Raw genomic sequence first — 55,505 nt, 5'->3', positions numbered from 1 at the left:
GGGGCCCTAAGTCCTGCTTTTCTCCTACTGAGCATGCCTGTGGGACGACCTCTCATTGGAGGTCGGAGGTCACATGCTCAGGTCCTATTGCAGCTCGGATTGGACCATCAGGAAGGTCCTGGAAGGCTGCATCTATAAAAGGATTGCACGGCCGTGTGCTAATATAGAAAAAGATTAGACCAAGTGGAGTGAGTGTTGTATGCATGTATGAATGTCTCTGGTGAATGAGTCATTATGAAACCCCTACCCTTGGTACGCATGTGTTGTGTAGCCTAGCCTGATAGCGCCCAGGCTGAGGTGCAAGTAGGAGGCAGGGTCAGAGACTGGCATCAGCATCCACCGGTGGCTTTGTCTGTACGCCACAGTGCACATAGTCTGCACTCCTCGCTCGTCAGTGTTCATTAGAGGCGTCCGCAGGTGCGACGCCGCACGCTCAGTAGGTCTAGAGGGACTCAGACCTCGTGTCCTTGGGGCTGAGTTATGTGACCATTTACTGAGCGCTCTCTTGCCGAGTGCTGTGTGTCTTAATAGGCTCCGGCATTTATGTTCCGCGGTACTGCGCCTCTGTGACGTAACAGAGTCTGCTCCTGTTCACACCGGGTGGCGTTAACCCACGTGTGACCTTTTGTTTACCGCTATATCCATCCGCCATTACTAAGCAGCAGTTTACCACCTCTGCACGGTGGACCCCGGGCTGCGAACGCACCTTACTATTATTTTATTATTTGGTGCGATCCGCCAGCCCTAACACAAGGCACTATTACTTTCTAGGGGGCAAAATGTGGGCACTGGGCATTACTATATTCTAGGGTTGCTTTATAATTTAGAGGGCACACAGTACCACAGAGCAGGTGCAGTAATAGGGACACAGCAGTGGCTCAGTATTGAGGTATCAGCAGGATGAGCAGTATGTGTAGGTTGAGAATAGTCCAATTGGTGACAGTGCTGAAAATATGATACATGAAATGTCTGGAGGAGTCGTCATGTCAGTCTGGGCCAGATGGAAAAGACGTGAAAAGTGAACGATTCCATCAGAAAGAATGTCAGCGTTAAGTCACCATCTATAACTATGCTGCTGTGCTGTAATCACTTATATGTTCTGCAGGACTGGTATTTACCACTGACCATATGGCGGTAATATCACTGCTGGTCTTTGTATAGAGATTATTTGCAGTAACAGCGCGGTGATCTGCACACAGCTGTAGCGTTTTTCGTGCACTTTTCTCCTCACTCATCTCAATGAGCGACACTGTGAGGCAGGGGCGTAACTAGAACTGATTGGGCCCCATAGCAAACTTTTAAACGGGCCCCCTCAAAGACACACCCCCTTCAAGATGCAGTGCGAAATAATTCATAGTGTACATTTTTTTCCGCCGGGGCCCCGGATCCCCTACACTACACGCACCGGGCCGGCGGGCCCCCAAGACAGCGTTGGCCACAGCACCCGCCGGAGCGCCGCAGACGCAGTAATGTACTTATGCAAACATATGGGATAAATCAAAGGATACTCTCAACATGCAATATAAACCATAAAGAAAACCAGAGAGTTTTTTTAAATCCTATTAGCAAAAAAAAGATCAACAAAAGTCCAAACAACTTTGTTCCAAGACAACTTTTAGAAATATATATAAATTGTCTTTATTACAAATTGACATACTGTGACGACTCCTGGAGTGGACCCTCTGGGTCGTGACACCAACCCTCCCAGGGCGAGCTGACCTAGTGAAGACCACCCCCTATACAGGGAGTGTCAGGGGCAAGCCCCAGGGGGTGAGGCACCACGACTGCTGGCACCAGGCGGCCGGCTCACAGGAGACACGAGTGGGTGAGAGTGTCTGCAGGAACGTGTAAAGTGTGGACACGGGAACACGTGGTATACAGAGACTTCGTTCGTCCGGGTGTGAGTGAAGCAGGAAGCGTGCAAGGAGCACGTCAGAGCACTGAGTCAGGCAGCAGGTGTGCCAGGAGGTACAACTGAGTATAAGACAGAGCACGGAATCGGAGTGTGTGCCAGGAGGCACGACTGAGTATAAGACAGAGTACAGGGTAAGAGCGTGTGCCAGGAGGCACAACCGAGTATGAGACTGAGTACAGTGTCAGAGCATGTGCCAGGAGGCACAACCGAGTACGAGACAGAACACAGGGTCAGAGCGTGTGCCAGGAGGCACAACCAAGTACAAAGCAGAGTGCAGATTCAGAGCGTGTGCCAAGAGGCACAACAGAGTGCAAGGCAGAGGACCTGAGTACAGCGCACAGCCAGGCAGGGACACGGCAGACCAAGCCAGGAAGCACAACAATAATCAGGCACCTCCCCTAGGGGGAGGTCGTCTGATATAGCACATGACTACTACTGGTTCCGGGTCAGGAACTAGCCAGAAAGCACATGACCACTACAGGTTCCGGGTCAGGTCCTCCATTACCATAGAGAGGACCGAGCCCTATACAGCACTGACAGGAGCGCGCAAGCGCAAACGTGACATGTAGGAGGAGGCCCGGGGACGAGAGCTGCGCATGCGCACCCTACGGGACCCCCGGAGTGACCGCAGCTCCGGAAGAGATGACGTCGGGACCGAGGTCCCGCCCCCAGGTGAGCACGGCGTGACAGTACCCCCCCCCTTTACGCCCCCTCTTTCTAAAACTGGAGAGGAACTTAGACAAAATCTGGGGTGCGTGGATATTCTCCCTGGGTTCCCATGACCTCTCCTCGGGGCCAAAACCCTTCCAATCGACCAGGAACATGGTTCTCCCTCTTACCTTCTTCATGGCCAAAATGTCATTCACCTCAAACTCATCCCCCAAGCCAACAGGCTGGGGTGTGTGGCCTGGAGAAGGATGAAATCGGTTAAGAACCACAGGTTTTAGGAGAGACACATGGAAGGAATTGGGAATACGGAGTGAAGGAGGCAGCTTCAATTTGTAAGCAACATCATTAATCCGCCTGAGGACCTCAAAAGGACCAATGTAACGGGGACCCAGTTTGTAAGATGGTACCTTAAGGCGGACGTATTTGGTGGAGAGCCACACCTTGTCACCAGGGAGAAATGGAGGAACGTCCAGGCGCCTCTTGTCAGCGTGTAATTTCATTCTGTCCCGTGCTTTCTCGAGAGCGGTTTTGGTCTCCTGCCATACCCTGGAGAACTCCACAGACTGAGAATCGGCAGCAGGTACCCCCGAGACAGGAAGTACCGGTAGAGGCACATTGAGATGCTGTCCAAAGACGATGAAGAAAGGAGACTTGGTAGACGATTCACTGGAGTGATTATTGTAGGCGAACTCAGCCCAAGGAAGTAGACCGACCCAGTCATTCTGATGAGCATTAGAAAAATGCCGGAGATAGGATGTAAGGATCTGGTTGGTACGTTCCACCTGCCCATTGGTTTGGGGGTGATAGGCGGAAGAGAAATCCAATGACACTTTCATGAGTCCGCATAGAGCTCTCCAGAACCGGGAGGTGAATTGGACCCCTCTATCCGACACGATGTGCTGGGGGAAGCCGTGAATCCTGAAGATATGGGAAATGAAGATCTTCGCCAAGTCAGGAGCAGAGGGTAGTCCGGGAAGAGGAATGAAGTGAGCCATCTTTGAAAATCGGTCTACAGCCACCAAGACCACAGTACAACCGGAAGAACAAGGCAGATCAGTAATGAAATCCATGGCTATGTGCTGCCATGGAGCCGACGGAATGGGAAGCGGGAACAGAAGACCGGAGGGTGGTTGTCTGGGTATCTTGTTCTGGGCACAGGACGGGCAAGATGCTACAAAGTCTTTAACATCCTGGGAGAGTGAAGGCCACCAATAATGGCGAGAGATTAAGTCCAAAGTCTTTTTGACACCAACGTGGCCGGCAATCTTGGACGAATGTCCCCAATTTAGCACACGTTTTCGGTTATTCTCAGCCACAAAGGTTCTTCCCGGAGGTAACGTGGTTAACCTGACAGGAGCCACAGTAATTACTTTGGATAAATCAATGATATGAGAGGGTTCTTCCTCTGCATCAGACGACAGGAATGATCTTGACAACGCATCCGCTCTAACGTTCTTATCGCCGGGCCGAAAATGTAGCTCAAAGTCAAAGCGGGCGAAGAATAGGGACCACCTGGCTTGCCGAGGATTGAGCCTCTGTGCGGACTGGATGTACGCCAGGTTCTTATGGTCTGTGAAGATCTTGAATGGATGTATGGCACCCTCCAGTAAGTACCTCCACTCCTCCAAGGCCAACTTAATGGCCAATAGCTCTTTGTCGCCAATGGAGTAGTTCTGCTCAGTGGAGGAAAATACTTTAGAAAAGAAGCCACAGGTGACAAAACGTCCAGAAGAGGATTTCTGCAGAAGGACTGCGCCAGCCCCAGTAGAGGATGCGTCTACCTCGAGAGTGAAAGGTCTACTAACCTCAGGTCGGTGAAGCGCCGGAGCAGCGGCGAAGGCTTGTTTCAACGACTGGAAGGCCTCTTCAGCCTCAGAGGGCCAAGCGTTTGGGTTAGCTCCCTTGCAGATAAGGGACGAGATGGGGCGAACCAACGAGGAAAAATGAGGAACGAACTGTCGGTAGTAGTTCGCAAAACCAAGGAAGCGTTGGATTGCCTTCACCCCATGGGGCTGTGGCCAATCGAGGACGGCGGACACTTTTGCCGGATCCATGCATAGACCTGATTCTGAGATAATGTACCCCAAGAATGGCGGGGACGTTTGCTCGAAGGCACATTTCTCAAGCTTGGCATAAAGGCGGTTCTCCCTCAGGCGCTGGAGGACTTGACGCACGTTCTTTCTGTGGGCGGAGAGGTCTGGAGAAAAAACGAGGATGTCATCCAGATAGACTACCACGCAGGAGTACAGCATATCCCGGAAGACGTCATTCACGAACTCCTGGAAAACCGCTGGGGCATTGCAGAGGCCGAAGGGCATGACCAAGTACTCGTAGTGACCGTCTCTGGTGTTAAAGGCGGTCTTCCACTCATCCCCGGAACGAATGCGGATCAAGTTGTAGGCCCCACGAAGATCCAGTTTGGTGAAAATTCGAGCTCCTCTAAGTCGGTCAAAGAGCTCCGGGATCAATGGCAATGGGTACTTGTTCTTGACCGTGATATTGTTCAGGCCTCGGTAGTCTATGCAAGGACGGAGGGAGCCGTCCTTCTTTTTTACAAAGAAAAATCCCGCTCCCGCGGGCGAGGAGGACTTACGGATGAAACCTCTAGCAAGGTTCTCCTGGATATAGTCAGACATAGCTTGGGTCTCAGCAGGGGATAGCGGGTATATCCTACCCCTGGGTGGCGTAGAACCAGGAATGAGGTCAATCGGACAGTCATATGGCCGATGGGGGGGCAGAGTCTCGGCCTCCTTCTTGTCGAAAACATCTGCAAAGGACCAGTAAGCCGACGGCAGACCTGTAGGTGCCGGGGATGGACCGGCAGAGTTCATCAGACGGACGGGCAACAGGCACTTCTCCTGACAGAACGGTCCCCATCGGAGTATCTCGCCCGACCGCCAGTCCAGGGTTGGCTCATGAGTCCGTAGCCAAGGGAGGCCTAGAAGAAGTGCGTGAGACATGGTGGACAAGACGAGGAAGGAGATCTTCTCCAGGTGCAGGGCTCCGATCTGCAGCTCGATCTCTTCGGTGGCCTGGGTAACGGACTCCAGCACGGACGTACCATTGACCGAAACAATCGACCGAGGAGTCTCCAGGGATCTGACAGGAATCCGGTATTTTTTAACCGCCTCGAGTGTGATAAAATTCCCCTCCGCGCCAGAATCCAGGAAAGCCTCCTCAGAATAACGCTTGGCACCGAGATTCAATAATACGGACACGAGCAGGGGAGGAGAGGAATCACGTACACCTAGGGAGGCCTCTCCTATCAACCCTAGGCGGAGAAGTTTCCCGGCTTCTTGGAGCAGGAACGGAGGAGGTGAGAGGAGCTCCTCTCTCTGGCTAATTCACGGGCACGTTCCTGAAACCGCAGGTCGATGCGTGTCGCCAGTGAGATCAGATCCTCTAAAGAGGTGGGAGTATCCCGACCTGCCAGTACGTCTTTGATCCGACTGGACAGGCCACGCCAAAAGATCCCTATGAGAGCCTCGTTGTTCCAACCGAGTTCGGAGGCCAAGGTACGAAAACGGATGGCATACTGTCCTACCGGTAGCGTACCCTGATGGAGGTTAAAGAGGGACTCGGTGATAGAGGCCAGCCGACCCGGCTCGTCGAACACCTTGCGGAAGGTGTCCAAAAAGGTGGAAAGCCGAGAGACGAGTGGGTCATTGCGCTCCCAGAGGGGGTTCACCCATGCTAATGCCTCCCCCTCTAAGTGTGAAACAATAAAGGCAATTTGGGCGCGCTCAGTGGGATAGTGCTGCGGCAAAAGCTCAAAATGTAACCGGCATTGGTTCAGAAATCCTCGACAAAACTTAGGGTCCCCGCTATATCGGGGTGGCTTGCCGAGGCGCGGCATCGGGTGCGGGGCCGAGGACTGGGCAGAAACGGATTGTATGGCCGACAAACGAGACTCCATGGATTTCAAAAAGACCATAATCCTGGTCTGACTCTCCCGTAGGAACACCAGTTCCTTTTGGATGGAGGTGGTGGCACCAGCGGGGTCCATGGCCTGATTATACTGTGACGACTCCTGGAGTGGACCCTCTGGGTCGTGACACCAACCCTCCCAGGGCGAGCTGACCTAGTGAAGACCACCCCCCTATACAGGGAGTGTCAGGGGCAAGCCCCAGGGGGTGAGGCACCACGACTGCTGGCACCAGGCGGCCGGCTCACAGGAGACACGAGTGGGTGAGAGTGTCTGCAGGAACGTGTAAAGTGTGGACACGGGAACACGTGGTATACAGAGACTTCGTTCGTCCGGGTGTGAGTGAAGCAGGAAGCGTGCAAGGAGCACGTCAGAGCACTGAGTCAGGCAGCAGGTGTGCCAGGAGGTACAACTGAGTATAAGACAGAGCACGGAATCGGAGTGTGTGCCAGGAGGCACGACTGAGTATAAGACAGAGTACAGGGTAAGAGCGTGTGCCAGGAGGCACAACCGAGTATGAGACTGAGTACAGTGTCAGAGCATGTGCCAGGAGGCACAACCGAGTACGAGACAGAACACAGGGTCAGAGCGTGTGCCAGGAGGCACAACCAAGTACAAAGCAGAGTGCAGATTCAGAGCGTGTGCCAAGAGGCACAACAGAGTGCAAGGCAGAGGACCTGAGTACAGCGCACAGCCAGGCAGGGACACGGCAGACCAAGCCAGGAAGCACAACAATAATCAGGCAAATCCCCTAGGGGGAGGTCGTCTGATATAGCACATGACTACTACTGGTTCCGGGTCAGGAACTAGCCAGAAAGCACATGACCACTACAGGTTCCGGGTCAGGTCCTCCATTACCATAGAGAGGACCGAGCCCTATACAGCACTGACAGGAGCGCTCAAGCGCAAACGTGACATGTAGGAGGAGGCCCGGGGACGAGAGCTGCGCATGCGCACCCTACGGGACCCCCCGGAGTGACCGCAGCTCCGGAAGAGATGACGTCGGGACCGAGGTCCCGCCCCCAGGTGAGCACGGCGTGACACATACATGTGAATACAGATACAAAATCAGTGCTTACAATAATAAATATACACAAGAACAGGCAGGCAGCGTATAACCTTAAAGCACCGGAGGGTATCAAACATGAGACCAAAAGTATCCCTCTAATCATTACATAAAATGCATATTGTGAGTACTAATGGCCAATTTATCATACAAGGAATGGGTCCCATGCACAAATTTTGGGAAATGTAGGGGTAAAATAAAAGGCTAAATGCCCATATAACATAAGACTGGGGGGTGGTCCCTCTGTATACCGCGGTGACGTACAGACACAAGATGGAGGCAGATTTCGGGTGCAACACGTCCAAGTTTATTTCCCGCCGTCCGACTGATGGCCCTCGCAATACACCGCAATTCTCTTCACGGCCCTCCGTGTCCAGGCCCCGTTACACACCGTACTTATCACCAGGGGCGTAAATACTGTATATGTACCGTCCCTTTTCACTTAGTGATGTTCCTGTCAGCTCGGTCACTGTGGCCGCCTTAGGCCCATACACCAACAGTAATTTTACTGGTCAGGTATCGTCTTCAACTCGGTATGTATTTCCCCGGGGCCCCGTCTGTACTGCGGTACTTCATGTCAGGACCACCCCCCTGACTTCCTCTCTCCTCAGTCCCCTGGTTTGGCTCTCCTCACAGCGCACAAACCGTCACAGACTTCTTGTCTCTTGAGCACCTCCGAGGACTGGAACCCTCTTGTCAAATTTATAACTTTCCCGGTTCCCTGTAACTCCGCCCCCCATGACCAATGGTTTCTAAAGCCCTAGTCTGCTGTTAAAATCCTGAACTCACACTCCTCCCTGCCATCTAATGGTCAACCCAAGGTACTGCACTTCACCTACACGTTTCTAGCTGTTTCTTTCTGTCAAAGTGTGCAAACCGTCCTTTCATCTTACTTACAAGTCAGACCGTCAGGTCACCTTCCCTACACAGATGCCGTAAGTGACGCGCGCTGAGGGGAAGACCGCCGCCATACGCTACCTGCGGTATAGCAAAGGAGATAAAAGATCTCCAATGTGAGATCCCGGACATGCCATATTGGTTATGGGCAATAAATTGCACTACCGGGCAGAGGCGTAGGTAGAGCTTTTGCCCCCCGGGCGGTGAATGGCCTGCTCGGATGCGGGGTCTGGAAAGGAATAAAATGGCCGCGCTTGGGAGGGGGTACCGGCCTGGGCGGTTACTGGTTAGGGATGTTAATGATTAATCACAGACATTCTGACACACTGCCTGCGACAGTGCTCCCAGGCAGAACAGACAGTAATGTGCAGGCTCAGCTCCGCCTCCTCTGGCCGCAGTATAAGGCCGGAGTCACACTAACCTGCGCAAAATACGGTCCGTAGTTTACTTGCGTAATACGGATGAATGACCCCTAAATAGTGCTCCGTAGGTCATCCGTAAGCAAGGTGTGGTCGCGTATTTTGCGCATGTGTGCATCCGTATGTAATCCGTGTGGCATCCGTATGCAATCCGTATGGCGAGATTTTCTCGCAGCCTTGCAAAATGGACATTTAACGGTTTTGAGGCCTGCAAACAATTTAAATCATTAGCCTGCACCCTATTTAGACACTCAGAAACAGGTGGCTGCCTCCATTCTGTACATTTGCATTGATGGGCACTGATCAGGCTGCGCTGATGGGCACTGATCAGGCTGCATTGATGGGCACTGATCAGGCTGCATTGATGGGCACTGATCAGGCTGCATTGATGGGCACTGATCAGGCTGCATTGATGGGCGCTGATCAGGCTGCGCTGATGGGCACTGATCAGGCTGCATTGATGGGCACTGATCAGGCTGCATTGATGGGCACTGATCAGGCTGCATTGATGGGCACTGATCAGGCTGCATTGATGGGCACTGATCAGGCTGCATTGATGGGCACTGATCAGGCTGCGCTGATGGGCACTGATCAGGCTGCATTGATGGGCACTGATCAGGCTGCATTGATAGGCAGTGCAGTCTGTATGTCTCTGTGTGGGCAGTTTTATTGCTGGTATATTGTTTTGGTAGCGCTGTATATATGTTGGTATTTTACTAATAGCAATTTTGAATCCCTAGGAAGCAATGATATCAAGAAAGAGAAAAAATTGACTCGAAGTGTAGGATATTTGAAGAACCCAAAAAATCGGTAAGTTTGATGATTTAACTTCATTTTTAATATAGTATTTGTTCCTATTTTTGTTTTATTACCTCTAAATAAGATATGTGCAGTGTGCATAGGAATTTATTCATAATTTTTTTAAAACTATATTCCGGCCCTCCAATGGTCCGAGGGACCGTGATCTGGCCCCCTGTTTAAAAAGTTTGAGGACCCCTGGTGTAATGTATCTTGTGGGAGAACGCAGAAAGCAGCTACATGCTGCGCTCTCCAAAAACGCTCTGGAGATTAAAATCTGCAAGAAATGTCTACAGGAGCGCTCAGAAATCTCCTTCACTGTGCTGGTGCTGCAAATGATGAGTTTAGTTTGTGGGAAACCCCCCCTCCAATACCGGCCGCGCTCAGCCCCGCCCCTGGCTCCTCCTCCTGGGTCCGCCCCTCCTCTCACATGGCCTCGGTGCTGAGGGTGCTCCGTGCACTTCTGCTCTGAGCGCTCCGGTGCGGCCGCGGTTCTGCGCCTTCCTTCCTCGGACACACGGTGCAGTCCGCCGCCCTCCTTACAGCGCCCCCCGGTCCGGCCTGCTGAGCCCCCCGCCCAGGAAGTGTTTGCTGCTGCGGGGACTCCACGTGTGCGCACCATGGAGCTGGAGGAGCTGGGGATCCGGGAGGAGTGCGGCGTGTTCGGCTGCCTCGCCTCGGGGGACTGGCCCACACAGCTGGACGTGCCGCATGTCATCACGCTGGGGCTGGTGGGCTTACAGCACAGGTAAGGGTGGGGGGCGCTGAGCACGTGATGCCGTGTGTGTGTCCGCAGCCCCCGGTCACTTCCCTCCTTGTGGGAAGCCTCGTCTTCTCCTCTGGGGGGCGCTTCTGGGGTCCTCAGGTTGTGGCTAGTTATACTGCGCGGGATCTTTGTACCTTCCTGCTCCCTCGGGCCATGGGGGCATCAGATGACCGCCCACCATTGTTAGTGATGCCTGGCGGTGGGGACAGGCTCCTGCCCCTATAATTGGGACTGCATCGTCCTATCTGGGACTTTCTCTGCTGCTGTAGTGGTGGTGAAGGGGTTAACATTTGGAAGAACAGAATGTTATAAATCTGCGCCTGGTCCTAAATCTTCCGACCTTCTCCATTCTCGGCTGGTCGTGGTCTGTGACCTCTCACCTGTGTCGGCAAATAAGACCCCAAATCCTGCAGGTTGCCCCCCGCCTGTGATGGACGGTCCTCTGGGTGCTTCTCCTAGGTTCACCTTCAGGTGCCCATCCTGATTATTGGTGGCCCGTCCTCTTGTTACGGCCATTGAGCAGGAATCCTGGCCGCGACCCCCGACGCCCCTATCGCCTTCCCCTGGTCCTACAGATACAGTGGCCGGGGGTCGCTCAGTCCTTGCTGCACAGGACCGGTTGTGGTGCCAGGGACACTTTCCGAACCCTAATAGTGGACAGTGTTGGCCCGGCCGTGTCTGCGGCCATCACTGGTCACGTCTTACACCTGCAGGGGCCACTTGAGCTTATTCTGGAGGTTTCTGGTTACAACATGCGCCTTCCAAAATGTTGACCATCTACTGTGACCAACCAGGAGGAGCTGGCCCTGCTCTCCCAGAATTAGAAGGCGAATTCCAGAGAGGTGTAATGAGGGCAGAGAGCAGGACCCCTTGGGGTGGGGGGTTGGTGTTACCCCATTATCTGCTGGTTTGCTACACTCTGTAAATCTGTTTTCATAGAGCTAAAGGTCTTGGGTTATGTTCACATGCAGCGCGTTTTTGGTGCACGGTTTTTACAGTAAAACTCTAAAATGCAGGTTACATCATTTATCTACAGTAATAGTTTATTCAACAGCTTATGTGTTTGCATGAGAAGCCGCTACATGTGAACGGAGCCTTGTCAGTCTGGCACAAGAATAAATGTGTGATCTTTGGGGCAGAGGAGGAAAAACCAGATGTGACCCCACTGTGGAGTAATAATCTGGCGATTATTAAGTTGGGCCCTCATCTAATACAGTACTGTTCTATCGCCATTGCTTTTGGCTTTACATGTGCTGGCTCAGTAGTTAGCACAGGAACCCAACCACACTGTATGGAGTCTGCATGTTCTCCCTTTGTGGGCACTGGCAGGTAAAAGGGCTTCCTATGATTTTGGCCGTAGTGCCCGTGCGTTCTAGATGGGGCGACATTGAATTGTGAACGCCACCCTCGAGGTTAGTTGGTGTTAAAGGGATTGTTATATTTTCGAGACATCCTGGTGTCTGGGGATTAATTATGGGGGAGTCCATTTAGTGATTGTAAAGACCACCTTTTGATTTACGAAAATGTGGTGGTGCTCTGTGATCTAACGTTTAGACTGTAGACTACACGGTGTTCAAGCACCACAAATTTATAAGGGTTTCATTCCGTGTGCCACATTGTTTAGTTCAAGTTGTTTTTACGTTGTGCTAAAACTTTAGTGCAATTTTGTGCCCCATAGCACCAATTTATTGTTTTTGGTTTTTTTTTGTGATTATTTTTGTAAAGATAATGTAGAATATCATGTATGACTTTTCCGGCACATTTCAGAATTTTCCCTCTACACTTTCTAGAAGGATGCAAAGCTGCCCAGAGATAAGCAACCCCCCTTCCCTTTTTTGCCTTGCCACTCACTGCAGCTTTTTCTCCTCCCCCCCCCCCCCCCCTGCATCTTCATTTACAGCTTGTAACACTACACTAGCTCCCCCCCCCCCCCCCCCCCCCCCGTGAATGTTAACTAGCAGAAAGGAATGTTCTTTGTCTAAGCACATGTGGTCGTATGTATGGGAGATATTACAGAGGCCATAGCTCTGGCTCCGTCAGCGACAGAAAAGAGAAACTGACATATCTGGTACGTGCGTAGAATAAGCTTTATGGCCTGGATTTTTCACTTCCAGTGCCAACAGAACCAGAGAAATTGATTTCTCCATGTGAAATAACAAGTTTGGTTTTGAATGATCGCCAACGACAAGCTGGGAAAGATAATACTATGTGCGTTTCTATATAAAGTACCCTCTGCGAGATAATGGTTGTTATACGTTTCAGAACCACATCTGTAACTCTGAGCTAGGGGGAGGACTGTCACAAGCAGCCTTGTTGGTGATGTCACCAGCCCAAAGTTATAAGGTGTTTTCCTCTAGCCCCTCCCTCATTCTAGCTTGGGATGCCATGACAATAGGATCTCAAATGAGTGGTGACGTCTGGCTCCTCCTCCCCACATGGTTTTGTCTGAAATGATCTAAGCATTATGTAAGTGTATTTCTGTTTTAGTCCATTATTTTATTTGTAATTGCATTGTACATATTTTAATTGTCTCCCATTGTAAAATCTTTTTATATCTCTGTAAACACTGCCTACCTTTTGGAGTAAATATAAAATTTATTAGTTTCGGCTCCTTGCTCTGTGACGAATTCACGTGCCTATAAGCTAATTACGCTACTAATTTGGGTTTGCTTCGAACCCCTCTATTAATTAAAAATATTGATAAGAGAAATCTGAAGCTGGTTGCAGCAAAGTGTGCTCTAGACAGGTGGGCCAGTTGGCAGTGACAAAACTGGTTTTATAAGCTGATTTGTATGGCTGCGGCCAGGGCTAGTTATAATTCCCTCACTGCAGTGGCCTAATAGCCAGTGCACAACAAGTAGCCCGTCTGGCAACTAATTATCCTAGGTGTAGTTCCCGGACTGACCTGAGGGTAAGGAGGGTGCCAGCGAGCTGCGAGTTCCAAAGTGGAACTGAAAAGTGGGATATACATAAATCCCGGCAGCTTGTAACAGTGTGGCAGCAGTGGGGTACCTAGAATAAACCCCTGCGATAAATTGTTAGGGCAAGGCTAGCTTGCTGTTTTTCATCACAGTGTGGCAGCGGTGGGATAACGAAGATAAGCCCCCCTGCACATGTGATAGCCGTGTGCGGCCAAAGGTCATATAAAACCCCCCTGATCGTGACAATTTTTCTTGTCACTTTTCCTTTGTCTTGTGGTATTGGTGACTATTTTTTGCGCCAAATTCTTCAGAATAGTGCAGATGGGTTGATGGAATTTGCCTAAAATCAAAGTAGATTTTTGTGTTTTTGACCCTTATTACACTGAAGTCGCGTCATTAAACTAGACCTTTTTTACTCCAGTTAGGTACTAGAACACAACTGCACAAATATATTGCAACATTTAGAAAAGTCACAAACTATTAGGATAAAAATCTGCTGGATAAAGAAACCCCCATAAGGCAAAAAAAGGAAAGAAAAGTAGCATAAAAAAACAATAGGGATGTAAATGACCTGGAGCAATAGACTTTCCTTAGGTGGGACGGAGTATGGTTCATTTGTATGTCTAAAACATATTGCATTTCTCTTTAAGGCAATTTTCATCCAGTAGAAAGGGAACAATGCGTTTATCTTTGAATTATCTACATGACCATATAAACAGTTATGGGTGGAGGGTAAATCATAGAATCGTAGAGTTGGAAGGGACCTCCTGGGCCATCTGGTCCAACCCCCTGCTCAAAGCAGGATTCGCTAAATCATCCCAGTCAGATGTCTGTCCAGCTTCTTTTTGAAGACTTCCATTGAAGGAGAACTCACCACTTCTCGTGGCAGCTTGTTCCACTCATTGATCACTCTAACTGTCAAAAAGTTTTTTCTAATATCTAATCTGTCTCTCCTCCCATTCAGTTTCATCCCATTGCTTCTAGTCTTTCGTGCAAATGAGAATAAAGTTGATCCTTCTACAATGTGACAGCCCTTTAGATATTTGTAGACAGCTATTAAGTCTCCTCTCAGTCTTCTCTTTTGCAAACTAAACATTCCCAAATCCTGCAACCTTTCCTCATAAGACAGGGTTTGCAGACCGGTCACCATTCTGGTCGCTCTTTTCTGAACTTGCTCCAGTTTGTTGATGTCTTTTTTAAAATGTGGTGCCCAAAACTGGACACAATATTCCAGATGAGGTCTGACCAAAGAGGAGTAGAGGGAAATAATGACTTCACGTGATCTAGACTGTATGCTTCTGTTAATACATCCTAGAATTGAATTTGCCTTTTTTGCTGCTGCATCACACTGTTGATTCATATTCAGTCTGTGATCTATTAGTATACCCAAGTCTTTTTCACATGTGCTGTTCCTTAGCCCTATTCCTCCCATTCTGTATATGCTTTTTTTCATTTTTGACAGGTTTCCTTTAAACCTACATTCAATGTACAATGGATTTTGCATCAATTGGTCAAGACCTGTTGGCCAATTCATGGACGTTTTGACGTCCATAGAAACAGGTGGCTGTGACAGGAGTTTTTTTTTTTTTTTTTTAAAGCTATGAAAGTTCCTTGAAGGTCACCTGGAAATTAAGGCTTTGAGGAATGGAGTCATTGACAGGGCTGTGGAGTTGGTAAGCCAAACCTCCAACTCCTCGATTTTCCTGACTCCGACCACAGCATTGGTTACTACTGAGCCTGTACATAAAGTGCAGCACAGATTCATCTCATCTCTGACCCTACAGCACTGGTCACTACTGAGCCTGTACATAAAGTGCAGCACAGATTCATCTCATCTCTGACCCTACAGCACTGGTCACTACTGAGCCTGTACATAAAGTGCAGCACAGATTCATCTCATCTCTGACCCTACAGCACTGGTCACTACTGAGCCTGTACATAAAGTGCAGCACAGATTCATCTCATCTATGACTCCACAGCACTGGTCACTACTGAGCATGTACATAAAGTGCAGCACAGATTCATCTCATCTATGACTCCACAGCACTGGTCACTACTGAGCATGTACATAAAGTGCAGCACAGATTCATCTCATCTACGACTCCACAGCACTGGTCACTACTGAGCATGTACATAAAGTGCAGCACAGATTCATCTCATCTCTGACCCTACAGCACTGGTCACTACTGAGCCTGTACATAAAGTGCAGCACAGATTCATCTCATCTATGACTCCACAGCACTGGTCACTACTGAGCATGTACATAAAGTGCAGCACAGATTCATCTCATCTATGACTCCACAGCACTGGTCACTACTGAGCATGTACATAAAGTGCAGCACAGATTCATCTCATCTACGACTCCACAGCACTGGTCACTACTGAGCATGTGCATAAAGGGCAGCACAGATTCATCTCTACTGAAAGCAGAGATCCTTGGATCAGGAACAGAACAGACATTTATAGGAAGTTTCATAACTTTCCCAAATTATAAAAAAAAAAGAAGCCCATCCTGCATTGTACTCCTGTACCCAATTTATTATATGTTTTAGGAGTCTGTATTTGGTCCATTTTTATACCGACTCCTCAGCCCTGGTCATTGGGCTCTTTGGAAAATGATGGTCATTACCTCATTAGTGCCGTAAACGACTCTTCTTTCCTTTTGCCCTGTTGTTGATGGCTCTCCCTCATTGTGAGCTAGAGAACTTCGTACCTACGCACAGTGATTGAAATGTTTCTAGACGAGCCTTGGTATGTGGCTATAAATCACAGACGGCTGGGCAAGAGCAATGTGAATTCCTGGTATACTCTGAGCCTTCATGAGAAGTCCCTGGCCTTGAGGACTGCTTCAGACTTGGTGACCTTCGGCGTATCGGTCAGGGCATGTTAGGACATATCGTTTTTCACTTGTTTGGGAGGGCATACCAATTCATATTTCTTCCTCATTGGTTGTTACTAATCTGATTGGCTTCTATGAATTCAACAGACATTAGCGCATAGGCTAGTATTACCTAGTGTCACCATATGGCTTCTGGGGTAGGTCGCCCCTTTTATGATAGAGAAGCGTTCAGCTAACTCGTGCTGTCCGAACCACAGGACGTATGAATCGGACGGCGGTTGCGTTTTTACTCTGAAACGCTGCGGTATTTCAGAGAAAATGTATTTATATAAGCAACTGTGAGCTATAGTGCTAACATGGGAAGTCCCCACCGCAATGTGTTTTTATATACGTGTCAGTCTATGGGATCGGGGAGGGGAGAAGCTGCCAGGGATCTACCGCCCAGACTAGCCATGTGAGACGCATAGATAAACCTTGCATGTCAGCAATAACGCAGCCAGAAGGATTCATGCTGCCCGTGGTTTGGGCAGCACTCAATAGCTCCCGTTAAACTCAAGGTAAATAAGTACACAACCAGGTGAATGATGAAATAATTTGACACAATTTCAGTATTAATGAAAATGTGTTTACGGTATCTGAATTAAAACCGTAAACTCCTGAAAGATAATTTCAATAAGCTCCAGCTATTACAAAATTAACTCGAGCAATTATATCTTTGGTCTAAATAAAGGGCCATGATGAAAAACCTATAGGAAAGGGAAGAAAGGGCAGGAGCGCTCCCCGATCTGCAGACAGCCATGCTGCACAATGCTCCCCATCTTTTCGCTTTGTATGCACCAGTCAGGACACACAACCTGGATTCATGGGGGTCGGGCGAACACCCCCTTTACAAGCTGATCCCCCCTGAACCCAAAGCTTCAGCGAGTCGGTGAACATTGTCAGCTAAAGGCAAAACTTAGCTATTGATGTAAAAGGAAGTGGCGACACCGTTAATGGTGCTGGTTAGATGGCCGACCGTGACTGGCTGTGTATGGGATGGGGAATGTAGACGGAACTTTATTGGGGGTTAGAAATTGAGAAAAGTTACTTATGATTGCAGAATCACTGTCATCACTTGATGGATATTTGTATATTAACTTTATTGTAATATATTCCTTTCTAAAAATGATCAGCAAAAAAATCTAAAATAAAATTGTATCAGTTGTGGAATAGGCCTAATACCAATCAATTTTAATCTCCACCAGGGGACAAGAAAGTGCTGGCATTGTGACGAGCGATGGAGCCGCGGTGCCAACATATAGAGTACACAAGGTGAGCTTTGCCGGATATCTTTGGCTTCTCCTTAAGACAGGCCGTTAATATCAGTCATGGTGCTAATAGTGTAACTGTTCCCTGATGAGCAGGCACCACAGGCAGAGTGAAGATGTACTTTACAGTAGTCTGTATTGTGTCTCCGCCAGTCACAATATGGTGAGGAGCGGCTGGACGCTGCTTGCGGCACCTCCCACGACACTTGATAGTAGGATCGTTACTCCCATTCCTCATGATCAGTGTGATTAATAAGCCACACACTAAACTTCTGGGAATACTTGTAAGCAGGGCTGTGGAGTCGGTAAGCCAAACCTGCGACTCCGACTCCTCAATTTCCCTTCCCCTGACTCCAACATATATTGCTTATATTTAAGTGAAAAATTTATTGTAGTACAATGTGAACATCAGACACTTAATAATTTTTATGATACAATAATCAAGACATTTAGATAGAACATAATATATTTATTGGAATACAACTTTAGAACACAAAAAACTGTAGTAAATTGTAAATATGTAATACACTGTGTAATCGTTTTTTTTTTTTTTTTAATATTGTAATCACTATGGAATAAACTATGTAAGTGGCAAAAAAGTTTTCAACGAAAACATACTAAATAACATTTGTGCAGTCTATGAATTTGTTCTAAGAAATAGAATTGCCTCCATCAGATCCTCCTTCATAGATGACCTAAAATCTGACCTAATAATTTTAAGGCCAGAGAACAACCTCTCTACACTAACTTGGGTTGGAGGCAAAGCCGTAACCACATGGGCAACATCTCTAACAATTTCCAAGTATGAAGGAATTGCCTCATGCACAGTCAGTTTTGATGAACGGTTGAATTTTTCTTTTTCTTTGAGAGCAAGTGAAACATTTTGCTGAAATATGGTCAATCTGCTTGCTATAGGAGACGGAGTGAAATCATCCAAATACTTGTCAAACTCCTCATCTGATGAGGATGAAGATATGGCAGCAGTAGCTCTGTCAGGACCCAAGTCCTCTTGCGCCTGGCAGTCCTCCTGTAGGCCACTCATCTTAACTGCTACCTCAGTCAGAGCTTCTTTTCCTTTAGTAAGCTGTTAATCATCAAGCAATATAGGATGACTTGGGTCCACATAAACAGCTGTAAGAATAATTTTATTTTCCAATAGCTGTGTGTCTCTCCGTTTCATTGAAGCAGAAATGCCATCTGCGATTAAATCTCCTCTTTGGGACAGGCAAAATAGCAAGTTCTTCCACTCCCTTATGAAAATGCCAGGAGTTAAATCCTCAGCTTGTAATTTTTTAGTCACAGTAAATAGGTGATTAAGCAATTCCTTCAATTCAGCCACCTGTGTCCATTGACCTTCATTTAGGGTTTCCTGAGGGTTCGCCATATCTATAAGAAACTGTTTTAGCCAGGATCAGAACTAGGGGGGGGGGGGGGGGGGGCAGAACCTCATACTCTTCTGCAGAATCTCATACTGCACACCTCAGCTGCTGCAGAACCTTATACTGCACACCCCTACACTTGAAAATAAAGCCTGCACCTTAAGATGTGATGAATGCAGTCTATTTATTCCAACTATCAATTGATGTTGATGTGTTACTCAAGACTAGCAATGCCTGTCCTGGGCTTCCTTTTGGGCAGCTATGAGGTGTACCTGACTGGTGCTAAAAATAAAAAAAAAAAAAAAGTGTTAAGGCCCCGTCTCACTAAGCAATCTCGGTAGCGAGATCGCTGCTGAGTCACAACTTTTGTGACGTAACAGCGATCTCACCAGCGAGATCGCTGTGTGTGACAGCGATCAGCGAGCGGCCCCCCTGCCGGTATCGCTGATCGCTGCAAGAAATCTCTGGACATTTCTTTTGTCGCTGGTCTCCCGCTGGCCAGCACACATCGCTGTGTGTGACAGCGGGAGACCAGCGATCAGGTGTAAAAAATAATAAAAAAAATAAAAAATATAGTTATTCTCACCTTCCGACGTCCTGTTCAGCCATCCTGTTCAGCCGTCCTGCCTCTCTCCACGCTCCGGCCCCAGTGATCCTTTGCATGAATGACCGCAAGACTTTGTTATCCCGCGAGACCGTGACATCTCGCGGTCATTCATGCAAAGGATCACTGGGACCGGAGCGTGGAGAGAGGCCGGAAGACTGCGCGGGACATCGGATGGTGAGAATAACTATATTTTTTATTTTGATTCTATTTTTTACAGGATGGCCAGCAATGCCGGGCGCTCGGCATCGCTGTGCTGATCGCTGGTGAAGCTGTCTGTGTGACAGCTCACCAGCGATCACATAGCGACTTACTAGCGATCCTGACACCTTGATATCGGTGTCGGGATCGCTGGTAAGCCGCTTAGTGAGACGGGGCCTTTAGTCTGTGTGCTATCCGGCTTTCATTCTTTTTGGTACAGATAAGATATGGATAGAGCAGATTTCTAATCTGCTTTTGCTATTGAAAACATTATCTATGAGCTCAAAAACCTTTCAAGTGATGCAGGGTTTTAAAAAGTTGATCTGCTTTTGCAGCTGAAAAACATATCCTCAAAAAACGCAGCAAAAACGATGTGTGTGAATGTAGCCTAAGGGTGGTTTCACATTAGCGCTTTTTAAGCGCACGCACGGCCGGGGGTAGCTCCGCCCCCGAGCCGGCTCTCTGCCCGGCGTGCCCGCCCCTTGCTTGTAGCGCCGCCTCCTAGCGCACAGCGGCGCCTGCGATCGGCGCACCCTATCTTTAGCATAGGGTGCGCAGATCGTGCGCAGGCCGTGCGCTAGTTGCGCTTTGACCTGCGCTGCGCACTTTTGACGGTGCGCCGTGCGCGCCAAAATCAAACTTTTCGGATTTTGGCGCGCACGGCGCACCGTCAAAAGTGCGCAGCGCAGGTCAAAGCGCAACTAGCGCACGATCTGTGCACCCTATGCTAAAGATAGGGTGCGCTGATCGCAGGCGCCGCTGTGCGCTAGGAGGCGGCGCTACAAGCAAGGGGCGGGCACGCCGGGCAGAGAGCCGGCTCGGGGGCGGAGCTATCCCCGGCCGTGTGTGCGCTTAAAAAGCGCTAATGTGAAACCACCCTTAGATCAGGAATAAAACAGCCATTTATAGGACATTTCATAACTTTCCCAAATTCCTATGAAAAAACATTCAACACGTTCTGCATTGAGCTACTGTACCCAACTTATTATATATTGTCGGAGTCGGACCACTTTATTCCGACTCCACGACTCCGACAGCCCTGCTTGTAAGTGACTAACACTGACCAATTTTCTTCTCCTCCCTTAAGGGCATGGGTCTGGTCAACCATGTGTTCAGTGAGGAGAGTCTGAAGAAGCTGAACATAAGCAATTTGGGGATTGGCCACACAAGATACTCTACATCCGGAAATTCTGCGCTAGAAAACTGCCAGCCATTTGTGGTTGAGACTCTTCATGGAAAGATCGCGGTAGCTCATAACGGGGAGCTAGTAAATGCCCGCCGGCTCAAGAGAAAGGTAAATGGTGATGTGAGCCCCCATTCATGTATATTACTCGCGCTATTGAATGAGGGATTGAAAATATTTTCTATTTCAGAAAAGGAGCATGTAGTGTGGCTCCAAGACATCTCTGTAGCTGGTAAAAATTCATGTGCGGTCAGCAGACCCCCATACGTGTAAGATAGGGAGCAGAAACTGCCTCCTCCACCCTTTTAGGCTGTGTGCCCATGTACAGTGGATGAGATTAATAGAAATACCATGCCTACTGTGCTTTTTTTTTTTTTTAATCTGCAGTAAGGGACATGTCGATTTCTCTTGTGAGAACAGTCTTCTGTGCGGAATTTTCCCATAGGCTTGCATTACATGCGTTAAACCCGCAGTTCAGGGGAAAAAGAAAACACCGCATGCGTTGTAAGTGCCTCTAAGCAGGTGTTTACAGCCTGGTTTAACCTAAGAAATAATTTAAAAAAAAAAAACTTTCCTCCTTCCTTAGTTTTGATAACCACCAGGCAAGGTAAAGCAGAAAGCTGTGGGCTGATATCAGGCTGGGAAGGTCCCTGATTATTGGGCCCTTCCCAGCCTAAAAATACCAGCCTGAAGCTGCCCTAGAATTGGCGCATTACATTGATGTAACCCACCAAATCTGCAGTAGTCCAGAAAAGGACACCTGAAAAACGTAAAAAGATTTTTTTTTTTTTTTTTTAAAAAGACAGTCCCTTGTTCATCAATTTATTACCCAGAATGCACAGGTCCAATGTGCATCCACAATCACCTATTCTGTCACCGGAGTCTGTAAATAGCAGTAAAGTGATCACTATCCACAGGCGCAGGTTAGTGATGTCGGCCCTCATGATTGTCGCCGGGTCTTCATGAATGCAGGCAGACTCTGTGGCTCTGCGTCGTTGTCACGCCTGTGAATAGCGGTCACTTTACTGCCGTTTAGATGCCGAGACAGAATTGAGGAATATAGACTGTATACAAGTACAGCAATAGCAATTAAACTCTGCCTGTATGCCGGCTCTGATCTAAGCTCTCCCTCCTAGATCCGCTCTCCCTGAATTGCTCCCAGAGGGGAGTGTGCCGGGCATCGCGTCACCGGGTCTGTATAAGACCCGATGGCGATGCGGCCAGCCAATCACAGTAAAGAATTAGTGTGTGGCAGGCAATCCCTGCATGTTTATTGGCTAATAGCCGTGAAACGTGTGGTGGGGACTCAAGCACCCGCGATACTGGACGAGTAACCAGCGAACCCGATGCTCAATCGAGCTGTGAGCGTGCGCTCATCACTAGTTCCTTCCTGCTAGTCTCTTGTAAGGATGTACCTGCTTTTACTGAGCCGTAAACCTGGTGAATTGTCTGTTATCTCGGTTCTTCTGCAAACGCCGCCGCCATCTATAATGTCATGTAGTCTTGTGTATAAGGATCCTCTGTACGGCTGTCTGTTTTATAATTATGTGGTGCTGTGAGCCGGACTCCTTGCTTTTGCTTTATTTCCTGGTTTCTAGTATCTACAGTAAGTAATTGCCCCCATGTTCAGGATGAGGTCTGTGTTATATGGGTGTAGCCTGATGGGACTTGTGCTTCTCCACAGCTGATGCGGCACGGCATTGGTCTGTCCACCAGCTCCGATAGTGAACTGATCACGCAGCTCCTGGCCTTCACACCGCCTATGGAAGAAGACCACTCCGCGGATTGGGTGGCTCGGTAAAGTATTATTTGCATTGTTAGACGGGGGCATCGTTTTAATGTATTATGAGGACTATGGGATATTGAGGACTATGGGATATTGAGGACTATGGGATATTGAGGACTATGGGATATTGAGGACTATGGGATATTGAGGACTATGGGATATTGAGGACTATGGGATATTGAGGACTATCGCGCTCTCTGCCTGCACAGTCACTGCAGAGCGCAACGCTGATGAGCAGGGGGCATTGATGGAGGTGAGGATGCAGTTATTTTGGTTTTTTTTGTAAGGGAGTCAGGGGCAGCAGCAGCATTAACAGGGGCCACTCACTGTGCAGCATTAACAGGGGCCACTCACTGTGCAGCATTAACAGGGGCCACTCACTGTGCAGCATTAACAGGGGCCACTCACTGTGCAGCATTAACAGGGGCCACTCACTGTGCAGCATTAACAGGGGCCACTCACTGTGCACCCTCGGCTTATACACGAGTCAGTAAGTTTTCCCAGTTTTTTGTGGCAAAATTAGGGGGGTCGGCTTATACTCGAGTATATACGGTAGATGGTTTTGTGGAAAATCGAGCTCTCTGTGCATTTGAAAACAGGAAAAAAAGCAAACAAAAAACTTTTCTACACTTCTATGGGGTTTTTAATAAGAGTGTAAAAGACTCAATTGCATGTAAAGGGAATCTGTCAGTAGGATCATCCCTCCTCAGCAGTCTATATGGGCATATAAGTCATAGGAAGCGGAGTAACAAAATACCTTGATGTCTGTTGAAATATGTAAATGAGCTGTTCAGGGCTATGGGCTGGGCACTGGTCTGTATGAGACTCCGCCTCCAGATATTATTGTGGCACATGTTGTTACCATGCGTCCAGTCATGGGCACGCCGACGTCAGCTGATGGCCTCTGATTCGCTATCGGCACAGGGTGCAGACTGGTTCCCTTCGCCACAATACATTTAAGCCAACTCTCCGCCCTCTGACTCATATCCAGCTGAAGCTCTCGCTGGTGCCGGAGGCCTCCTCTTCACCTCCGGACCACCAGCTACACTGGCGGTATGTCCAGCCCGGGGGTGATTATACCCGACACATCTGCAGGTTGCTCTCGGCTTCCAGCTCACAGGCAGACAGGGCTGCAATATTGTTGCAATACAGCAGAGCTTAGAGAAAAGCAAAAGTGTTTGTAAGAAGACAAGGTTCAGTTCTCCTTTTCTGTTAGTTACTTGTCTCACGCTGGGAACTCCTCCTTCATGTAAGATACTCTAGGGGTGGAGTAATCTTCCAGGCAGCGTTTGCCCCCAGAGCCTGGAAGAGGTAATTTACATACAAGAAAAATGTTTATTTCTCTGGAATAAAACATCGGATCACAGATATCAAGGTATCACTTTATTCAGCTTCCTATGTCCTACATGCACATATAGACTGCTTAGAAGGGGCGACCCTACTGACAGATGCCCTTTAAGTGCAAACTCCCAAATGCAAAAAATATGTAAATTCAGCACCAAAAATCCAACATCTGAGTGTATTAATATTGCTTATTATGGTACAGACTATATACTGCAGCTTATGTATCATCTTTGCATGTGGGATCATGGCCTAATAATGCACTGAGATAGCAAATCTGTGTATGAAATTCTATGTGGACATTAAGCCAGCAAGGATTGTGGGCCGATGTCTGCTCTAACCGAAATGTGGACTGCAGCTCTGGCCTTGAACACTGACACTAATTCTGGATCCGCATATAAAGTAATGCAACGTATTTTTAAAGCCCTTATGTAGTAATGTGTGACGTGCACACTGTTTATTCCAGTGTCTGTGTTAGCCCCCTACCTAGGTTTTTATCCAACATAATGTGTGCGCTACATTTCCATCATGTCCTATAGTTGTGTAAGTGCTTTCCCCTGGACTGGGCAGAATGTAACAAGCCCACCTCTTTACTGGTAGCCAATGTGACCGGTCCGCTAACTCTCTTCTATTCCTCTAGAATAAGAAACTTGATGAATGAGACTCCGACCTCGTACTCGCTGCTCATCATGCACAATGGGGATATCTTTGCTGTACGTGATCCATACGGCAATCGTCCTCTCTGCATTGGGCGGCTCATCCCTGTGAACAGTGAAAAAAGAGGTACGGCTAGTGTAGTGACTGCGGTCACCTACAATCTATCCTTATAGACGCAATGACTGTTAATGTGATGTAAACGTTTGAGACTTGTGGCATCAAAGTGAAGACTGCAGGGAAGAATCAGAAGCCATGCTGAGGGCAAAGTGGCCATGTATGTGGTTACATATTACATGGCCACCTAATCCTTCTTTGTGTGTAGTGGTCTTATGGAGCCGAATATTAGAGCCCAGTATATTACAGCAAGACACGTTTTGTAGGACCCTATAGTGTGTACGGATCTATAGCCTTGTGCTCGGCTTCATCCTATGCAGAAGCAGATTTCTGGGAAACTTGAGAGGGAACATCAGATGCCCCCCCAACATAGACGTCTGTACAAAGACCTCAGCCCAAGATATTCACAAGATTGAGTCACCAGAGAAGATAAGATTATAAATCCCTAAAACAAACTGCTTCTATCCATAGCATAGTGCATTGTGCAACTCTGACCATGAAAATATCTTCCTGTTCTGTTCATGTCATGTTGCAAAGTTTGAGGTACGTGAGCAAGTGTTTTTACTTTCCTAGTTTGAATGTCCCATACCCCCCCCCCCCCCCATATCTTCTGTCTCAAATTTTCATCTATAGTTAAAAAATTGTTTAAATTGGCTGTCATCAATATTACATAGGTGGGGGTCTGACACCCAGCACCTACACTGATGAGCTGGTATTTGCTCCAGAAGCTTCTGGATGGAAACTCAGAGCTCCACTGAAAAGCTGAGCACCGTTTTTAGTTTGTAGCACTTACTGCCAGATACTGCAGAATGGCTGCTACCTTTTTGAATAGGAACAGTTCTGCAATATCCAGTACTGGGTGCTACACACTTGATGGAGCTGCACTTTGCTGCTTCATTCAAAGTATTTGCATCTGATCATTGATGGTGTCGGGACCCCATGTGTCCTGTGGGTAAGTCCTCAATATGCTGTGATTGGATAAAGAGTGCTTAGGAACCTATACTGAGCAATAGCATAAACCTCCCTTCACATGTCCTGATATTTTCAGTACTGGAAATACCAGTACCAGGGGCATTCGTGTACAATCCGTGTGACACATACTGAAATAGAATTCAGAATAAAAACAACACGTTTAGATGTGCAAAGATAATGAGGTATATGTTTGACATATGCATAATTGGTGCAATGTGTGTGTAGTTTACTGTACATGTATTTAGCTAATAGAAAAGGAAAAATGGCATGGAGCCCCCCCTTTTTTTTTTTTTTTTTTTTTAAATAACCAGCTAAGGGAAAGTAGGCAGCTGTGAGCTGGTCTTTTGCTGGGAAGAGCTCGATATACATGGAGCTTTTCAGAATATTATCAGCTCACAGCTGTCTGCTTAACCTTTACTGGTTATTAAAAAGCGGGGACCCTAACATAACGCTAATAACCAGCTGTGGGCTGATATTAATAGGCTGGGATGGTCCATGAATACTGGCCCCTTCTCAGCTGGTGTTATTGTGTCAGGGAGGGTCCAAGGTCTATGGAGCTTATCAACCTATTATCAGTCGGCAGCTGTCTGCTTAGCTTTTGCTGGTTAATAAAAATATGGGGGACACCACTCTATTTTTTAGCTAAATACATGTATAATACGCTACACATGCACAGCACTAATTGTATATCTCAGGGACATCTTTTTATCTACACCATATTTATCTCTATCTTTGCACATCTAGCACCTAAACATCTATGATTTTCTATTCCAGTATGTGGCACACGGACGATACGATTTGTCTGCTGGACGTATTGACATCAGTGGAGCTGGAAAAGACTTGTCCACATGTGGGTCACACAGAACACACTGATGTGCGCAGACCCATAGAATTAAATGGGTCTACTTGTGTGTCTCCAGTACATGTGAAAACTGTCACCGCATGTAACGGAGACAGACGTGTGAAGGGGACTTAAAGCTGTTAATCAGTGGTACTGGATGGAGCTGTTCAGAGTTGAACCCTACATGGCATGACCTCCTCATTGACCAGATTAGTAGTACTGCCAATTGGTGAGGGGGGGGGGGATTTCAGATTAAAAAATGGCCATTGCTTACAGATCGGCTTGTTCTTCTTAAGGGCAGTTGGATAGTACGATTTTTACCATTCAAAATGTGCGGCACGTGGGGGGGCATGGCCTGGCGCGGATGTGAGAGGACGTGAGGCTGAGGAGCTCCACTGTCATTCTGAAGAATAATCCTTAATAGGCCGACATAACAGAGACCCGTGCACACTTACTGCTGTGGTGGGTGGCCGAGTGGAGACACCGGGAGTGAAGAAGAGTGCGGAGATGGGAAGGAGGAGGCAGAAAGACGTCGGGGAGGACGGCAGTGTGGCTGCACAAGATGGCGCCGGGAGAGTGGAGGAGGCACAGAGACTGACTGAGAACTATGGCAGAAGGTCACAAATTATCCAGAAGCTGCAGTGCTTTGCAAGGGAAGATGAGGGGGGCACCGGAGAAGGTACTGTGCTGGAGGGAGAGAGAATGAGCAACGAAGCTGCAGGAGAGGCTGAAAGGAGGGGGGAGGGGGAGTCACTGTCTCTGAGTGTGCATCTGAAGAGGAGGATAGTGAAGCTGACGAGGAGGGCCCTGAAGGGGAACCAACTTTAAAAGATGTCTTTCTGGTGGTATTGTTCTGTAAAAAAACACTGACTAAGTTGAGCAGCCGGGTTGATAATATTAAGGAAGAAATTATTGGAATTAAAGAGGCACTAAACAAGGCAGAAGCTAGGATGGGTGCTGTGGAAGAGAGAGTGAGCACCACTGAGGACACTGTAAATAAAATGCAGAAAACTCAGAACCAGCACACGCAAAAGATTTCAGAAGTGCACTTAAAACAAGATGATCTAGAAAATAGATCTAGGAGAAACAATCTTAGATTTGTGGGATTCCCGGAAAAAGTAGAGGGTAACGACCCCACTGACTTTACTGAGCAATGGATCCTATCTAAAATTGGCAGAGACACACTCTCCAGGGTGTTTGCGGTAGAGAGAGCACACCGCGTTCCCCTGCAACCCCTCCCTCCGGGTAGTGCCCCCCGTACAATGTTGGCCAGGATACTTAACTGCAGAGATAGAGAGAGACTATCCTCCGGGAGGCTAGGAAGAAGGAGGACCTCATATTTAATGGACGCCGTATTGAAATATATCCGGACTATTCAGCAGAGGTTCAGAAAATGCGGATGAAATTTGGCGAGGTCAAGAAAGGACTGAGAGTGCTGGGAGTGAAGTACTCTGTTATATCCCGCCAAACTGAGAGTAGCAGCTTTGGGGTCTGTTCAGTTTTTTCCAACCCCAGAGGAGGCCGTCAAGTGGATGGAAATCAACCACTCCAAACTAAGGGCTGAGAAAGAAGGAAAAGGCTGAAGAAGAAGAATTTTTCGGACATTTTTTCTCTATTTTTGAATCTGTGCCCCGCGACGCCTGGGTACTCAGATCTATTTTTGGGTCGTAGATCCTGGGTGTTTTTTTTTTTTTTTTTTTTTTTTTATGTTTATTGAATTATCCATGTTAGAAAAAGTTATGTGGCCTATTGGGCATGTTTGTATGTGACGGTGGGAGCGATGTACGCCCAAGTGAAGGAGGTTCAGTGGCTATTCGAGGGCTCACAGTAGCTAGGTGCCAGTTGCACCCTCTCTCGTTGGAGAGAGAGAATCTGTTATACGGGGAAGGAGGGGAGAGGGGGGGCGGGGGGGATATGTTGTGGGAGAGTTTTCATACTGCAATGTGATAAAGGGACTACAAGAGACCGACTACAACTGATGTTCATAGGACATAATGAGTGGTGATACAAGAATTCTAAGTTGGAATGTGAGGGGGGTTTCAGATCCAAGTAAAAGAGCGGCAGTCATGGCAGAAATTAGAAAGCACAATCCAGCTATTACGTGTTTACTAGAAACTCACTTGATTAAAGGAAAAGAAAAATGGCTAGAGAAAAAATGGATTACCCGGGCCTATCACTCTATGTATTCGGCCTACGCAAGGGGAGTCTCTGTACTGATACATTCTCATGCTCACTACGAGGAAATTGAATCTTGCGTAGATAGGGATGGGCAGTTTGTTTCCCTGAGATGCCGAATTTCTGGTGTATGTGTGATCATAGTGGCACTTTATATTCCACCCCCATATTCGAAAAAGAAACTAACAAGAGATTTTTGAGTGGACGGGTGGGGAGGGGAATGTGCGGTGTTAATATTAGGGGACGTTAACAATGTCATGAACAAGTATTGGGATCGTGTGGGAATCGGGGGAATTAACCCCAGGAAGGATAGGATGACTCCATTCGGGACATATGTTAGTGAGATGGGTATGATAGACTTATGAAGAGTGCGGAATGAGGGGAACAAATGCTTTTCGTGTTATTCGTCCTCGTATCATGCCTTATCGCGCATAGACTTAGCATTAGGTAACAGGGGCATGAACGGAATAGTTGGGACGGTGGAATATTTACAGAGAGTTATCTCCGACCATAAGGCAATTGAAGTTAGTTTGAGACTGGGAGTGGGAAAAAGGAGGAGAGTAGGGGGGACAATACATCCGGAATGGCTCAAATGTCTTAATATGGAAATTATTAAAAAAGATCTTATTGAATTCTTCCAATTAAATGAAGGTTCTGCTGACTCACTTATAGTGTGGGATACCATGAAAGCATATTTAAGGGGACTATTCATACGAGATATTTCGAGACGTAAGACACAAACGAGACAGGTAAACCAAGAGACTACAGACAGATTGAGCAGGGCAGAGGAGGAAATGATACGTAGGCCCAGTATCGCCACTAAAAAGGCATTAAAAAAAGCACAAGAAGAAGTAAATAAGTTATATTTACAAGGGATAGACAAGAAAAGGGCATTCCAGAGAGCACTGTTCTATGACGAAGGGGAAAAGGTGGGACACTTACTGTCAGTGATATCTGCGGCGCAGAAAGGGTCCACACAGATATATAAAATTGTCAAGGAGGATGGGGTAACTCATAAAGCCACCTCTGGGATATTGGAATGTTTCCGGGAATACTATGTAAAATTATATACCTCAGAATTGGGGGTTAGAGAACAAGAAATGGATAGATACTTACAAGAGATAGATACCTAAGTTAGATGATACTGATAAACAGAATCTGGAAGAATTATTTACTGTAGAGGAAGTGGAGAAGGCTATTCTGTCATTGGCAAATAATAGGTCACCTGGCTCTGACGGTATCCCGGGAGAAGCATCTAAGGAACTAATAGAGGTCGTAGCACCTAAACTTAAGGAGGTATTTGAAGATGCAGCGGAGAGAGGGGCTTTGCCGAGGTCTATGAGGGAGGCCGTAATTGTGGTTATTCCTAAGGAGGGGAAAGATGCCTCATCCGTTGAATCCTATAGACCCATCTTGTTATTGACGTCAGACGTTAAAATATTAGCTAAAATGTTGGCGATAAGAATGTCTGGGGTTGTTCAAAAATTGATACATCCAGACCAATCGGGTTTTTTACAAAATAGATATACCGCCATTAACCTACGTAGACTCTTTCTAAATATACAACTCCCGGCAGATAATGAAGGGGAAAGGGTGGTGGCATCGCTGGATGCACGAAAGGCATTTGATAGGGTAGAGTGGAATTATCTATGGGCAGTATTGAAGTTAATGGGATTCGGACATAGATTTATTTCCTGGATTAAATTATTATACGTGGATCCAAAGGGGTACATTAGGATTAACGGGGAGACCTCGGAGTCGTTTGGGTTGTTCAGAGGAACTCGTCAGGGATGCCCCTTATCGCCGTTGCTATTTGCGGTGGCGATGGAGCCATTAGCGATTAAAATTCGTAACTCCACAGAAATACAGGGCTTCAGATATGGGAATCTGGAGGAAAAGATTGCCCTATATGCAGATGACATACTCCTTTTTCTGCAAGATGGGGGAGATTCGTTGACTAAGGTTATGGCCCTTATAGAAAGATTTGGATCCTTTTCCGGATTGAGAATTAATTGGGACAAATCATGTATCATGGGGATTGACCGGGAATTGGGATGTCCACATATAGGTGGGGTGGATGGACAGCTGAAAGTATTTAATGAATTTAAATACCTCGGAATATGGGTATCAATGCCTATATCTAGATTTCTCGAATTAAACCTGGATCCTTTATTAGTTAAACTTAAAGCCAAGATGACAGCATGGTGTAAACTAGTATTGTCAATAGTAGGGAGGACGAACCTACTTAAAATGATGATGCCTCAGTTGGTGTATATTCTCCATAATACCCCGGTGTGGATCCCAAAGAGAAGATTTTATAAAATTAATACTATTTTTAGGGAACTAATTTGGGGGAAAAAAAAGCAAAACTTAAACTGGAAGTGCTCCAAAGGGGGAAGGAGGGCTGGCGGCACCAAACCCATGGATATACTTTATAGCAACGCAAGGGCAGCACTTCAGAGGTTGGCAAGAGGAGGGAAATTTAAATGTTATGGGAAAAACTTTGGCCCAACTGACCAATAAAAAAATATTAATACAGAGTCTGGAGGCGGGATGCTTTGTGAGTCATGGAAAAGGACTACCTACTTTTAGGTTAATGCATAAAATATGGCAAAATATTAAGAGTCTCAGAGGAATTGGGGAATTGACGACATACATGCCTATTTGGGATAATGCAAGCCTATCAGAACTGTGTAAATTGAAGGATTTTGGTGATTGGGAGAGGAAAGGATTACAATATATGTGGCAGTTACTGGAGGGGACGGAAATCAAGCCATTTTCTGTATTAAAAGAGGAGTTTGGGCTCTCGAGCAGCGGGGAGTTTCGATACCTCGGTCTCAGGCATGCATTCCAGGCACAGAAACATATGACACATATGACAGTACAAAAAGATGTTGTGTTGGATTATGTGTGCGCGTCTGGGGGTACGAGGGGAGTTATTTCCACCATTTACCGGGACCTATTGTACTCCCACATGATTAGGTTTCCCCTAAAGGCAAAAGCTAAATGGGAGAGGGAAGTGGGACAGATAGAAGATGAAATATGGGACACTATATTAGAATATATACCCAAACTTTCATTGAGTGAACCAGGTAGGATATCGCAGCTGTACATCATACATAGAACGTATAAAACCCCGGAACTTATGGAAAAAATGGGCCTGAGGGACAATGCGGAATGTCCAAGATGTAGAGTTGAGCCCGCGGGAATGTTACACATGCTCTGGTCCTGCCCAAGACTCTCTTCATATTGGGGGGAGGTTATTGAACAAATTGAGAAGATATACCAATGTGGAGTGGGAAGGGACCCCATAACGTGTGTGTTGGGGTATGTGGAGGAAGTGTCTGTGGGAAATGCATATAAGCCAATTATAGCAAAACTTTTATATGTTGCCCGTAAACTGATCGCACAAAAATGGATCGATGCCGAGCCCCCAACGGTTAGGGAATTTATTGTACGAGTGAACAATGTAGTTCGTTAGAAGAAAGAGTTTATAGACGACGACACAAAGAGGTGCATTTTGAAAAACTTTGGTCTAAGTGGTTGCAGTAGAGTCAACCTTATTGAGAATGTCTTATGGCAATTAGGCTGGGGGGGCTTTCTTATGAGGGGGGTAACTCGAATGTCGTATATTATTATTTTTTTTTTTTTTTTTTTTTTTTGTATATGTTCTGGATTTTGCATAGGCTTTTGCCTGCATGTAATGTAAACGGCATTTGAATATAATAAAAAATCTTTGGTTCAAAAAAAAAATGTGCGGTACGTTTCTATAGATCCTAGTACAAAAAGCTTTTCTAGTGATCAGATGTGCCAGTGCTGAGAAATTGATTTGAAGCCATGCACGTTGGCCTGGGTGTGCTTTGGGGGTTTGTAGATGTACTTGTAGTGTATTGACGCACCCCCAATGTACTTCTGGAGAGGCGTTCACAATGATTCATTTTTGTAATCTCTCCTGTTTTATGTAGAGAAGAACCGATCAGAGACGGAGGGATGGGTGGTGTCTTCAGAATCCTGCAGCTTTCTCTCCATTGGTGCGGAGTAAGTATTGGTGTATATGCAGTGCTGACAGCTGTCCTGGTTTTTAAAGGGGTATGTTCACCGCGAACATTTGACGTATCCTACAGATATCATAAAAGTCACAGTTGCTAGTTTCGGAGAAGGGACAGTATGGTGTACTGATTTCATTTAAGTGGAAGATATGACCGTGGGACTAGGGGCTCGCTTTCCACTTGGGTGTGGAGTTGCACTTATTGGACAGGATATGCCATAACTGCTTTATTTTGAGAATTCCCTTTTAATGCCGCACATGCTGTAATTTCATCCTGGCTGAGCTGTTGTATAACTTTATACAACATCTGTTTTGTATGTGTGTGTATATATATATATATATATATATATATATATATATATATTTATTACATATACAGTCATATGTAAAAGTTTGGGCACCCCTATTAATGTTAACCTTTTTTCTTTATAACAATTTTGGTTTTTGCAACAGGTATTTCAGTTTCATATATCTAATAACTGATGGACTCAGTTATATTTCTGGATTCAAATGAGGTTTATTGTACTAACAGAAAATGTGCAATCTGCATTTAAACAAAATTTGACCAGTGCAAAAGTATGGTCACCCTTATCATTTTCTTGATTTGAACACTCCTAACTACTTTTTACTGACTTCATGAAGCACTAAATTGGTTTTGTAACCTCATTGAGCTTTGAACTTCATAGCCAGGTGTATCAAATCATGAGAAAAGGTATTTAAAGTGGCCACTTGCAAGTAGTTCTCCTATTTGATTCTCCTATGAAGAGTGGCATCATGGGCTCCTCAAAACAACTCTCAAATGATCTGAAAACAAAGATTATTCAACATAGCTTTTCAGGGGAAGGATACAAAAAGTTGTCTCAGAGATTTAACCAGTCAGTTTCCACTGTGAGGAACATAGTAAAGAAATGGAAGAACACAGGTACAGTTCTTGTTAAGCCCAGAAGTGGCAGGCCAAGAAAAATATCAGAAAGGCAGAGAAGAATGGGTGAGAACAGTCAAGGACAATCCACAGACCACCTCCAAAGACCTGCAGCATCATCTTGCTGCAGATGGTGTCACTGTGCATCGGTCAACAATACAGCACACTTTGTACAAGGAGAAGCTGTATGGGAGAGTGATGCGAAAGAAGCCGTTTCTGCAAGCACGCCACAAACAGAGTCGCCTGAGGTATGCAAAAGCACATTTGGACAAGCCAGTTACATTTTGGAAGAAGGTCCTGTGGACTGATGAAGCAAAGATTGAGGAGTTTGGTCATACAAAAAGGCGTTATGCATGCGCTGTATTGTTGACCGATGCACAGTGACACCATCTGCAGCAAGATGATGCTGCGGGTCTTTGGAGGTGGTCTGTGGATTGTCCTTGACTGTTCTCACCATTCTTCTTCTCTGCCTTTCTGATATTTTTCTTGGCCTGCCACTTCTGGGCTTAACAAGAACTGTACCTGTGTTCTTCCATTTCCTTACTATGTTCCTAACAGTGGAAACTGGTTAAATCTCTGCGACAACTTTTTGTATCCTTCCCCTGAAAAGCTATGTTGAATAATATTTGTTTTCAGATCATTTGAGAGTTGTTTTGAGGAGCCCATGATGCCACTCTTCATAGGAGAATCAAATAGGAGAACTACTTGCAAGTGGCCACCTTAAATACCTTTTCTTATGATTTGATACACCTGGCTATGAAATTCAAAGCTCAATGAGGTTACAAAACCAATTTAGTGCTTCAGGAAGTCAGTAAAAAGTAGTTAGGAGTGTTCAAATCAAGAAAATGATGAGGGTGACCATACTTTTGCACTGGTCAAATTTTGTTTAAATGCAGATTGCACATTTTCTGTTAGTACAATAAACCTCATTTGAATCCAGAAATATAACTGAGTCCATCAGTTATTAGATATATGAAACTGAAATACCTGTTGCAAAAACCAAAATTGTTATAAAGAAAAAAGGTTAACATTAATAGGGGTGCCCAAACTTTTACATATGACTGTATGTATGTGTGTGTGTATGTATATGTATGTGTGTATATATATATATATATATATATATATATATATTATAATTTCTGTATGATGTGGATGTATCTCTTTCTGCTTTTATAGGTACTACCGTGAAGTCCTACCTGGGGAAATAGTGAAAATCTCTCGTGCCGGAGTACAGACTTTGGACATAGTACCCAGATATCGAGAGAGAGACCCATCTGCCTTTTGTATATTTGAATATGTTTACTTTGCGAGGCCGGACTCCATATTTGAAGGTGTGTGTATATATATATATATATATATATATATATATATATATATATATATATATATATATATATATATATATATATATATATATATATATATATTTTATAATAAATTTTATTTTTTTTTTCCCCCTGTGGTATGGATAATCTGCAAAGTGGTTTCCTGCATAACCTATTTTACCATTCATACTATGATGCATTTCAGTCTTGTGTTTTAATCCACAAGATTTTGCTCATTAAATCAAATCACTTTTATAGAGCTTTTCTTAAGGTGATCTTTGAATTATGGTTGGCCCTAACGTATGAGACTGGACCTGCTAAACCATGCAATTTGGTGGTTGTCAGTGGTGTCTGGACTGGCTCTCGGGGATTGTGGGACATTAGCCACAGTGATTATCTGACTTAATTGGCTCTGGCTTCACTCTCTCCTCCTTTGACAAATCAAGACATCCAGAGGAAGTGAGCGAGCAGCCGCAGCTCTCAATTCCTCCAGATGTCAATTACGTCTGTAGAAGGAGATTGAAGCCAGTGTTGATTAGCCACAGGGATCTCATGACTTGAAAATGTCACGTGAGCCCCGGCTGTCGGTGCCGACAACACTGGAATGGCACCGGAAAGTAGTATGTTATTTTACTTGGAGGGAAACTGGGATTAAGAAGAGGTTGTCTCTGAGTAGTGGGCAGACCCTTTACAGCCAAAACAGGCAATGGATTAAAGTTACACAGAAGTGTTTGATCTTCAGCTGCTAAGTTCAAGACCTTAACGGTTTACTATTTTTCTACAAAGGACAAATGGTGTATTCGGTGAGAAGGCGATGTGGCCAACAGTTGGCTATTGAGGCCCCGGTAGAGGCGGACCTGGTCAGTGCTGTGCCAGAATCTGCCACCCCCGCAGCTCTGGGCTATGCAGAGAAGGTAAACTCTTATTTAAAACTTCATTTATTGCCCATAAGTTTCATATTTGTAGCTCATACTCTCCTTGCCCCTTTGCAGTGCGGTATTCAGTATGTGGAGGTGCTGTGCAAAAATCGCTACGTCGGTCGCACCTTTATTCAGCCCAATATGAGGCTACGGCAGCTTGGAGTGGCCAAAAAGTTTGGAGTCTTGACTGACAACTTTGTTGGCAAGAGAGTAGTGCTGATTGATGACTCCATTGTGCGAGGAAATACGATTTCTCCCATAATTAAACTTCTGAAGGATTCTGGCGCTAAGGAGGTTTGTGGGATCACGTGGCTGGTTTTATACTGTCTTTTTGGCTTGGTGGTACTTTTATCTCCAGTGTGTTTTTGTGCTTAGAATATGTTTGTAAGAGGAGCCCTCTGGAGTAAGGATACTTTGTCTGCCATATAGCTCAATAGATATACTGTCACCGTTCGCTTTTGATGGACAATTAGGTACATGAGTAATGGCGCCTTTTGGGGTTTGTGCGAGAGCTGAAAGTCTTCTATAAGTCACTTCAGGCTCACACACCAACCCAAACATCTCTAACTACAAACTGTACCGTCGGGCGAGATTACTGACATTTCATTGTTTATCCCATCTGCAGTCTATGAACTGTGATATATTGAGGCTATGGAAACCAAACGGTCCAAATTTTTTATTTTTTACTAAAATAAAATTTTCCAGGTTTAAGTAGTAAAAAGGATCTGTAAACCTTTTGGACCAAACAAAAGGGGACAGAACAATAAACCACAGAGCAAGGGAGAAATGTCCAATATGTTAAGTAGCAATGTCGGGCAGCTATACTTGTATATTTGAGTCAAAGACGTGTACAAACTGTGGCCGCTTCTAGCGTGATTCCTAAAATGATCAGTGCTGTATTCTCTTGCCCTCCCCAGGTCCACATCAGAGTGGCATCGCCACCAATAAGACATCCCTGTTATATGGGAGTTAATATTCCTACAAAAGAGGAACTGATTGCCAACCGCCCGGAGTTCAATGACCTGGCAGGGCATATTGGTAAGCACATTTATACCAGTCTGACACTGCGCTGAAGGGGTTTTCTGCTGTAGTTGTAAGTGGTCACTGGGAAGCTATTCTGCTGAAAGGAGGGGAAAAAAGCGTACTTGCCATAACTTTCTGCCTTCCCAACCTCTAATCCATTTCTGCCTCTGTACTTGGCCTGCACCTGAGCAGAGGAATAAATGTTAAGACCACCAATGACTTGGCTACGACCACCGGCTGTCAGATCATCAGTGTCTCTAAACTTTACAGCGGAGGGTGGATTATGATCAGCATACGCTTTTTTTTTTTTTTTTTATTTTTTTATTGCTTCCCTCCTCCCTTCCCCATTTACAGCAGGGTAGCCTCTTAGCCTTTAAATTATAGGTACATTAAAGGGGTTAATTGTAATGCTTTTATATTTTAGGTGCGAACAGTGTGGTTTACCTGTCGGTGGACGGCCTCACATCAGCAGTGCGTGAAGGCATTAATCATTTCAAAGAACAACATAACGAATTAAATGGCACCAACGCCTTCCCCGGTTCTCACAGCCACTGTACGGCGTGCCTTACTGGGAAATACCCAGTGGACCTGGAGTGGTGACCGCTCATCTGTACACCTCCTAGCTGGACAATAGAATTCACATGGATAAGAAAGTTGGGATTTGTTACCCATCGTGACCACTGACATGCAGATCACCATTGACTCTTCTTGCTGTACTGGTTACTGCGGCCACCATCTTGTCTTGTATGGGCCTCACTGCTTTATTTCTAGCAGAACTGCTGCTACCAGAAGACTGTGCCATTCTCAGTGCTGGAGGGTGGACCGAATATTCAGTAACCCCTTCTAATCCTGTATATTTATTACTTTTTGTTGGACTTTTGTTCTTGGCGTACGATACGTTGTCACTGAACGTATCTGTTTGTTTCTTTTTGTATTCGGTGCGTTGTGGTCAGGTTCTTTTATTCTGCTGAAGGACTGGAAATAAAGCACTTTTTTACGTTGCTGCGGGTTAATTCTAACATGAATCTGCATTTGGTGGAGAAGAAAAATCTGCGCTTATCCGGAAAAAAAAAAACTGTTTACAATAAAGTCTGTACTCGACCATGTTCATATGATCTATGCATCTATAGAGAGATTTCCTCACACTAGACAGCATTGCTAATGTGCATCACAGGAAGAGAAAAGCTATTAGGTAATTCTCTATCGTTTTAAATGAAGTTTGTTAAATACCGTATTTTTCAGACTCTAAGACACGCTTTTTTTTTTTCTTTTTTTTTTTTTTTTTTTTTTTTTACAAAAATGTGGAGGAAAAGGGAGTGGGTGAATGTACCGACTCTGGCTTGTGGTGGGGTAGATTTGGGAGCGGCAATGGCTGAGCAGCGGGTCATAGGAGTCAAAAGCCAGCGGCTGCTGCTAAAGAGAAATAGTTACTGTATTCCACACCCATGGGAGTGGAGGGCAGTGAATATTCATTTCTCTTTAATAGCAGACACGCTGTTGGCCACAACTGCCGGCTTCCTGCAGCTGCTGGGCACTCGAGTGTCCACGCTACATAAGGCAATAAATATTCTCTGCTCTCCCCTGCCATAAGTGTGGAATACAGTGAATATTCATTCCTTTAGTAGTGGCACACGTGAACGACCGGCAGCTGCAGGAAGCTGTCGGCTGCGTCCAACACTGTGCCTGCAAAGAGCAATGAGTATTCACGTCTCTCCAAGCACATAGCCCCGGTGTGGAGAGCAGGGAGTATTCCAGCTGCTGTCCTCGGCTTGTAAGCAGGGTATGACGTCCCTTCCAAGCGCTGCTTACAAGAATACAGTGGGGGGGAAGTATTTAGTCAGCCACCAATTGTGCAAGTTCTCCCACTTAGAGATGAGAGGCCTGTAATTGACATCATAGGTAGACCACAACTATGAGAGTCAAAATGAGAAAACAAATCCAGAAAATCACCTTGTCTGATTTTGGCAAGATTTATTTTGAAAATTATGGTGGAAAATAAGTATTAGGTCATTAACAAAAGTTCATCTCAATATTTTGATATATATATATATATATATATATATATATATATATATATATCTATACACTCACTGGCCACTTTATTAGGTACACCATGCTAGTAACGGGTTGGACCCCCTTTTGCCTTCAGAACTGCCTCAATTCTTCGTGGCAGAGATTCAACAAGGTGCTGGAAGCATTCCTCAGAGATTTTGGACCATATTGACATGATGGCATCACACAGTTGGCGCAGATTTGTCGGCTGGACATCCCTGATGCGAATCTCCCGTTCCACCACATCCCAAAGATGCTCTATTGGATTGAGATCTGGTGACTGAGGAGGCCATTTGAGTACAGTGAACTCATTGTCATGTTCAAGAAACCAATCTGAGATGATTCGAGCTTTATGACATGGCGCATTATCCTGCTGAAAGTAGCCATCAGATGTTGGGTACATTGTGGTCATAAAGGGATGGACATGGTCAGCAACAATACTCAGGTAGGCTGTGGCGTTGCAATGATGCTCAATTGGTACCAAGGGGCCCAAAGAGTGCCAAGAAAAAATTCCCCACACCATGACACCACCACCACCAGCCTGAACCGTTGATACAAGGCAGGATGGATCCATGCTTTCATGTTGTTTACGCCAAATTCTGACCCTACCATCCGAATGTCGCAGCAGAAATCGAGACTCATCAGACCAGGCAACGTTTTTCCAATCTTCTACTGTCCAATTTCGATGAGCTTGTGCAAATTGTAGCCTCAGTTTCCTGTTCTTAGCTGAGAGGAGTGGTACCCAGTGTGGTCTTCTGCTGCTGTAGCCCATCTGCCTCAAAGTTCGACGCACTGTGCGTTCAGAGATGCTCTTCTGCCTACCTTGGTTGTAATGGGTGGCAATTTGAGTCACTGTTGCCTTTCTATCAGCTCGAACCAGTCTGCCCATTCTCCTCTGACCTCTGGCATCAACAAGGCATTTCCGGCCACAGAACTGCCGCTCACTGGATTTTTTTTCTTTTTCGGACCATTCTCTGTAAACCCTAGAGATGGTTGTGCGTGAAAATCCCAGTAGATCAGCAGTTTCTGAAATACTCAGACCAGCCCTTCTGGCACCAACAATCATGCCACGTTCAAAGGCACTCAAATCACCTTTCTTCCTCATACTGATGCTCGGTTTGAACTGCAGGAGATTGTCTTGACCATGTCTACATGCCTAAATGCACTGAGTTGCCGCCATGTGATTGGCTGATTAGAAATGAAGTCTTAACACACAGTTGGACAGGTGTACCTAATAAAGTGGCCAGTGAGTGTATATACCCTTTGTTGGCAATGAAAGAGGTCAAATGGTTTCTGTAAGTCTTCACAAGGTTGGCACACACTCTTGGTGGTATGTTGGACCATTCCTCCATGCAGATCGCCTCTAGAGCAGTGATGTTTTGGGCCGGTCGTTGGGCAGCACAGACTTTCAAAACCCTCCAAAGGTTTTCTATGGGGTTGAGATCTGGAGATTGGCTAGGCCACTCCAGGACCTTCATATGCTTCTTATGAAGCCACTCCTTCATTGCCCTGGCGGTGTGCTTGGGATCATTATTATGCTGAAAGATCCATCCACGTTTCATCTTCAATGCCTTTGCTGATGGAAGGAGGTTTGCACTCAATCTAACGATGCATGGCCCCATTCACTCATGTACATGGATCAGTCGTCCTGGTCCCTTTGCAGAGAAACTGCCCCAAAGCATGATGTTGCCACCCCCAGCTTCACAGTAGGTATGGTGTTCTTTGGATACAACTCAGCATTCTGTCTCCAAACATGACATGTTTTGTTTCTACCAAACAGTTCTGGTTTGGTTTCATCAGACCATATGACATTCTCCCAATACTCTTCTGGATAATCCAAATGTTCCCCAGAAAACTTCAGATGGATCTGGACATGTATTGGCTTAAGCAGGGGAACATGTCTGGCACTGCAGGATCTGAGTCCCTGGTGGCGTAGCGTTACTGATAGTAGCCTTTATTATGGTGGACCCAGCTCTATGCAGGTCATTCACTAGTTCCCCCGTGTGGTAATGGCATTTTTGCTCACTGTTCTTGTGATCATGTTGAGCCCACGGGCAGAGATCTTGCGTGGAGCCCCAGATCGAGGGAGATTCAGTGGTCTTGTATGTCTACCATTTTCTTATTATTGCTCCCACAGTTGATTTCATCACACCAAGCTGCTTGCCTATTGCAGATTCAGTCTACCCAGCCTGTTGCAGGATTACAATTTTGTTTCTGGTGTCCTTCTACAGCTCTTTGGTCTTCACCATAGTGGAATTTGGAGTGTGACTGTTTGAGGCTGTGGAAAGGTGTCTTTTATACTGATAACAAATTCAAACAGGTCCCATTACTACAGGTAATGAGTGGAGGACAGAGAAGCCTCTTAATAAAGAAGTTGCAGGTCTGTGAAAGCCAGAAATCTTGCATGTTTTTAGGTGACCAAATAGTGTATATACTCGTGTATAAGTTGAGTTTTTCAGTGCTTTTTGTGCTGAAAACGTCCCACTCGGTTTATACACGAGTCAATTGTCCCAGATGGCTGGTGGAGGAGTGGGAGCAGCAGGTCACAGAGGCAGTAGCCGGGAGCTGTGGCTAAAGCCTGTGTCAGCTGCAGCCGCTGCCGGCACACATCCTACTCGCCTAGAAGCGTGCCCTCGCTGGCACTGCATCTCGATCAAGCGCCAGCAGCTCTTCCTGACAAGCGATCACATTGCTCCGCTCATTAAGGTAATGAATATGCACACCTCTCCACTCGCAGAGGCATGGAGTGCATATTCAATACATTAATGAGCGGGGCCACGTGATCGTTCGGCCGGAAATGCTGCTGGCGCCTTAACGCGGTGCAGTCCCAGTGAGCGCGCGCAGGCAGGTAAATAGGATGTTTGTGGGGTTTTTTTTGTTTTTTTTTTTAACGGGTCATGCATACGAGGATGGGGGGGATAAGGAGCCTTGCATGCAATGGAATGCCCGCTCCATCTGAAATAAGCTTCATGTGATTCATAACCCCTCTCTCTCGCAGTCTTGCCTTCCTTGGCCTCAGAAAAACTTGGCTGACACCCTCTGACACCACCTCCCCTGCTGTGCTGTGTTACGGCGGCTTCCACTTCACCCACATGCCTTGCCCTGGCAACAGACCTGGAGGAGGAGTGGGTCTTCTCATTTCCATTAACTGTACCTTCAACCCATTCCCACCTTTACCCTCCCTTATCCTCCCCTCTTTTGAAGTCAACTTGGTCCGCATCTACGCTCCCTCCAACCTCCAAGTGGCCATCATATACTGACCTCTGGGCCTGGCCACTGCCTTTATTGACCAATCCTCTACCAGGCTTCATCACTTTCCACTGACATGCCACTGTCATCAGGGGTGACATCAACATCCCCACTGATACCCTTCAGTGAACAGCCTCCAAACTTCTGTCTCTTACTTCATCTTTTGGACTTGCTCAGTGGTCCTCCTCAGCCACCCACACAGACGGACATACATTAGACCTTGTCTTCACCCGTCTCTAACTTCACCACCTCTCCTTTCCCTCTATCTGACCACCATCTACTCATTTTCTCATCCCTGTCCTCACCTGTCACCCATGTCCAGCAACATGCACACCCCCACAGAAACCTCACACACCTAGATACCCACAAGCTCTCTGACTCTTCTACCACTGGCATCCATATCCTCCACGACACAGAAAGTACAACTGCTTTCTACAGTGCTACTCTTGCATCAGCTATTGACATGGTCACTCTTGTTCATGGCAGTGTGTGATGTATCAATAGACAACCCTGGCACAATAACATCACTAAAAAGCTCTGGCAGGCATCCAGGGTTGCAGAGCGACTTTGGAAGAAAACATTTGCGAGATGAGTTTACTGCATTCAAACAGGCAACACTCTTTCAAATCTGCCCTCACCTCTGTTAAACAGGCTTACTTCACAACCCTTGTATCTTCCCTATCCTACAACCCCAAACAGTTAGGCCCCTTTCACACATCAGTTTTTTGCCGTCAGTCACAATCCGTTGGCTCGACGGAGCTGTCGCAGATTGTGAAAAACTGATGCGATGGATCCGACTAGCGGATCTGGAGACAAAAACGGATCCGTCGCATCAGCTTTTTCATCAGTGTCTTCTGTTTTTCGATGGATCCGTTTTTTAAACCATGAATTTTTTTTCGAATTTAACCAAAGTATTGTACCTTGTTACCAGGGCTGTGGAGTCAGTAAGCCAAACCTGCGACTCCGACTCCTCAATTCCCCAATTCCTCTCTGACTCCCACATATATTGCTTATATTTAAGTGAAAAATTTAGTATATTGTGAAAATCAGACATTTGATTATTGTATCATAAAAATGTTTAAGATATTTAGATAGAACATAATATATATTTATTGGAATACAACTTTAGAACACAAAAAACTAATTGTAAATATGTAATACACTATGTAATATCGATTACATATGGTGTGTATATATAACACTATGTAAGTGGCAAAAAACAGTTTTCAACAAAAACATACTAAATAACATTTGTGCAGTCTATGAATTTGTTCTAAGAAATAGAATTGCCTCCATCAGATCCTCCTTCATAGATGACCTCAGATCTGACCTAATAATTTCAAGGCCAGAGAACAACCTCTCTACACTAACTTGGGTTGGAGGCAAAGCCGTAACCACATGGGCAACATCTCTAACAATTTCCAAGTATAAAGGAATTGCCTCGTACACAGTCAGTTTTGATGAACGGTTGAATTTTTCTATTTCTTTGAGAGCAAGTGAAACATTTTGCTGAAATATGGTCAATCTGCTTGCTATAGAAGATGGAGTGAAATCTTTTTCCTTGCAGCAACGCTTTGCCTGCTCCATGTCAGCCAAATAGTTGTCAAAGTCAAACGCCTCATCTGATAAGGATGAAGATATGGCAGCAGTAGCACTGTCAGGACCCAAGTCCTCTTGCGCCTGGCAGTCCTCCTGTATGCCACTTATCCTAACTGCTACCTTAGAGCTTCTTTTCCTTTAGTAAGCTGTTGATCATCAAGCAGTATACGATGACTTGGGTCCACATAAACAGCTGCCAGAATAATTTTATTTTCCAATAGCTGTATCTCCGTTTCATTGAAGCAGAAATGCCATCTGCGATTAAACCTCCTCTTTGGGACAGGCAAAATAGCAAGTTCTTCCACTCCCTTATGAAAATTCCAGGAGTTAAATCCTCAGCTTGTAATTTTTTTAGTCACGGCAAATGGGTGATTAAGCAATTCCTTCAATTCAGCCACCTGTGTCCATTAACCTTCATTTAGGGTTACTTGAGAGTTCGCCATATCTATAATAAATGGTTTTAGTTCAAGCAATCGCTCAATCATAAATCAAGTGCTGCCAAACTGAGTCTCTTGATCGACAATTGCCCCTTTCCCAGCCCATCTCTTCAAGATGGAATCAATTTTAGGGGTTCTGGCGGCAATAACCAATTTCCTCACTTTTCCAATCAGATTTCTAGCATGTCCCTCTTGCAGACTATCTCTTATTGCCAACTGCAGCGTGTGCACAACACAGCGCATGTGAGAAATGTGAAAAACGTATCCTCAAAAAAACGCTGTGTGTGAATGTAGCCTTAGATCAGGAATAAAACAGCCATTTATAGGACATTTCATAACGTTCCCAAATTCCTATAAAAAAAAAAATAATCAGCACATTCTGCGTTGAACTACTGTACTCAATTTATTATATATTTTAGGAGTCTGAGTCGGTCCATTTTATACTGACTCCACCAAAATGAACACGACTCCACAGCCCTGCTTGTTACCCATAGTATTGTACCTTATCATTAAATAAATGAAAGTCAGCTTTTTTCTTTAATAAATAAAAATATCATTATAAATTAAGATAGTTTGGGGTGGAGATAGTAATCGGAGCATGCTCAGTTAAAAAAAAAAAAAAAAAAATCTCACCGGATTCCGATTTGACGGATTACGACAGATCCTGTGCACATACGCTTCCATTCTAGCAAACCACGGATGGCGACGGATCCGTCTCTGTATGATTTTTCGACGTAGACAAAAATACGTTACTTTGTCCATTGTCTCCTTCCAACGGACAAACAATTTTCGGCGAATGATGGATGAAATGTGAGGCCATCCGTCACTAATACAAGTCGATGAGAAAAAAAACGATCCAGCGGCATCAGTCACTGGATCCGTTTTTTTTCAAAATTCGACAGATTGCGACTGATCGCAAAAAACTGATGTGTGAAAGGCGCCTTACTCAAAACTTTTAACTCCCTCCTCTGCCCACCACTGCCCCCTCCAACCTCCCTCATCTCTATTGAGGACTTTGCCACACACTTCAAAAATAAGATTGACCAAACAAGGCAAGTTTTTATTGTTCAACCACCGCAACCCCTTTGCATACCAGACCAATGCCCAAACCCCATAACCTCCCTGTCCAACATCACTGAAGGGGAGCTTAATTGTCTCCTCTCCAAATCACACCTCACCACTTGTGCACTAGACCCTAACCTCACCACCACACTTATCCCATCACTAACTTCTGGTACCCTCCCTTCTGCTTTCAAACATGCCACAATCACGCCTATCCTTTAAAAAGCCAGCCACTTTGTCCAGCTATCGCCCAATATCGCTGCTCACATTTGCTTCCAAACTCCTGGAGCAGCACGTCCATGCTGAACATGCCTCTGACCTCTCATCTAACTTTCTCTTTGACAATCTACAAAATGCTTTGCGTCCCCGTCATTCCACTGAGACTGCCCTGACCAAAATTACTAATGACCTACTTACAGCCAAAGCTAACGGACAATACTCTATACTCCTCCTTCTAGACCTGTTCTCTGCTTTCGACACAGTTGACCACTGTCTCCTATTACAGATCCTCTCCTTCTTTGGCATCAAAGACCTCGCCTTATCCTGGATCTCGTCATACCTTTCCAACTGCACATTCAGCATCTCCCACACTACCTCCTCATCCCGCCCTCTCTCTGTTGGGAGTCCCCCAAGGCTCTGTTCTGGGACCCCTACTCTTCTTAATCTATACACTTGGCCTGTGACAACTCAAAGTACCATGGATTCCAGTACCACCTGTATGCTGACGACCCACAATTCTACATCTCTGGCCCAGACGTCACCTCTCTACTGTCCAGAATCCCAGAGTGTCTGTCAGCCATATCCTCCTCTCTCTTCCTCAAACTCAATGTGGACAAATTTGAAATCTTCATTTTTCCTCCATCTCACAGATCTTCCTTTCCTGATCTATATCACAATCCCCTGTTTTCCCCTGTACCGGAAGTCCGTTGCCTCGGAGTAACCCTTTTCTCTGCCTTGTCCTTCAAACCGCACATCCAAGCTCTTTCCACCTCCTGTCGCCTCCAGCTCAAAAATATCTCCAGAATCCGTCCTTTCCTAAACCCTTAATCTATTAAAATGCTCGTGCATGCCCTCATCATCTCCAGCCTTCACTACTGCAACATCCTTTTCTGTGGCCTCCCTGCTAACACTCTCGCACCTCTCCAGTCCATCCTTAATTCTGCTGCTTGATAAATTAATCTCTCCCCTCTGCAAATCTCTTCACTGGCTCTCAATTCCCTCAGTGTATCCAGTTCAAATTACTAATACTGACCTACAAAGCCATCCATAACCTGTCTCCTCCATATATCTCTGAACTAATCTCCCGATATCTTCCCTCAGTTAATTTTCAGTCCTCAGAAGACCTCCTTCTCTCCTCGACACTTATTTGTTCCTCACCTGATGACCTCTAAGACTTCTCCCGAATATCCCCCATCCTCTTGAATTCTCTACCCCAACATGTCCGATTATCAACCACATTTGGATCCTTCAGACAGAACCTGAAAACCCACCTCTTCAAGAAAGCCTACAGCCTGCAATGACCCTGCTGCCTCTCCACCACTAACGGAGCTATCTCCTCACCAACAACGGAGCTGCCGCAAGCCCCCAACCTACTGTCTCCTCCACCATCCTGTAGAACAGGGTTCCCCAACTCCAGTCCTCAAGGCCCACCAACAGGTCATGTTTTCAGAATTTCCTTAGTATTGCCCAGGTGATAATTGCATCACCTGTACAATACAAGGGAAATCCTGAAAACATGACCTGTTGATGGGCCTTGAGAATTGGAGTTGGGGAACCCTGCTGTAGAATATAATTCTGCAATGGCAGGGTCCTCTCTCCCCTCTGTATCAGTCTGTTATTGTAGTTTGTTTACTGTAAGTGATACCTGTAATTTGTATGCAACCCCTCATGTACAGCACCATGGAATCAATGGTGCTACTGTATATAAGTAAATAATAATGATAATACAATGACAGGGACGGGAGAGACATGTATACCAGGATGGAGATGAGAGGGACAATGCATACCTGGCTTATACTCGAGTCAATAAGCTTACCCGTTTTTTCGTGGCAAAATCAGGTGCCTGGACTTATACTCGAGTATATACGGTACTTATTTTCCACTGTAGTTTGGAAAATGAATCTTGCCAAATCAGACAAAGTGATTTTCTGAATGTGTTTTCTCACTTTGATTCTCACAGTTGTGGTCTACCTATGATGTTAATTACAGGCCTCTCTCATCTTTTGGAATTGGTGGCTGACTAAATACTTTTTTTTTTTCCTCACTGTACTGTAAATCAGCTGCTGGCATCGGAACAAGACGCTGCGAGGGAGCGCCGGGAAGGTAAGTATAATGGTTTTGTTTTATGTTATTCTGATCGGGGACGTGCATACCTGGATAAGGGGATATTAGTTCGGAATTGACCACATTTTTTTGCTTCAATTTTTTTTTCTAATTTCCTCCTCTAAAACTTAGATGCGTCTTATAGTCTGAAAAATACGATACATTTTTCCCTGTGTTTTGAAATTTTCCGATATTACAATTTTTCTATCCGGCCACTAAGACTTTTTAGACTCTAATTTCCAGTTATTAAGGATATCCGCATGTACATTAGACACTGAATAGACTTTGACACAATAATAATAATCTTTATTTTTATATAGCGCTAACATATTCCGCAGTGCTTTACACTTTGCACACATTATCATCACTGTCCCCGATTGGGCTCACACTCTAAATTCTCTATCAGTATGTCTTTGGACACAATCTTTTGAACTGCAGCATGTTTAATTGCGCAAAGGGTAAGAGGCGCTGTGTCAGCTGTGACCGATCATTGTGAATGCTGGATACTGCTATCAGCGGTCTATAGATGTGTTGCATACCATTATAACACTGTCTATGCAAAGAAAAAAAAAAGAGTAACAGTCGCCAGTGTGAAAATTAAGCAAGATTACTCCTTTTTATTCTTTATTAAATTGCCCAAAAAATAGCAAAAAACATGCACCACATAAATCTGATTCTAAACAGGTCCTTGTCTCCACTATGAGTTTGCTGCAGTGGAAATGTTACAGTAGACTTTACAGAAGTCTACAGTCATGGCCAAAAGTTTTGAGAATGACACAAATATTAATTTTTACAAAGTCTACTGCTTCATTTTTTCTAATGGCAATTTGCATATACTCCAGAATGTTATAAAGAGTGATCAGCTTAACAGCAATTACTTGCAAAGTCAATATTTGCCTAGAAAATGAACTTTATCCACCAAAGCACATTTCAACATCATTGCAGCCCTGCCTTAAAAGGACCTGCTAACATCGTTTCAGTGATTGCTCCATTAACACAGGTGTGGGTGTTGATAAGGACAGGGCTGGAGATCAATCTGTCATGATTAAGTAAGAATGACACCACTGGACACTTTAAAAGGAGGCTGGTGCTTAGCATCATTGTTTCTCTTCTGTTAACCATGGTTATCTCTAAAGAAACACGTGCAGTCATCATTGCACTGCACAAAAATGGCCTAACAGGGAAGAGTATCGCAGCTAGAAAGATTGCACCTCAGTCAACAATCTATCTCATCATCAAGAACTTCAAGGAGAGAGGTTCCCTTGTTGCCAAAAAGGCTCCAGGGCGCCCAAGAAAGACCAGCAAGTGCCAGGACCGTCTCTTAAAAGTGTTTCAGCTGCGGGATCGGGCTACCAGCAGTGCAGAGCTTGCTCAGGAATGGCAGCAGGCAGGTGTGAGTGCATCTGCACGCACTGTGAGGCGGAGACTCTTGGAGCAAGGCCTGGTCTCGAGGGCAGCAAAGAAGCCACTTCTCTCCAGGAAAAACATCATGGACAGACTGATATTCTGCAAGAGGTACAGGGAGTGGACTGCTGAGGACTGGGGTAAAGTCATTTTCTCTGATGAATCCCCTTTTCGATTGTTTGGGACATGTGGAAAACGGCTTATTCGGAGAAGACCAGGTGAGCGCTACCACCAGTCTTGTCTCATGCCAACTGTCAAGCATCCTGAAACCATTCATGTGTGGGGTGGCTTCTCAGCCAAGGGAATGGGCTCTCTCTCAGTCTTGCCTAAAAACACAGCCATGAATAAAGAATGGTACCAGAATGTCCTCCAAGAGCAACTTCTCCCAACCGTCCAAGAGCAGTTTGGCGATCAACAATGCCTTTTTCAACATGATGGAGCACCTTGCCATAAAGCAAAGGTGATAACTAAATGGCTCAGGGAACAAAACATAGAGATTTTGGGACCATGGCCTGGAAACTCCCCAGATCTTAATCCCATTGAGAACTTGTGGTCAATCATCAAGACACGGGTGGACAAACAAAAACCTTCAAATTCAGACAAAATAAAAGCATTGATTTTGCAAGAATGGGCTGCTATCAGTCAGGATTTGATCCAGAAGTTGATTGAGAGCATGCCAGGGAGAATTGCTGAGGTCCTGAAGAAGAAGGGTCAACACTGCAAATATTGACTTGCTGCATTCTAACTGTCAATATAACCTTTTGCTACTCATAATATGATTGCAATTATATTTCTGTATGTGATAAAAACATCTGACAAACACACATAAAAACCAGAGGCCAGCAGATCATGTGAAAATATAATATTTGTGTCATTCTCAAAACTTTTGGCCATGACTGTATTCGCCTTATTTTAGAGGAAATATTTCTGATAAAGGGAACATGTTTTGTCTCAGAAAGCTATTGACCTGCAGATATAGGGTTAATGGCATTACAAAGCTGCCTGGCTGTAGTCCTGACATTGTGGCTACTGGGGGCCTTTGGTAAGGCGGACAGTATTATCCTGCAGATTGATGCCTCCAGGACATTTATAGGGACCAGGCCATATGTCCAGAAACCCATGGTTATTGTTGTTTTTCTTTGATGCCAACACTTTTGCGCAGTCACACAACCACATCATAGCCCCGTTTCCTTATTCACAATGACCCACGGATCTTGTGATCAGGACTAACCACATCAGCTATGCTTGTAATGCTGGTCATTCCGATCATATGATGTGTTCCGGAACCGCGGGCCCCAATTTCATCATGTTCATAAGTCCCTGGTCAGATTTTGTTTTTTTCTATTTCTTTTATTCTTTTCAAATATATATTTGATTTGAAAACTTTGACACCTTTACCTTCTTTATCCCTGTTGTATTTTCTGTTGGTGAGAAAATAGCAAGTCCATGATTGAGGCCAAAAATGGGTAAAGAATATTGTTGAGCTAACGTGCTCGGACAAGCATGCTCGGGTGGTAATAGTGCCTTCACCGTACTCTATTACTATGTTTGAGTCTCCGCGGCTGTTCGACATCCACAACACATCATCTTTATTTTTCTTGATTTTTTTTATATAGCGCTAACATATTCCGCAGCCGTTTACAGTTTGCACACATTATCATCACACATGACTAACAAACAGCCAATCCCTGCATGTGTTGCAGCTGTCAAACAGCTGCGAGACCAGCAGCGACTAGAAGGTAGTATTCGCGCATGCTCAGGTGTCACCTCATCCGAGCACGTTGGCTCAACACTAGTATGAAGTAATGGGAAACATAAAAGGATTTGGTCTTCTACCCACTCGATCCATTTCAGATTATGACTCGAGAGAAAAAAAAAATTCTACTTGTGCTTCCTCTTTTGGACGGAGCATGAGGGGGCAGTATTTCTGGCCGGATTGTGAAGATCTGTGCAATTTATGCAGTTTTATGGTGTCTGAATACATTTTCTTTTCTCCCATTTCCCCACCACAGTTTATAAAATGTTTTATAATCATGGGAATAACCCCTAAACATTGATATTGGGGAATTAGTGACTATGGCCGTATTTACACATCACTATTTCATCGAATGTTGTATTCCAAAACCAGAAGGACTTATAGGTATGAAACACTGTGGTCCTGATGCATCAACATCTGCGGTTTTCTCACTGGTCTTGATGAGGGGGTGTAGGAGTCAAGATACTCATGATTTATTAAAAGGCCCATGCTTCTTAACCCCTTACTGACCCCGCTGTACATGTACCGCGCAAGTTGGTAGTCTGGGCTAACTGGCTGTGTCACAGCCGTGACTTGCCTTTAGGCTCTACCCATGGCTCCTCACTATATCCACAACGGTTAACCTGTTAAATGCCTCTGGTGAACTCTGACAGACACATTAAGAGCACTCCGTTTGGGGCATGACATTTATTACACAATCGGTGCGCCCGTGACAATGTGGTATATAATACAAATAATCAGACGATCGCAGGTTCAAGTCCCCTAAGGGGACTAATAAATGGTGAAAAAAAGTTTTAAAAGATATGAAAAAATTAAAGTTAAATTCACATCCCTTTTCTTCTGCCTCCACCACTAACCCCTTCCTGACATCTGACCTACTATCCCGTCCAAGTGCCCTGGGCCCGTATCCAGGGCAGGCAGACCATGCAGCTGCCTAGGGCCCCCGCTCGCCCAGGGGCCCCCAGCGAGCGGCACATCTCACAGCCACTGTGGGGCCCCTGTGAGGCAAGGGGGCCTGCCTGCCTGCCTGCCCCCAGCACCGACTCTCCCAGCCTCAGCATTGAACTATACCGGCGTCATAGACGCCGGTACAGTTCAAAGCAATGATGGAGGAGAGAGCGTCAGCAGACGCTTCCTCTCCCATCATTCCCCGCTCTGCCTCTGTCACAGCGGGTGCACTCACTGTGTGCCAGGCGTTGCAGGAGACAGGAGCCAGCCTGGAGCAGCGCGGGCATGAGGAGAAGGTGTGGAGTGTTTGTTTTTTTTGTTTTGTTTTGTTTTTTTTTAATATATCCATGTGAGTACTGGACTGTGGGGCCACTCTCAGGGTGGGGGGCTATATACCATGCTATATACCGTGTGGTGTTGGGCTATATATGATGGCGGTCTGGGCTATATACCATGCAGCTGTTATATACCATGGGGGCTACATTTTACATTATGGGGGAGGCTGTGTTATATAATATGGGGGGCTACATAATATTCTATCGGGAGGTGGGCTGTGTTAGATTCTATTTGGGGCTACATTATATTCTATTGGGGGGCTGTATTATATTATATTGCATTAGGGGTGATTGCATCATACTCTGAGGTGGTTACATTATATACTATATGAGGAAGCTACATTGTATTCTATGGGGGGCTAGATTATATTGTATGGGGGCTTCATTATACTTTGAGGGGGCTACGTTGTATTCTATGGAGGGGCTACATTATACTCTGAGGGGGTTGCCATATATTCTATGGAGGGGCTGCATTATATTCTATGGGGGGGTACATTATATTGTATGGTGGGACAGCATTATACTCTGTTGGGTGGCTGCATTATACTAAATGTGGGCTGCATTATACTGTATCGACGACTATGGGGAATACATTATACTATATGAAGAACTATGGGGTGCATTATACTATGGGAAGTGAATTGTACTACTTGGATGACTATGGCAGTGCATTATAGTATATGGAGCACTATGAGGAGTGTATTATACTATATGGAGGACTGAGCAGTGTATTATACTATCGACTAAATACCCTGTATTTGTTATCTTTTTATCAGCACTTGCTGACTACTGTTCTATGTTTTACTGCAGGATATTTCTGCACAATTGTCATTCTGTGCTCTGTTTGTGTTTGAGTCAGTGGGTGGTATGAACAGTGTCCTACCGACTTGTTCATATGTGTGCATGTCACATGTGTTTTTAATCCAGTTTCTTCCGTGCCTATGCATGATTTGAGAGACCCCACCCCTCTCTTGTGTGACATGCACATAAAGAGCTGGCTTGCACCACGTGCCCATACTGGGAAGCGCCTGTCTTCATCCTGTTCATTTAGACACTGTTCACATGTTCAGGTTTTAAATACATTAGATAGGGACTGCTTCAATAGGGGTTACCTTGACGCGGTGAGGCAGCTTGGTATACATTTTTTTTGCAAAAAACGTATCAACTAAATACCCTGTATTTATTATCTTTTTATCAGCACTTGCTGACTACTGTTATATGTTTTACTGCAGGATATTTCTGCACAATTGTCATTCTGTGCTCTCTGTTTGTATATGAGGGGGTTTGCATTATGTTGTATGGTGGGGCAGCATTATACTCTGTTGGGTGGCTGCATTATGCTAAATGTGGGCTGCATTATACTATATCGACGACTATGGGGAATACATTATACTATATGAAGAACTATGGGGTGCATTATACTATGGGAAGTGAATTGTACTACTTGGATGACTATGGCAGTGCATTATAGTATATGGACCACTATGAGGAGTGTATTATACTATATGGAGGACTGAGCAGTGTATTATACTATATGGAGGATTGAGCAGTGTATTTTAATATATAGAGGGCTGTGAGGAGTGCATTATACTATATGGAGGACTATGGGGAGTTTAGTATACTATATGGAGGACTGAGCAGTGTATTGTAATATATGGGGCACATTATATTATATGGAGGACTATGGGGAGTGTACAGTCATGGCCAAAAGTTTAGAGAATGACACAAATATTATATTTTCACATGATCTGCTGCCCTCTGGTTTTTATGTGTGTTTGTCAGATGTTTTTATCACCTCCTTAAATATAATTGCAATCATATTATGAGTAACAAAAGGTTATATTGACAGTTATAATGAGTTAATGCAGCAAGTCAATATTTGCAGTGTTGACCCTTCTTCTTCAGCACCTCAGCAATTCTCCCTGGCATGCTCTCAATCAACTTCTAGATCAAATCCTGACTGATAGCAGTCCATTCTTGCAAAATCAATGCTTTTATTTTGTCTGAATTTGAAGGTTTTTGTTTGTCCACCCGTCTCTTGATGATTGACCACAAGTTCTCAATGGGATTAAGATCTGGGGAGTTTCCAGGCCATGGTCCCAAAATCTCTATGTTTTGTTCCCTGAGCCATTTAGTTATCACCTTTGCTTTATGGCAAGGTGCTCCATCATGTTGAAAAAGGCATTGTTGATCGCCAAACTGCTCTTGGACGGTTGGGAGAAGTTGCTCTTGGAGGACATTCTGGTACCATTCTTTATTCATGGCTGTGTTTTTAGGCAAGACTGAGAGAGAGCCCATTCCCTTGGCTGAGAAGCCACCCCACACATGAATGGTTTCAGGATGCTTGACAGTTGGCATGAGACAAGACTGGTGGTAGCGCTCACCTGGTCTTCTCCGAATAAGCCGTTTTCCAGATGTCCTAAACAATCGAAAAGGGGATTCATCAGAGAAAATGACTTTACCCCAGTCCTCAGCAGTCCACTCCCTGTACCTCTTGCAGAATATCAGTCTGTCCATGATGTTTTTTCTGGAGAGAAGTGGCTTCTTTGCTGCCCTCCTTGAGACCAGGCCTTGCTCCAAGAGTCTCCGCCTCACAGTGCGTGCAGATGCACTCACACCTGCCTGCTGCCATTCCTGAGCAAGCTCTGCACTGCTGGTAGCCCGATCCCGCAGCTGAAACAGACGGTCCTGGCACTTGCTGATCTTTCTTGGGCGCCCTGGAGCCTTTTTGGCAACAAGGGAACCTCTCTCCTTGAAGTTCTTGATGATGCGATAGATTGTTGACTGAGGTGCAATCTTTCTTGCTGCGATACTCTTCCCTGTTAGGCCATTTTTGTGCAGTGCAATGATGACTGCACGTGTTTCTTTAGAGATAACCATGGTTAACAGAAGAGAAACAATGATGCCAAGCACCAGCCTCCTTTTAAAGTGTCCAGTGGTGTCATTCTTACTTATCATGACAGATTGATCTCCAGCCCTGTCCTCATCAACACCCACACCTGTGTTAATGGAGCAATCACTGAAACTATGTTAGCTGGTCCTATTAAGGCAGGGCTACAATGATGTTGAAATGTGTTTTGGGGGATAAAGTTAATTTTCTAGGCAAATATTGACTTTGCAAGTAATTGCTGTTAAGCTGATCACTCTTTATAACATTCTGGAGTATATGCAAATTGCCATTAGAAAAAAATGAAGCAGTAGACTTTGTAAAAATTAATATTTGTGTCATTCTCTAAACTTTTGGCCATGACTGTATTATACAATATGGAGGCCTATGGAGCACATTATATAATATGAAGGACTATGGGGTGTAAACTGTAGATGTGCT

General features: G+C 45.5%; 1 protein-coding gene across 1 annotated transcript; it reads left to right on the top strand.

The window, feature by feature from the left end:
• Positions 1-10,055: 10,055 nt before the first annotated feature.
• LOC141096781 (amidophosphoribosyltransferase-like) lies at positions 10,056-38,128 on the top strand. Its single transcript, XM_073583587.1, has 11 exons — positions 10,056-10,437; positions 17,460-17,526; positions 20,794-21,000; positions 22,574-22,686; positions 24,657-24,799; positions 32,741-32,813; positions 34,922-35,076; positions 35,857-35,984; positions 36,063-36,284; positions 36,908-37,028; positions 37,438-38,128. Exons 1-11 carry the CDS (start codon positions 10,310-10,312, stop codon positions 37,611-37,613), a joined length of 1,533 nt encoding a protein of 510 aa, XP_073439688.1. The 5' UTR covers positions 10,056-10,309; the 3' UTR covers positions 37,614-38,128.
• Positions 38,129-55,505: the final 17,377 nt, after the last annotated feature.

The sequence above is a fragment of the Dendrobates tinctorius genome, unplaced genomic scaffold, assembly GCF_039654945.1.
Source record: "Dendrobates tinctorius isolate UK_male_01 unplaced genomic scaffold, ASM3965494v1 ptg000079l, whole genome shotgun sequence".
Taxonomy (NCBI): Eukaryota; Metazoa; Chordata; class Amphibia; order Anura; family Dendrobatidae; genus Dendrobates; species Dendrobates tinctorius.
The sequence above is the reverse complement of the archived record's forward strand: the minus strand, read 5'-3'. Positions and strand labels throughout refer to the sequence as shown.

Coding starts and splice junctions, on each gene's coding strand:
- LOC141096781 (XM_073583587.1), top strand. CDS start 10,310: ATGGAGCTGGAGGAGCTGGGGATCCGGGAGGAGTGCGGCGTGTTCGGC. Junction 35,077..35,856: donor GCCGGACTCCATATTTGAAG/GTGTGTGTATAT, acceptor TTTTCTACAAAG/GACAAATGGTGTATTCGGTG. Junction 35,985..36,062: donor CTCTGGGCTATGCAGAGAAG/GTAAACTCTTAT, acceptor GCCCCTTTGCAG/TGCGGTATTCAGTATGTGGA.